The 72,089-nt window shown below is 39.4% G+C and overlaps 2 protein-coding genes and 2 long non-coding RNA genes across 4 annotated transcripts; 1 reads left to right on the top strand and 3 right to left on the bottom strand.

The window, feature by feature from the left end:
* Positions 1-21,706: 21,706 nt before the first annotated feature.
* LOC143363129 (uncharacterized) lies at positions 21,707-24,684 on the bottom strand. Its single transcript, XM_076803736.1, has 4 exons — positions 24,650-24,684; positions 24,133-24,439; positions 23,172-23,804; positions 21,707-22,957 (listed from the first exon to the last, which is right to left on the bottom strand). The coding sequence occupies exons 1-4, from the start codon at positions 24,682-24,684 to the stop codon at positions 21,707-21,709; spliced, it is 2,226 nt and encodes a 741-aa protein (XP_076659851.1).
* A 10,497-nt stretch (positions 24,685-35,181) lies between these two features.
* On the bottom strand, positions 35,182-36,006 carry LOC143363115 (uncharacterized). The gene is made up of 2 exons (XR_013083737.1): positions 35,758-36,006; positions 35,182-35,726 (listed from the first exon to the last, which is right to left on the bottom strand). It is a non-coding gene; the product is annotated as an uncharacterized LOC143363115 (long non-coding RNA).
* LOC143363116 (uncharacterized) lies at positions 35,933-38,595 on the top strand. Its single transcript, XR_013083738.1, has 2 exons — positions 35,933-36,059; positions 38,007-38,595. It is a non-coding gene; the product is annotated as an uncharacterized LOC143363116 (long non-coding RNA).
* A 25,890-nt stretch (positions 38,596-64,485) lies between these two features.
* Positions 64,486-67,153, bottom strand: LOC143363128 (uncharacterized). Its single transcript, XM_076803734.1, has 2 exons — positions 64,589-67,153; positions 64,486-64,494 (listed from the first exon to the last, which is right to left on the bottom strand). The coding sequence occupies exons 1-2, from the start codon at positions 67,151-67,153 to the stop codon at positions 64,486-64,488; spliced, it is 2,574 nt and encodes an 857-aa protein (XP_076659849.1).
* Between the last annotated feature and the right edge of the window lie 4,936 nt (positions 67,154-72,089).

The raw sequence follows: 72,089 nt of genomic DNA, 5'->3' as shown, positions 1-72,089 counted from the left end.
CCCCTTGTGCGTGAGAAGGGTGAGCGCGTTGTTTCGTTAAAAATCTAATTTTGGTGATGCAGCGGGGTGTCTTCCGGGCCCAGTGCTAAGTGCGGTATGTGCCTGCTGGCTTATATCCACGGGCACCGCTTTCCCGGTTGATAGGAACCAGGCACGCTTCGCTTGGACACTCTAACCTGGAGACACTTCGACTACCCAAAATTGATGGCGTCCACTTGCGCTATTGAGTTCGTCGCTAGGAACTACAAGGACACATCTGTCCGCTAAGTGGTCGAAATCGTTAAAGACGTTTTCTCACAAACAGCGTCTTATGCTGTGCAAACCATAAATCTTTCTCGGTGCTGGTGCGCCGAAGATTTCTCTTCCGGCGCCCCACTAGCCGCTACATGTTCAATAGTGACTCCCAATCGAATTGATTCTGAACCACACCATTTCCCAAAAGAAAATTACGGAAAAATTCGTGGATATTCTACTTGCTAGCATATGTGACTGAGATTTTTTCCGGATTATTAGGTGGAACAATCGATTTTTAACATCGAACTTCAAAAGAGATTAGAATTTGCAGAAGAATACATAAACGCTAGCGACGACTTCTGGAAGAATGTAATATTCTCCGATGAGTCGAAATTTAATATTTTTGAGTTGGATGGTCATAAAAAAGTGTGGCGGAGAGCTAGTACTGAATTGGATCCTACTAACAAGGGAACATATTCAAGTGCGAATTTCCGATTTTGATGAAACTTATGTGACATATAGTTCTTTGAAAAATATTTGACACGTATTTTTTTTTATCGGCAACCATCCACTTTGAAGGGGTGAAAACAGCCCTCAAAGTTGGGGGTCAAAACCATATTTTTTGAAATATCTCGGAAACCAGAGGTCGAAAAAATTTGAATTTTTTTTTAAATTGTGTGTTTTTCAATGAGAAATGTAGTCGCGCAAGAAAAATTTAACAAAAGTCTTTTGTTTAAACAATATATTGAAAATTTGATTTTTTTTTGCAGTTTCTCTTATTTATTGTTAGTTCATTTTAATGTAAACTTGGGTGTGTGATCTTTGATCAAAATTAGGGTTTACATGTTTCAGGATTTTTTTTTTTTTTGCCATTTAACAATAATTATGCATTATGGAAGATAGTCTTGCATCTGCCGTGCGTAGGAAGGAATTGTGGCTTGTTTTATCGAAATATAAGTATTTACTATAAACGTGTATAGTATTTTAAACAATACCACTGGGTTATGTGTCGTTTATTGTTTTATTAGTAGCTAAAGAAGGTGGCGCAGGTAGCAGCGTGACGCGGTGCTAATTACCGCGGCGGAGTAAGGGTACCGACTTTTATAGCCAATTCGCCTGTGAATTTCTGCAATCGTTGGGCCTTCGGTCAAAATATCCCTGCAGCCTTTTTAAACTGTGAATCCTCGAACCTGGAGTTTCCCTCGTCATTTATAGTAGCTCTAAAAAGAGCTGATTTTGAAAGAAGTGCTGTCCACAAAGATTATTCTACATAATTCTGGCAATATTGATGTCCTGTGATTGTTGGGCCTTCGGTCAAAATATCCCTGCAGCCTTTTTAAACTATGAATCCTCGAACCTGGAGTTTCCCTCGTCATTTATGGTAGCTCTGAAAAGAGCTGGTGCCAATGCCGCACATCAGTTTTACCTCGGTTATATACAGCATTTAAGAAGGACCCAAATATTTTCAAACAATTCCATTGGTTGTTAGAGTGAGAGAGGGGGAAACGTAAAACAGTCTTCAGAATGTATAAATATGGGCACTTTGCTGTATGTGCTATTAGTCTTTCTGCATTACGGTTTGTAAAGCAACGTACATATCAAGAAGTTAAGGCTACTTCTTTCGGATTTTTAAAACGGTGCCACATATATCAAATAATTTCTGGCAATAATAAAGTTCGAACATTATATTAATTTTGCTTTTGCTTATTGTTTATTTGTATTGTTAGATTCGTTTTTACAAACATGAAGGTCAATCCGGTGAACGTTATAAATATTTTGATGGCAACATATAGCAGTAACAATAACGAGGGAACACCCACGAATGGAAAGGAAATTGAACTGGCAAACATAATTATAGACCTGATTAATAGCTACAGAGAAGCAGGGTACATGAATTTCGAAACGCAACAGGAATTAATATTCGATGACCTAACAGACGAACCGACTTCATTTAATGTTCCCGAAGATGAAGAAGATTTGGAATCAGCGTCAACATCTAAACCGTCGTCTTCAAGTTCTCCAGACGAGAGTCCAGAAGAAATAGAATTTGGAGGCATTGATTTAGATTATAAGAAGAAAGCTGTAGATTTTTGGAAGAGTGGAAGAAAAAGACCACTAAACTTCGAAACTGTGAAGAACAAATACAAGAAATTGAAGAGAAAATCAGATTTATACAGATGGGAAGAGCAAATTAATACAGGCGGATCTCGTTACGATAAACTTACAGCAATTGCACATGCTACACTTGAAAAATTTATTGTAGCGAGAAATAATAAAATTTTGGTACACGACGTAGATTTGAGACGGTGGGCAATGCACGAAAATTTATCAATAAATTTAGAAGGATTCCAGGCATCGTCCTTTTGGTTGTGGAAGTTTAAAGAAAACTATAATATAGTATCGAGAAAAACGACGAAACTCGTTACCCGCCATCATACTAACCATTTAACAGATTTGACCGCAGCAGCAGAAGATTTTGTGCATCATGTGAAAGGGTATTTTGAAAATTATGGCGCAAGCAATATTTTCAACAGTGATCAAAGTGGGTTCCAGTTGGAATTGCACTCTGGTCGAACACTTTCACACAAAGGTGAAAAAGAAACGGGTGCTCTTGTCCAATCGATATCTTCAACAACGCACAGCTACACTATCCAGCCCACAATTTCAGCTGACGGACAGTTGCTATCGCCATTATATATTGTTTTGAAAGAAGTCAAAGGGCAGTTAGGACCTCGTGTACGAAGAAGTGTGTTCACGGCACCTAATGTACATATTGAAGCTTCCACATCGGGAAAACTAACGAAGGAGTTATTTAGAACGTGGTTGATTGAAGTATTTCTCCCATCTGCTCCAGAAAATTCTGTTTTACTTCTTGACTCGTGGAATGGATACAACGACGAGATCATACGTAACGCCCTGCCAGAAGACAAACAATTAGAGGTATTGACGATACCAAAAAATACGACGCCATTAATCCAACCACTTGACGTGTATGGATTCCGCATTTGGAAGAATTTTGCAAGAAAACTTTCCGATCTTGCAATATTGTTAAATATTGATTTTAATCTACACGCAAGAAATAATATTATTAAATTACAGTCATTAATCCACAACCAATTATCAGCTGCGCGTTATAAACGGCTGTTTCAATATGCTTGGTTCCGCAGTGGATATATAGAAGAACGGCCAGGAGAATTTGAAAATCCCGTAGAGTTCTGCTTTACAAAATTAGATGGTTTAACGTGTTTCCATTGTTCAAATGTAGTCGTACTGAAATGTTCTTGGTGCAAAGAACATTTATGTTTTTCTCATTTTATCATCGAGTATCATTATTGCCAGAATTATGTAGAATAATCTTTGTGGACACCACTTCTTTCAAAATCAGCTCTTTTCAGAGCTACCATAAATGACGAGGGAAACTCCAGGTTCGAGGATTCATAGTTTAAAAAGGCTGCAGGGATATTTTGACCGAAGGCCCAACAATCACAGGACATCAATATTGCCAGAATTATGTAGAATAATCTTTGTGGACAGCACTTCTTTCAAAATCAGCTCTTTTTAGAGCTACTATAAATGACGAGGGAAACTCCAGGTTCGAGGATTCACAGTTTAAAAAGGCTGCAGGGATATTTTGACCGAAGGCCCAACGATTGCAGAAATTCACAGGCGAATTGGCTATAAAAGTCGGTACCCTTACTCCGCCGCGGTAATTAGCACCGCGTCACGCTGCTACCTGCGCCACCTTCTTTAGCTACTAATAAAACAATAAACGACACATAACCCAGTGGTATTGTTTAAAATACTATACACGTTTATAGTAAATACTTATATTTCGATAAAACAAGCCACAATTCCTTCCTACGCACGGCAGATGCAAGACTATCTTCCATAATGCATAATTATTGTTAAATGGCAAAAAAAAAAAAATCCTGAAACATGTAAACCCTAATTTTGATCAAAGATCACACACCCAAGTTTACATTAAAATGAACTAACAATAAATAAGAGAAACTGCAAAAAAAAATCAAATTTTCAATATATTGTTTAAACAAAAGACTTTTGTTAAATTTTTCTTGCGCGACTACATTTCTCATTGAAAAACACACAATTTAAAAAAAAATTCAAATTTTTTCGACCTCTGGTTTCCGAGATATTTCAAAAAATATGGTTTTGACCCCCAACTTTGAGGGCTGTTTTCACCCCTTCAAAGTGGATGGTTGCCGATAAAAAAAAATACGTGTCAAATATTTTTCAAAGAACTATATGTCACATAAGTTTCATCAAAATCGGAAATTCGCACTTGAATATGTTCCCTTGTAAGTATCAATTAAGAAAAATTCCCGTTAAATTAATCGCAACACTTGTAATAATGAAATGTTCGAATATTTTTGTCCCTGCAGTTTCTCGCCATTTCGTGAAATTTTTGTCATTGTAAGTTACGAAATAATGTAATTAAGTTTTGTATTTACTCATTTGTTGTTATAAGTGTTGTATACAATATAAAGCTACATATGTTTAGATACAATTAATAACATAAACGATATTGTTGCTTTTAATTCTATATTCCAAGCGTACGAATACTTTTGTCCCCCACTGAATATCGCAATATAGGGCGAGTAAACTATTTTGTATTGCATTTTTAAGCTTGTACATTATTTTCCCGAATATAAAAATGTTTATTATCTCATAATACGCTTGTACACGGAGATAATAGGGCGACGAAAAAATGTATTTTCATGCAATTTACCAAAAATTCTAAAAAGAATTCAGAACAATTGTTTCAATAATATCCAACTACTGAATTTTTATAAAACCAGTATCTCTGAAACTTCAATACGAAAAACGCACTTTCCTCGAGTGTTCGGAGATTTCCAATTTTATTAAACAAACATGTTTGCATAATCCGCAATGGGGAATTTTAGTCATGTGTACTAGTGTCACGTCCGGTGGTTCGATCGCTCATGAATAAGACAAATAAAACTTCAAATAAAAATTATGCCACGCGAGGAGAGAAGAATAAATAAGATTAAGATAAGCCTTAAGATTCTAGGAAGTAAGACGGTGTCATGTCCGGTGATTCGACCGCTTAAGAATCAAACGAATAAAACTTCAGACAAAGAATTATTATGAACTATTGTTGAAACCCAATAATGTCACGCAAGGAGAAGAAGATAAATGAGATTATGATAGGCGTTAAAATTTCTAGAAAATTAGATAGCGAACAAAACAATTCCAATTATCCTCCTGCGAGAGACGCAGCAAAGATCGATGTCACCCCGAAAAATAAACAGAAAGTGTGTTCAGTTGCGCCAAGTTCCAAAAAGGCACACTAATCCCATGGTAAGAATGACGCGCATTAGATAAAAGATCAAATCAATATCCTATTGAAACAATGGACTGTCCATCCTATAAAAGGGAACCAATACTTCAAAGATCAATCATTCCGTCATAAAGTTTGGACCGGATCAGTCCGTCATAGAAGTGTCAATTCAGTTTTAATAAAGTTTCAGTAAAGTTCAAGTTCAGTGAAAGTTTTATAAAGTTTAAAAGAAGCGATAATTGGAATTGGTGAAATCTGCGACCTGCGGCTGCGATATTGGAATTGGTGGAACCTGCAACCTGCTACCCGCAGCAACTGCGATTAGCGGTATTTCCACCTGCGGTAACTGCGATCTGCGGAACCTGCGACTTGTGGACTTGCGGTGTCCAATTAACGAAGCGAACCCAACAACTCGGTAAATTAACATTATTATTATTGAACGAAATATTTGTAAGCTATCTAGTTTATGCGTTAACTACACATAATCTCTATTTGTCAAATAATGTTTAAAACTTCTGATTCAGCACCTAATTTTGAATAAATCAATAATTTTGTTTGTTTTGGAAAAATAAGAATACAAGTTATTTAAACAATCCTCAATTTCCCGAACCGTAGCCGGTGAATGCAGGTAGGTTCAAAACTGCGTCCTATCTCATAAAAAACATAATCCGTCCTACCTGGGACGTAACACTAGTAAGTAGAACACCCATGAATTTTTTCGTAATTATTTGTTGGGCACGGTATGACTAAACATGAATTCGATTCGGGAGTCACCGTTAAACATTTTATGTGGTAACAGCGGAAAAAAATGATTTAAAAAATAAGAAAAATATATCTTAGTTGGATTTTTTAGAAAAATTTGCACACTTGAACAAATGTATATCCTAGAGGTACATACGTGTGTGTTTAGTGCGACGGGAGGGAAAGGGGTGGCGATGGTTCGCCAGAGTGGGCGATCAACGCGTAACCAAAGGAACAATCAAGCGCGCGCAACCGCGTCGGTAGGTATCAATATTTATAATTAGTATTCTATAATAACATTGTAAAGTGTAAATTGTTGGGTAGAAATGAAGGGTCGCAGGGTTTTCAAATTGAAGTACCAATAATTTAAAAATGCGTCTGGACAATTTCTAACTCTTTCACCCTCAACTTTATCCCACTATTGTTTACCACCTCCACTACAGATTTCACATCCCATTGTAGCCGGTACGCGCTTCGCATCGCAAGACTCTATAGTTGACCGCCTGCAGGTGTTGGGGTGTATGCTAATAAAACCTACCCTGACGTTTGCAGGATGGCAAGATTATTTTATTCGCCAAACGACTTGACGGGTGTAGAAAACCTAACTATCCCATCATAAACGTTGCCAGTCGGATACCGCTGGGGCCTGTCCGACCATGCGGCACATTTGGCGATCACCTTTGCCGGTGACGAGTTCCGCCTGTAACGTCTATATCAATACGTTGTCATACGAAACACGATTAGATTCGGCTCACTTTGAGACATCGGTCGGCCGCACTTAGGCAATCGGAGACCCACCGTTGCGGGTTTTCGATATTACATTGTATGCGTTCCTTCGAGGTCTGCACGTGGCCGATGGCTCGACGTCGTCGACGCTACGTCGCACGGCCGTGACGGGCGCGGTGGCCATGGAGGGGGAGGGTGGCAGACCAAAAACCGCCCGGTCATCATGTTGTTACGTATGGAGACGTTTCTCCACGTTCATTTCGATTAGAAATTCTAATCTCTTTTCTGAGAACGAAAAGCGTCCCAACAGGCCCCTTTTATGAACGAAAGATACTGTATGCCTTCTTTATATCAAAATCTCTAGACACTCCCTTCTGGCATCCGTTAATTAATATTCTGATAAGAAATAGCCCGGATAACCTTCATTAACCCCTTTTACCCAAAATTTAACTGAGGTCTGCTTTTCATTAGAAGTGACAAAAATGTGACTGTGACCCTACGTGACATTAGATCTTAAACAGAGTACCCTTTCATTTTCAAGGTATATAAACCCGTTCGTTTTCATCCTCTTTGGTTTAGTCGAGATTCAGAAGCGGTTCAGTAGCGTTATTAGTAATCGTGCAGTCACGTCGCGTTACAGAGTCAATTCTAGTGAGATCGGGTCAAAGTCCCTTTCGAATCAATCTTAACCTTATAGATTCCGTTAGTTCGCGTATATTCTATTTGGCATCCAATTCTCGCTCTCCAACCCCGCATTGCCAGTGCGTCAACACCGTGCACCATAGGTAACAATTCCTCTAATTGTACATTTATCATATCCATTCGCGACACAAACAATTACATCTGTAATCACCTAAATTCAGAATAAAGGGCCTAGCCGAATAAGATGGTCAAAACTACCCTTAGACGTTTTTCAATAATTAATGAACCATTCGAAAACTGACCAAGAAAAACCCCTCTGAGCCAAATTTCAACCCCCTATCTTGCTCGTGAGGGTAGTTACAGGGTAAATTAGATTTTGAGCTTTTCCGTGCATTTTCCGCACTCTGATGCTTCCCAAAATTCTGAAAAAAATGTAACATATTTTGGACCCTAAGACGGATTTTTGAGAATTTTTTCAGATTTTTTGGATGCAAACTGTGGTCGTAAAAAATGAAAAACCTCAAAAAAATCGGAAAAATGCAGGTTTCTCAAAAATATGAAAACACGCTATTGAGCTGTTTAGTGCCCCAATAAAGTACCATAACAGGCAGAGTCCTCAATTTTTTTTTAGATTTTTTGTTGTGGGAAGTCTTTGTCAAAAACAAGAAAAACCGAATTTTTTCGACGTTTCTGCTATTAGGAGGAAAGTTACACTTGTTGGTTTTATCACAGGTATATATTAAGTCATTTTTAACGTTATTACATTGAAACAAGTAAGTGTTTGACCTCAGAAATATGTTTTAAGAGAAAAATAAATTCTATTTCGTGCGATATATACCAGAATGTTCGCAACGTTTACAACATCGCCGGTTGGCCGAGCAGTCAAGGTGTCGGACTACAGAGCGGAAACGCTGGGATCGTATCCCGTCGAGGGTACAGTTTTTTTTTCCATACATCATCTTTATTTTTTCAATTTCTTATATAGTTTATTCATGTGATTTTAACAATATTTTTTAAATGTTTTTAAAAAATATTTAGGTAACACTTTTAACTAACTTTTATTTATATTACTCCGATTTGACTTCGAATTTAATGATATTATTTTCTTGGATTAGGCAATAAATTAATATTTATATTATTGTGTTCGTCCACGATTTCCGCCAGATATAGAAATTGCTTGCGAAAATTGGTAAGATTCCGTGAAAAGAATTTTTAAATCTACTTCTGTCATTTCCGGAAAATCCAGAGTATCTACCGAGGATACTGTTTGAAATGGAGTCGTTTTGCAGTTCCAATTATGTCCAATTTTTGGAAAGGTTTCGTTGTCTACTTGTTTGTGTAGAAGCTGGTACTTTTGACCTTGTATACTATACATTGCCTCTACAACCCAATGAATTTTCGTGACTTTTCGGGAATAATTCGACTCTTTCGTCGAAAGTTGAGAACGATTACCTTTTAAAGCAGGCATGAGAACTCTGAAACCAAGACCTGTTAAATGAGATGTAACATCTCGAAAACCTCTGTCGACAATACAAAAGTCCCCCCTCTTCATGATGGTTTTCAATCAAGTAACTATAAACGGAAATACATCCTCATGTACGTTACAATAAAGAGGAATGGCTAAGGCTTATTTGTACCTGATACCTCACTTTAAAAATAGTGGTAGTATGTAGCCCTTTTCTTTCAATTTGACAAAAACCAATGCTTTGCTGCGTGTTATTCATTCAGAGCTCTTCTCATTTCCTCCCTAATTTATGAAGACGCAAGGCTTAGAAACCAGATTAATGAATTTTAATATTAAGAATGTTAGAGAGGACCGTAATGAAGATCATATACAATTAGAGAATCGAGGAAGTGATAGATACTCTAAAACTATATTTACATATATTTTACTCAAAAATATTTCTTAAATATTTTTAAAACATTAAAAAAATATTGTTAAAATCACATGAATAAACTATATAAGAAATTGAAAAAATAAAGATGATGTATGTGTGGCGGCCCGCGCAAAGAGCACGCCGACCACCGACAAACATACATTTTGTACGCGGCGGCGACCGTCCTCGGAAAGCCGCAGAGAAACACGTGAAGATCGGCTTCGGGGACGGTCGCCATCTGTTAAACAATCGACTGACGCGAGGGAGAATCGGTCGGTCGAAGGCATGCGATCGACACTCGCTCGCGAACGTCGGTATAGGACGGTTGAAGGTCCACCGACGAATAAAGACGTATACCCGCGAACACGGCCTCAGTCAATTTACCCGACTCCCACATATGGAAAAAAAAAACTGTACCCTCGACGGGATTCGATCCCAGCGTTTCCGCTCTGTAGTCCGACACCTTGACTGCTCGGCCAACCGGCGATGTTGTAAACGTTGCGAACATTCTGGTATATATCGCACGAAATAGAATTTATTTTTCTCTTAAAACATATTTCTGAGGTCAAACACTTACTTGTTTCAATGTAATAACGTTAAAAATGACTTAATATATACCTGTGATAAAACCAACAAGTGTAACTTTCCTCCTAATAGCAGAAACGTCGAAAAAATTCGGTTTTTCTTGTTTTTGACAAAGACTTCCCACAACAAAAAATCTAAAAAAATTGAGGACACTGCCTGTTATGGTACTTTATTGGGGCACTAAACAGCTCAATAGCATGTTTTCATATTTTTGAGAAACCAGCATTTTTCCGATTTTTTTGAGGTTTTTCATTTTTTACGACCACAGTTTGCATCCAAAAAATCTGAAAAAATTCTCAAAAATCCGTCTTAGGGTCCAAAATATGTTACATTTTTTTCAGAATTTTTGGAAGCATCAGAGTGCGGAAAATGCACGGAAAAGCTCAAAATCTAATTTACCCTGTAACTACCCTCACGAGCAAGATAGGGGGTTGAAATTTGGCTCAGAGGGGTTTTTCTTGGTCAGTTTTCGAATGGTTCATTAATTATTGAAAAACGTCTAAGGGCAGTTTTGACCATCTTATTCGGCCAGGCCCTTTGTCTTGTTTGTTAACTCGCGTACCCTTAATTATTGCCTAAAATGCTAATCAAATAATTGAACGTTCCCACACGATACAATCTAACCGCTCGGATTGTATCAACTAAATTATATAGAAGTTACGAGGCTTACTAATCTTAAATTCAATTCAACAAAGATTTCTCCAACCTAGTGGCTCCTCGATTTCGCATCGGGTGCGTCCACGCTCTTATACCATCCTAGCGGATCCCCGATTTTGCATTGGGTTCTTCCGTATCCTAGCAGCTCCCTGATTTCGCATCAGGTGCGTCCGCGCTCTTATACAACCTCCTTTCGTATCGGGTTCGCCGCGTGTCTCCCTAGTGACTCCTCGATTTCGCATCGGGTGCGTGCACGAAGTTTCATCCTCCTAGAAGCTCCTCGATTTCGCATCGGGTGCGTCTGCGCTTGACTCCAACCTCCCAGAGGTTCCCTGATTTCGCATCAGGTGCGTCCTCGACGTCAACTATCCTAGCGGCTCCCCGATCACGCATTGGGTGCGTCCGCGTACCTAACTAACAATTGAAACCATATTCCTGGGGTTACAATCCCCTCGCCGGCCTCTCGCGTGGCTCGTAACAATGTGTTTTTAAAAATTATATTTATTGTATTATCATTTAATTCATTATTTAATTAATCATTTAACCATTTAATTTAATTATACCATTTTATTTAAATATATTATTAATAAACTTTTAAAAACACGTCGCCTTGAATTCGTTTCCTGCACGCTATCCTTTTCCATGTTCGAAGACATATACAATAAAAAAAAACAAAAATAAAGAAATAAAACAAAAAGAGTATATAAAAGTATTATAGTACAAAGTTTATAGTATTACAGTATTATAGTTATAGTATTAGTGTTATAGTTATAGTTTATAGTGTAACAGACCAGGCTGCGCCAGGCCTGTTACCAGACGCGATCGCCGCCGAATCCGAACTTCCCCGACCACGACCGACGGATACCGAGATCCGCCGGTACCCGCGAACGCTCTCCGCGCCCCCCCCCTCCCGCTGCCGAACTAGTCTTGGCGGCATCCGGAAGCCGCTATACTACCGAGACCGCCCCGCCGGATGCGTGACGTCGCCAGAAAATCCGCCGCGAAACACCCCGCGCCCCATCCCTCGCCAAGACAATCGGTAAGGGATCGGGAACCGGCACGCTCGTCTCTTTCTTCTTGTCCGGACCTGCCGTACCACGAGACGTCTCTCGCCGGAAAAACCGCTTGTGCCGCGATACGTTCCCCCGCGTGGGACCCGGGCCTCCGCGAGCCGGAAAACCCACGATCCGCCGCTCCGCGAGCCGTAACCCGCGAACCGCGACCGCCGTGAACCGTGAATTCTTGTCAAGAGACAGTGAGCAGAACGCCCGAAAACGAGTGTTGTCAATCACCCGTTCCCGACCGTCCGCGATCGCCCGAGCCTCGCGTTATCCCGCCGCGAACCTTGGCACGGCGAGCCAAATCCGGCCACGAGGACCCGTTGTACGAGATCCGCCGGAAAACGGACTCGTTACAATAGTATTATAGTTTAAAGTTTTATAGTATATAAAACAAAAAATACAAAAAATAAAAATGATATCACATAAAATACATTCGTTTTTGATCATTGAAAAGCCCCATCGTTGCACTATCGAGACACGGTTTGCGGCATCCCAATCCCTTGCGGCTTTCGTAGCTACACGTACACGCCGACGTAACGGTGTGTAAGTGTGTCGAGACACGGCCGAATATTGTAAATTATTCCTAGAAAACGCAAAAGTGCGACTTTTGTGGGGACGAGCGCTCTAGATTTATCCTTCACCTAGCGTTTTTGATCATTGAAAACGTCGAAAAAATCAGTTTTTATTTTTTTTAACAACGGCGCACCAAACCAAAAAATCTGAAAAAATGCATGAACAATACTTATGACAATATACCGCTACTGTAAAAATATAAATGTTGTCACTCTAGAACTTCCATGTGAAATCTGCATTTTTTCGATTTTTTTTTAGCTTTTTGATTTTTTACAAGCAGGATTTTCACTTTAGAAATCTGAAACCAATTGCAAAGTATGTATTAGGGTTCTTGACATGTGTCAGATTTTTCTCAGAATTTCTAAACGTCATTAACTAGGGAAAATAGGCCAAAAACTGATTTTTCGATTTTACCCCATAACTATCCTCCCGATCGAGATACAGTGCTCTATCGAATGGCACATCGTCGATAAAATTCGGTTCAAGGGCATTTTTTACTATCTTATCCGGCTATACCCTTTGACTTTTGTTAATCTTCGTTTACTTGGTGCCGTTTTATGGATTCATCTTTTTTTTTTTAATTTTGTTCCATAATTTTTTTGCTAATTATTTGCAGTTGTTTCGAATTGATGATCTGGTGAAGGGCACCATCCGAGAGAATTACGACCTGATTAAATGGTTCCGCTTGTTTATGGAATCCAATTCCTGGAAAGGGGATACATTCCAAAGGCGGTATGCTAGTATAAAAACACACATTGAGTCTCAAGGCAATAGCAATGGTAAATTATTTCACGTTTATTTCTTTTGTAACAGGTGGCGGGTTCCTGGATTTCGCTGGTAAAGGAAATTGTTGGCTTGTCAATGTTAATAGAATTTATGTATAAATATGTATATGTCTTATAAGGAAAACTGTTTTAAAGTCCGAAATACATGTTAAGATGTGTGTATATTTACAGTAAGTGTGCGTGTGTGTATATTTTTACAATGTTTGTGTGTGTGTGTGTGTTTATAATGTGTGCGCGTTTATATAATAGGCGAAACTGGTATGGGAACTTACAAAACTTAGTATTTACACGTCTTACAAAACTTGTACTATTTATTTAAATAGATTGTGCGCGGTTACGCACCAGTAACTCTCCCTAATTCTTAGGTGGAGGAATGGAGAGAAGGGGTGAACGGAGGAATGGTGTAAATGGGGTGCGAGCGGAAGAGGGGGTCCGGGGGGATAGGGGAAAGAAATTTTGGCAGAGATTGTTCTCCAAAGTTTCGATTGTTTATCCTCCCTTTAATGACTTAAATTTATTAAATTGCTGCATGAGGTAAGCTAAATTCTGTAAAAATTCATTTGTACGTTCTTACCGTAATTTGTTTAGCATTCCTATCACAAGTATAGTGCATAAATTTATTGATGCATGCTTTTCTACCGTTTGATTCAATCATTCATTCACGTTTTTTGCATACACTGCTGTCATGCTTTCAGTCAGTATGTTCATATTGCTTGTCAAATGTTCTCACAGTATTATATTTTTCGTCAATCTAGATTTCTTGTTAAGAGTACTCCTTTGTATCGTCATATTTGATATACGTGTGAATATAATAAATATTATTTTTCGTATATTCAATGAATAACAAATTTTACAATTTGCTAAACTTTTGAATCTTGTTGTAGACTATTCAGCACCTTGCGCGAGTGGCACATCCTCACCCTTAAAAGACGCCATCCAAAATACAGTATGTCAAAAGTTAAATATTATTTCATTCAACATTGATCCCGTATGATCACTTGTAAAAGTATAATTTATTTTTTTTCGTAGGAAATCATCGCACAGTGTGGCCAACGCAGAAAACTCGAGCGGCATTGCATCGTTTCGCAGCGTACTGTCCTTACGCCGTGTGGCGTTGTTACGCGGCGTGCCGTCCTAACGCCGCGTGCCACACAATGAGCAATTTGGACGAAATCGGATTCAAAATCAAAGAACTTTCGATAGGAATGAGGTAGAACGATGAAATTTTTTTAAAATGAAAGCTGAACCTTTGTAAAATATGGGAAAATTAGAGAGATTATTACCATCCAATCATTTCAACGAAAAAATGACTTCATTAGTTTTTGTCACAAAAATCTATTTTTTGCAAAATCCTGAGGTCGTAGACAAATTTTGAAACCAGATTTGAAATCAGCGTGAAAAAATCTATGGGAAATGATGTATAGCATGTTAAAAAAAATTTTTTTCCGTGCGTGGTATTGGAAAAACCATAATTTTCTTGAAATTGTGCAAGTTTAACGAATTTTCTCGAGGTTAAAAAACGTTCGGACCACAATCTCTCTATTTTTACCATATTCTACTAAGTTTCAGCTTTCATTTAAAAAAAATTTCATCGCTCTACCTCATTCCTATCGAAAGTTCCTTGATTTTGAATCCGATTTCGTCCAAATTGCCCACTGTGCGCCGTATGTACGCGGCGCGCCTTATTTACGCAGCCCGCCGAATGTACGCGGCGCTCCTCCACTGCGCCGCTCGCCGTATGTACGCCGCGCGCCGTAGTTGTTCCCTCTAAGTCTAATAGGAAGAAAGGTATGGTCTTGTTTCACGCTATTTTTATCTTGAAATTGATTCTAAGGATTTATGTTTGACTATATGGTTTCAGCATCCACCAAACCGGGCAGAAAGCCTGGTTGGTCTGAAGAGGTCATGATCCAAGCATTGAATGCCGTAAAGTAATATACCTTATTTTAAATTAAAATCCAGGAAGGAATCGGCTTTTGATACTTATGCGTACCGTTTCCGTATTTCAGAAATGGAGTTCCCATACGCCAGGCGGCTAGGGATTGTGAAGTCCCATATACAACATTATACAGACGAGCGAAAGGAATTCGTAGATAAATTCGATTTTTACTATTGGACGTTTATTTAGTTTTATAATTGTACATATCTATTTATTTATACTTTTAATTCATTAATTTATTTATTTTTTAAAATTTATTTATATACATTTTATAAATTGACGTCAAAATTTATTTATTTTTTTCTTATTAATTGACCCTTCCCTAGTAGCACAAAATATTGTATACACATTCATATAATATTAAAAAGAGATTCAATCTTTTTTTAATATTCGAATATACATACAATATTTATTTCATATTAAGTAAAAAATATTTCTTTTTTAATATTCAGGAAATATGTATTTCATGTTACGAGAAAAATATTTTTTTCTAAATATTTGTAAGGAGTCCGTCTCCCGGCGGATCTCGCACAACGGATTTCCTCGCGGCCGGATTTGGCTCGCCGTGCCAGGGTTCACGCAGGATAACGCGAGGGTTACGGCGGGACGCGGACGGTCGAGCACGGGTGATTAACGACACGAGTATTCCAAATGTTCGTCACTGTCCCGGCTTCGCGTTTCGGCGGTCGGCGGTCGCGGTGCGTGACTCGTATCACGGCGGGGTCGGGGCCGTACGCGGCGGCGTATCCGGACCAGGGCAATTTCGGTGGGCGGAGAGCCCGTGCCCCAGGACGGCCGGCGTGATGCCGGCCGCGGGTGGTTCGCTCTCCGTGGGTGTGTGGGCGGAAGCGGAGGTATCGGGTAATAGGATAGAAGGTTACTCACCCTGGGTCCGGTCTCGATCGCTCGGCGGTCGGGTCGGCGCTTCGGGCTGTCCGGTACGCTGCGGCGTGGCCGGTGCGGTGGTCGGCGGACACACGTCGGTGCACTCTCGGATACAATGATCGGTTTTCCCGGTACGCGGACTACGTGTATTATTCTCCGGCGGCTTCGGTGTCGCGGCAGAGCGGTCTTCGGCAGGATCCCGGCGGTTCGCGTTTTGTTCGGTTCGCAATTGGCGTAGCATGCGTCCGTACTCGCGCGTGGCGGAAGGCCAAAGAGGCCGTTTTCCGGCTCGGCTCTCTCGTCTTTACGGCGAGGGGTGTGGTGCGGTACGGTTCGCGGCAGGTTTTTCCGGCGTCGTCCGGTATCCGGCGCGGCGGTACTTCGTCATGGCGGGTTCCGGTTCCCGCCAAGATCGGTTTGGGGGTGCGGGGATCGCAGGGGCGCTCGCGGGTGCCGGCGGATCTCGGTATCCGTCGGCCGTGTTCGGCTCGGAACAGGCCTGGCGCAGCCAGGTCTGTTACATATTAAATAAATCTTTATTTCATATTAGAAGTAGAATATTTTTTCCTAATATAAAAATAATATTTATTTAATATCAGGAAAAAAATATTTTTTTCTCATTATAAAATGAATCTTTATGTAATATTAGAAATAGATTATTTTTTTTAACTATGCAGGAAATATTTTATGTTTATCATGGAAAAATATGTGTTCCCGAATATGATGCGAAGTAAAATGTTTACTTTTAATTTACTTTGAATTCGTGTTTGTCACTTAATTAACATGTATTTATATTATAATAACATTAATGCGACAAAGTTTCCTAGTAGCACAAAAATATTAGATAGATATTTTTTTCAAATATTGGAAAAATATTTTTTGAGCCACATTTTTTCATATGAGAAAAATAATGGATCTAAATATTGTATACATGTACAAGAAATATAAATTGAATGTTTAAAAAATATAAGCTAAATATTCAGAAGATATAAACTAGATATTTAAAAAATATAAAGTAAATATTTAAAAAATGTGAATTTAATATTTGAAAAATATAAATTTAATATTTAAATAACATTCAATAAAATTTTCAAACTTAATAAAAAGTTATAACAAAAATTAGAAAATATGAATATGTATTATGTTTAGGATTAAACGTAGCAATAAGTTAATTTTAAGTCTGTTCGAGACCCCGCGCTACGGCCCTGGGGAGCGCCCCGGGGCCCCGTCTACCATGTCAACTCGATCCTGCGAATCACGTGTGCGCGACGCCTTTTGTTTTCGGCGTTTCTCGGAATCGCGCGCAGCCGATACGCGATCACGTGATCGATGGGAATCACCAGCGATCGCCTCATTACCGTCGCCGTTGAGAAGTGTGCGAATTCGTTCTCGACACGTCTTTATACACACACGCTCGCGCCCATCGTTGTTCTTTTCGTTTCGTCGCTGCTTCTCGGCATCCGATTTTCATCTCGTCTCGATCGCACCACGCCCTCACTATTGTAGTTTACGCGAGTGTGTTTAAATTAAAGAGTGTATATAACGTTACACCCGTGCTTGGTGACTCTTTCTATCCTTCCTTTGCTCTCTTGGCCATTCTCTCCCGTTCCTTCCTTCACATTTTCACTCATTGGCAATTCCGAGCTCCCTCCTGTGTTCGCACCCGATCCTATTTCCCATACAGTCCACTCCCCAAAATTCTCGTCCCGGGTTCCCGAACATATTACTTCTTGTGCGCTGCTTGAGGGAATATTGATGGCACTTTGTCTTCGAAAGGACCTTATTACATTTAAGAAATTTTTTATGCAGTTGGCGGGATTCGAACTCGGGACTTACCGTTTACTTGATGATGTGCTTTTTTTTGAAAATACGTTTATTGGTTTATTTTATGTACAGTGTCTTATGTGTATGGTACCTCTAATAAACATATAAAAAAACTTAACCAATATCTCTACGGGGTTTGGAATATATTTCCCTAGTAGCACAAAAATATTGGATATATATTTTTTTCGAATATTGGAAAAATATTTTTTGAGCCACACTTTTTAATATTAGATAAATATTAGATCTAATATTGTATACATGTTCAAGAAATGCAAATTGAACGTTTTGTTAAAGCAAGAACCCTACAAATGACTTTATGGTACGGTCGACCATCTGGGAGTTTTCAGCAATTTCTTTCAAGCATCGAGCTATTGTAATTTCTTTAGCGGACCGGTCTGCAGCCAACATGTGGCACATAAAAATAAAGAGATTTAGTAGGTTGTGAAGGCCATGCCATCGTTTTAGTCTCCCAGGTCCAAGAAACCGTACCATAAAGTCCCAAGGCGAAAGTAACCGGGAATCGGCAACAGCTGTCCTGACCGGCCGGAATTTCCCGTCGTTAGCGGATACCCGCCCACCCGCGAGTGCGAGCGGCCCGGTAACCCCACCAAAGACAGCGCGCCTCGGGCGCATTGGAAGGGGCAGCCGATTTTCCGACTCCTCGGAAAATCGGGAACCGCCCCTAAGGCCCCACCCTTGGGCACATAGGAAAGGGGAAACGGGGAGCGGTTTTCGAAGGTGCCAGGGACCGCAGAAAAATTGAGAACAGAAACATAGAGTCCTCCAAGGAGGAAACCAGAGAAGCATAGAGTTCTCCGAGCAGGGAGATTGTAGTCCGAGTTATAGCAAGTAGATACGCGCAACGTGTCAAACTCACGCGGCCGGTGTCAATAAGTCGAAGTGTAGAAAGTCAGCAGCAGGGAGACTGTATTAAAATTGTAACACTTGGGTACGGGCAACGTGCAGGTTACGCGTCCGTCATAATAAATTCAGTTGTGAAAACCCAGAACCACTGAGTATCAAGTCAGTCCCACATCAGTGGGTGGTCCTTCGAGTGTAGTCGGCACCAAGTGCAATAACCAAGAAGATCTCGCTTGGTTTAGCGAGCGAGACCTTAACACGTTTAGAAAATATTAGCTAAATATTCAGAGAATATAAAATAGATATTTAAAAAATATTAGCTAAATATTCAGAGAATATAAAGTAGATATTTAAAAAATATTAGCTAAATATTCAGAGAATATAAACTAGATATTTAAAAAATATAAAGTAAATATTTAAAAAATGTGAATATAACATTTGAAAAATATAAATTCAATATTCAAATAACATTTAATAAAATCTTCAAATTGAAGAAAAAGTTATAACAAAAATTAAATACTATCCATACATATATATCTTTCTATGCACTGCTTGAGGGAATATTCCATTTTATCTTCGAAAGGACCTCATTACAATTCAGAAATTTTTATGCAGTTGACGGGATTCGAACTCGGGACTTACCGTTTACTTGATGATGTGCTTCCTTTTTTTTTGGAAAATATGTTTATTGGATTTAATATGTTCATTGTTTTGTTTTGTGGTTCCGCTGTAAACATATAAAAACTTAACCAGTAATTCTTTGGTCTTGTTACATAATTGATTGCAGTTTGCGATGCTCTTATATAATCTATTTGTTTATGTTTTGAACTTATTATACTATTTTATGCTAGGAGTATTGCACTTCGTTAGTTCTTTGGTGCTAAGGCGTTGTTGTATTTTTAGATTGGTGGAGAAAAATCCTCTGCTCGGCAGCAGAGTGTAAAACCCCGAAATAGGTCTTAGATCTTAATCTAATTACTTACTAGCTAACTTAACTAAACTTACGACTAGGGTCTATGTACAAGGCACGGCTATTTACATCTTAGGCTAGGTTTATGGTTGTTTGTGCGGCATGGGCCAACGTTCTCGTTGTTGTGTAGGTGTCCCCTTTTTGTTCAAGGTAAGGGGTCCGTCTATTGTGTTGGATGCCTGCGGGGTTCGTTTGTTTTGCGGGTACGGAGGGCCTGCAAGTGGGGGCTATTGCTTGAGAGCCACCAATATTTTTGAGTTGTAAGCGGTCAAAGTTGTGTCTATCTCGGAGCGGAAGTGCGGTTGAAAATTTGAAACGTTCTGGGTGTTCGGAGTATTCTTGGTTGGTGTACGCGATTCTTTTGTCTGCCTTGTTACGGCGCCAATGGTATATTATGGGTGTGTTGTTGTGGTCTTGTATTAGTCCGTTTGCGTCACAGATGGTAAATGCTTGTGGGGGTAGGTAACCTGTGCTAAGTTGTCGGTATGTGGTTGTTGAGTCTGGTTTTGCTAGATCTTTTGTTATATTGTTTTCGATGTGTGGTAATTTGCTGAAGTAGTCTCTTGTTAGTTTTAATAGGAATGTGTCTATTCGGGGTATGTCGGCTGTGTTGTACAGTGTTGTGTTGTTTGTGTAATGTTGCCAGTTGGTGTTTGCGGATCTGTAAATTTGGTTGCAGGCTCTAAGGCACTTCCGCTCGAAGATCCTTATTCTTTCCATCATGGTGTGGTTAGTATTCCACCAGATGGGGGCTGCGTACGTTAGTGTTACGTATGGAGACGTTTCAACGTTCATTTTCGATTAGAAGTTCTAATCTCCTTTCTGAGAACGAAAAGCGTCCCAACAGGCCCCTTTGTTTAATGATTGTACTCCGGCTGGACGCAGCTGGCACGAAGCATGATTCAGTAGCAGCACCGTACGATTTCTTAATATGGAAATCTTCAAAACATCCCCTTCTGGAATTTTTTATCAAGATAGTCTTTGATAGGAAATATCCTGGCTAACCCTTCGTTTGACCCCTTTAAACAAAAGATCCAGCTGCAAACCTTAAACTCACTCGAAATGACAAATACGAGTATGTGACCGTAGAATGAAACAGACTCATTTCCCCTCTCATTTTTAGGGTATATAAACCCATTCATTTTCATTCTCTTTGGTTCAGTCGAGTTTCAGAAGTTATTCGGTAACGTCGCGTTACGCGTAAGAGTCATTTCTAGTGAGATCGGGTTAAGGCCCCTTTCGAATCAACGTAACCTTATAGATTCCGTTAGTTCGCGTATTCTATTTGGCATTCAACAATCGCTCTCCGACCCCGCATTGCCAGTGCGTCAACACCGTGCACCATAGTTAATAATTTCTATAATTGTACACTTATTAAATTCACTCGCGACACAACAACTACAATTGTAATGATTCCAATTCAGAATAAATTGTCTTGTTTGTTAACTCGCGTAATTTACAACCTTTAATTATTGCCTAAAATCCTAATCTAATAATTGAACGTTCCCATACGATACAATCTTACCGCTCGGATTGTATGAATTAAATTATATAAGTTACGAGGCTTACTAATCTTAAAATCAGATCAACAAAGATTTCCAAATTGAAAACAAATTGAAACCATATTCCTGTGGTAAAAATCCCCTCGCCGGCCTCTCGCGTTGCTCATAGCCCTGGCTCGTAATATTAGTATAGGTCTAATTAGTAACATATATAGTATTGATTTGGTTTTTCCGGGGAGGTGTTTGTTGTAAAACAATCGGCTGTTAGCTTTAAAGGCTGTGGTTGCTTTTGTAAGTTGTTTCACAATGTGTTCGTTGCCTCTGAGCAGGTAATCTATGTGAACTCCGAGGTACTTAACCGATTTTTTGTGCGGTATTTTGCAATTGGATGTTGTTCCCGGTACTGTGGTGTTAATATGGAATTTGTTGCCGCCAGCTTTGATTTTGGTGGATAGAGAATGGAGGGGTTTGCGGAATAGGATCGTTTCACATTTTTGGGGGTTAAGTCGGAGGTTCCAGGCACTCTAGTAATTGTTGATCTTGTTGACGGTTGTTTCGAGTTCCGTTTGTACTGTGTTTACGCGGTTGCTTGAGGTGTAAGTAACAAGATCGTCCGCGAATGCCAGTACAGCTGCCTTATTTGGTTTATTGAATTCGAACGCCTTCAGGAGATCGCTAGTGTAAATGTTAAATAGTATTGGGGAGTTTACTGTGCCTTGTTGCAGTCCTTCTGTGATGTGGAATGTCTGTGACGATGTTGTCTTTCCGTCCCATGTTACAAATTTTTTGTCGGTTGTCATGTCCAGTATTGTGTGGATTAGCCATTTGGGGAATTCTTTCCGATGTAGTTTGTATAGGGGTCCGTTAAGCCAGACCGAATCGAAGGCTTTTTCTAAGTCTAGTAGGGCAGCGCCTACTAGTTGGTTGTTGCTGATTTTGTTGTTTACGTCGGATATGAATTTGTGGATTGCGTGGGTCGTTGAGTGTTTGTGTCTGAATCCGAATTGACAGTCTGGTATGATATTGTGTGATGTGCAGTGTTGTGTAATTTTGTTATAGATGACGGCTTCGTATACTTTACTTAGGCTTGGGGTTAGGCTGATTGGCCTGTAGCTGGAGGGGTCGTTCGGGTTCTTGTTTCTTTTCAGTATGGGGAGAACTTTGGCCGTTTTCCAGATTTTTGGGAAATAGCTGTTATTTATGGCGTTGTTAAATAGGATTGCGAGGTGCGTTATTATTTTGTCAGGTAAGTGTTTTAGTACTATCGGGGGTATTCGGTCTGTCCCAACGGAGGTTTTGTTTGGGAGTCTTTTGAGTATGCTGTTCACTGTGAAGGTTACGTCGTCAGTGTCTTCGGGGTCTTTGGCGTTGTTAAGATTTGAGAATTGCGTGATGGTGCTCATGTTGTGTCTGTTCGTTGCAAATTCGTGTGTTAGAGTGCGAGCCGTGTTGTCTATTATTTCTTTCAGTCTTGTTCCGTCGTTTAGGTATCGGGGGGAGTTGACTGTTTCGTAATAGGCTCCTATGGCGTTAAGTTTGTCTGTCGGGGTAGTTAGGATGTAGCTGTCGTTCGTTTTTTGGAGGGTTGTTGTGTTGCATTTGCCTTTGTCTAGTATGTGGCTGTCGCTTTGTTTTATATGGATGTCGTCTATTGTGGAAGGAGGTTTTCGTCTGAAGATTGAGTTGATTTTAGGGAAGAAGGTGTCGTTATTTCTGTGGTCGATTTGTTTGATTACGGTTGTCCAGTATTTGTTTATGGCTTTGGTGAATTCGGTCTGTAGTTTTTTTTTTTAGGAGTTTGTGGGTGTTTATAGCTGTTTTTGTTATGGTTAGATGCGAGTTAGGATCTGTTAGGTGTAGTTTGTGAAGTAATTTTGTTAGTGTTTTTTTGTGTTTTTGGAGTTTGGTGATTTTTCGGTTGATGTATATTGTGGTGTTGTTGCGCGCCTTGAATTGGGGTGTGTCTGTGTTTATTGCGTTCATGATTACGTCTGTGATGGTTAGCAGGTTGTTGTCGATGTCCGTGATTGTTAGGTTACAGTCGGTAGGTATCGTGTTTGTATAGTTTCGGTCTATTTCTTTTGTAAAGGCCTTCCATTTAGTGGCCTTGTAATTTAGCTTTATGGTCTCTGGGTAGTTTGCTGTCGGGATGTTGGAGGGGAGTTCGAAGCTCATTGATACGGCCAAGTGGTCGCTATCGTAGGGCAGCGTACTGGCTTTCCCGGTGGTGCTGTTTGTTAGGTGTAGCCTGGAATCTGCGAGGCATATGTCCAGGAAAGACAGGCCCGGTTTGAATGTGGGGGTGGAGGTTGTGATGGTGTGTAGTCTGTATGTCAGGTCGTGTTTGTTTTCCCACTTTTTAAAGTAGCGTCCTCTCTGATTGTTTGTTATGTCTCCCCAGTCTTTTCTTTTTGTGTTTAAGTCTCCGGCGATTATGTAGTAATTGTTGGCGTCGTGTAAATTTAGGGTTTGGAATAGGTGTTCAAGTTCTGTGATGTATAGTGTTCTATTGTCGTTCGTCGCGTATGCACTTATTATGAATAGTGTGTTGTTGTTTTCGGTTTTTCTCTTTATGATCGTGTATTCTAAAATTTTGTTGATGGTTGATGAGGGAGTGTGTATCTGTTCGCAGGGGATGTTATTTTTTATTAGAATTGCGGTTCCGCCGCCTTGGGTTGCGTTGGGCCTGTCTGTCCTATATAGTTTGTAATTTTTGAAGCTGAGGGTGTGTTTGGGGTTGAGCTTTGTCTCGGATAGAAGTATTATATCGTGGTTATGGTCTTGGAGGAATTGTTTCAAGTCGAGTCTGCGTGGGCGGGTGATTATAGAGTTTACGTTGATTGAAGCTATATTTATGGTGGTGGGGGGGGGGGGGGCGGCGTTACTATTCATTGTGCTTTTCGAATAATGTATTGAGGACGAATTCTATTTTTTCGGAGTTGATAGATACCTGGGTGGCTATTTGGTTTAGTTGTGTGGCGTTGAGCGCGGCTATTTCGGTTTTTAAATTTTCTATCCAGTTGGCCGGGGGTTGTAGGGTGGGTGGCTTCTCGGTGTTGTGCTGGCTGGGTGTTCCGGTGTTCTTCTGGATGTTGGTGGTGTGGGTTGGTTGTGGCGGTGTCGGGCGTTCTTGTGGTGGTTGGACGTGTTGCATTGTTCCTCTGGCCATTTGTGCGTATGTTAGGCTGGGCGTTACCGCTGTGGCGATTTTCTGTATTCTTCTGTTCGTAGTTTGATGGTTGTGGGTTTGCGTGTCTCTTTTTAATTTCAGTGCAAACTTGATTATGGGCAGCCTTTATACGAGGCGAGGTGCCCGGTTTGCCCGCAGTTGGCACATTTGAGGTTGGCTCGGTTGTCTGAGTTTGTGAGCGGGCAGTTCCCGGGCCCGTGGTTTTCTGCGCATTTTACGCAGCGATAGCCTAGTTGGCAGTTTCGACTAGCGTGTCCAATTCGTTGGCATTTTTTACACTGGAACAGTTGGGGTTTCCGGAGATGCTCCCATCTAACTTTTTGGTATGCCAGCGTTTTGATTTTGAATAGCGCTGCTGTCCGGCTTTCTCTGCTGATTTGCAATAGGTAGTGGTCTAGGTCGGGCTTCTGTTTATTGAAAATAAATTTGGTTAGGCTGATTATATTTGTTTCGGGTAGGTTTAGTTCTTCAATTTCATTTTTGATTTCGTCTGCTGTAAAGTTTCCTTTGATTCCTTTTAGAATTATGAATTTTGGTTTTTGGTCTTTGGGGGTTTATGTGTAGTGTTGTGTATTAATTTCGGTCAGCTTTTCTGTCAATGCCTTGTGTGTCTGCAGGTTTTTTGTGTAAATTGTGTGATTTTCCTTATCGTTTTCCTTCGAAATCCTGTTTTTTAATGTTTAGAGAGTGTGCGATGCGGATTATATCCCCTATGTTGGAGTTGAGGGTGTATATTGGTGGTGGAGCGTAGGTTTTGGTTCTAGGTTGCGCGCTAGTTGGCTGCGTGTTTGGAGTGTTCTCATCTAGTTCCTTGTCGCTATTGTCCGAGAGCGTTTGGAATTGGTTGCTGAGTTCCACTAGGGATGTGGTGTCGGTGGTGCCGGGTGCGGCTTTCTGTGTTTTTTTGGGGGTTTCCCATTGGTCCGTTGGGGCGTTTTCCGTGTCTGTGGCGGTCGAGTTCTTTCCTGATCCGGGGGATGGCGCTGCGGTGTTTTTTGATCTGGCTGCCTTTAGGTTCGGCTGGATTGCGTGTTTGGGGGCTGTTGTTCTGTTGTTTTCTTTTAGAATGCTCTTGAACAGCTTGTCCATTTGTAGAGATGTTAGTTTAGGTATTTTTGATGTGCCAGGTTTGTTGGTTAGGTCCTCCGTGCTGTTTTCTTTGTTTTCTCCCTCGTTGGTGTGGCGTCTTTTGGGACGCGGAAGCGGAGTGGGTGCCATTGGGCCCGATACGGGACGAGGGTTCCTCGTCGGGTATCGGGGCCTGGCTTCTTTTTGTTGTTGGGGTGCCTTATGTGGATTGATGCTTCACTATTAATTATCACGCACTTGAGGGCTGCAAGAGCCTCACGATAACTATATGCACTTTCTTGGAATATGCACTGTTCACTGTTATTCTGTTCGCTAAGGGTTGTTCGATGTGCCTCTGTCGGCGTCTCGGGCACGACTCGATGATGTGCTTCCTCGCTGAGCCATGTGAACCTACATTGTTTCATTCATTACTTTTTATTCTTATAAAGGCTCAAATCATATCAAATCATGTAATTATTCGAAGAGATAGACTCTTGTTAAAAAAATATTTAGGTAACAATAAAACTACTTTTTTTAAATGATTATTAGTATATTAACGACAAAGAGATATATATATTTTCTTAAGTATTTGAATCGTACGTAAGCATAGAAACACATACAATATATTTGCTAAATAAACAAAAACATTACAAACAATAACATGATATTATATTTTTATTGTGAAAAAATATATTGTTGTAATATAGTATAAAAATAATATAGCATAAAATAATAAATAGTAAAAACAATAAAATAATATAGCATAGTATATTGCGTGCGCCCGTCTACGACGTTGAACATCGGTAATAATCTGAATTTAACGGTGTGTTTCAATTCCTTCCAAACATCGAATGAAATGGTTGTGCCACCACCATTTCAATTTTGTCTGATAATAAAAGTGGCGCAAAATAGATATACTACACTTCAAAAGTTTGGAAGAAGATGAACAGAATCTTATAGAAATTTAGTGTTCACGATTTTTTATTGTAATCGAAGTATGTTACTTAGTATGAAAATTGAATTTAGGAAAGTGCAAGAAGCTGGGGAAAAAGGCAACGGGTCAAATGATACATAATAATGAATACGCATTATATATATATATATATATATATATATATATATATATATATGTGTGTATTTATTTATATTTATTTATATATATATATATATGTGTATTTATTTATATTTATTTATATATATATATATATATATATATATATGAATATATATATGTATATATATACAGGGTGGCCCACATAACTCTGAACAGCTCAATATCTCGAAAACTATGCCATCGATTTTAAAGTTCTTAGTCTTAAATTGCATGGAACTGAAGGGCCTTTCTGACTACATAAACGTGAAGTGGCCTCCCTTCCCCTTTAACGGGGGAGGGGAGGTACCTTTGTAATTTTAAATGGAACCCCCTATAAAATGTTACATATTTAGATTCTACCGGAAAAAACAAGTCAATTTTGTCTGAAACATTTTTTTGTCAGATACTTCCATGATGAGATATAACAGTTTGAAGTTTCGAGTTGTAGGTACTTGAAGCGCTCGGAAATAGCGTTATGGAATTATACGCGCTTGAGTCCTTTGCTTATTCGTGAAGAAATAAAATGTACTTTAAATGAAATGTTCAAAATGTCCACCACGGGCTTGGAAACATTTATTTACTCGAAACATCAAAGTTGTTCTAACATTTTTTAACATTTCGGGAGTCACTGAAGCGCAAGCGTTACGTATTCTTTGTTTCATATCCTCTTTTGTCGTCGGTGGTTCAAACATAACTTTGTCCTTTACATATCCCCGCTTTTCTAAATTATGAAATGTTGCATGACATTGTTTGATCCCATAACGTTAAAAAACATCACTGCTGCACGCCGATAATTTTTTTGGCATTTACCTAACGTTAATAACATATTCACTTCTGTGTCAAAAGTAGCCATAATCACAATGTTACTGCTAGAATAACAGCTCTAAACTGAAAACGTTTTCATAGATAAGTGAGACAAACTCAAGAATTGTAAATATTATTGTTTGTGTTTCTTCATGAATAAGCAAAGGACTCAAGCGCGTATAATTCCATAACGCTATTTCCGAGCGCTTCAAGTACCTACAACTCGAAACTTCAAACTGTTATATCTCATCATGGAAGTATCTGACAAAAAAATGTTTCCGACAAAATTGACTTGTTTTTTCCGGTAGAATCTAAATATGTAACATTTTATAGGGGGTTCCATTTAAAATTACAAAGGTACCTCCCCTCCCCCGTTAAAGAGGAAGGGAGGCCACTTCACGTTTATGTAGTCAGAAAGGCCCTTCAGTTCCATGCAATTTAAGACTAAGAACTTTAAAATCGATGGCATAATTTTCGAGATATTGAGCTGTTCAGAGTTATGTGGGCCACCCTGTATATATATTTGTATATTTATATATATATATGTAGGATTGAGACGGGTAATGGACTAACATAGTGTTCAATAAAACAAGAATTTAATATGAAAGGTCCAGAAAATAGGTTCAACGTACTATCAACTGCTCACGCTCGTGGTTCGAAGACGAAAGACCCCCAGGCCCGGCGCCTCCGCGCGTTTTATTTGTTTTTCCGCGTTCTCGAATCTTCGATGATCGCAACGGTCGCCACGCTTCTCGAAGCTTCCGAATTGTCGATACTCGCAACGGTCGCCACGCTTCTCGAAGATTCCTGAATCGTCGATGCGTCTCCATGGCGGGAACGATCGCAACGTTCCGAAACGTCGCATCGAGACGCCTTCGCGGAGGGAACGCTCGCGCTCCCACATATATATATATATATATATATATATATATATATATATATATATAAAGAGGATATATATATAATATAATAGATATATATATATAATATATATATATATATATATATATATATATATATATATATATAGAGGATATATATATAATATAATAGATATATATATATATATATATATATATATATGTCGGAGGCTGGGCGGACTCTTCCGTCCTCGGACCCGTCGGAGATTATCCGTCGTCGTTCTCCATCGTTTCGCTCCTTTCGCGGTTACGCGAACGTCGTATGGACTCTACACGTACACGCGATGCCGGATCGCGTAGCGCAACGAGAGACACGTCAACGAGCACACGGGCCGCACAGAATGTTCGCGTACGTCTTTTTGTTCTTTTACTCTCGAGAAGTCGCTTTCCTCAAAGCTAGTCTTCTCTCTACCGTCCCGGAAACTATTCTGTCGCCCGTGGTCACGTTCAACAGGGTCCCAGCCCATCATTCCAGGTACCCTGTCTCGCATCTCCCTTTGCCCCGCGCGCGAAGAGGGGTAGCGCAGGTACGCAGGGACTGTTTTATTGCCCCTTCGCAGGGCAATTATCAGGGTACGGTAAATCGTTATTTTACAATTAAACTAAGTCCTATAGGCGTTACGCGTTGTTGCCGACGGGGTGCATCGCTGCCATCACGCCCCGACATATATATATATATTTATATTTATATTTATATTGTTGAGGTTACAATGTCTCCCGTATGAATCCCTGTGCATACGGCACTGAGTCCGCCGGACTGCGGCAAGGTGGGGGAACGGCCACCGAGCGCGCGCGACAAACGAAGTCTCGACTCAACCGTCGAATATGTTGCCACGTGTAATCCCAGATGGGACTTTTGTATTAACCATTATATATATAATAAAGTATTATATACTATTTAACTTTACTTCGCTCAGTGCAATACTCTTTTGGCCCACATCGATAATCCTAACAGGTTATGGGCCCAGAATTACGGAAACATTAATAGAACGGTTACTGATTTCAAGTTTGAGGTTAGAATAGACACGTGCACGTTGTGAATTGGCGGGATGGCTTCCAGTGAATACAGAATTGAACGTTTAGCGAGAGATAATTATGAATCGTGGGTGATACACATGAGAGCTATTCTCAGAAAGAAAAAGCTATGGAAATACGTAGACGGATCCATAGTTAAACCAGAGCCAGGTGCCGAAAATAACGCTATTCAGGAATGGATAGAGAAAGATGAAGATGCGAGAGCAGAGATAGAATTGGCCATTGCTGCTTCGCATGTAAATCTGGTGAAGAATTGTGAAACGTCGCGTCAAACATGGGATAGAATTAAAGAAATCTATCAATCAAGAGGTCCTGCTAAAAAGGCCATGTTGTTAAAACAATTAATAACGACAAAAATGGACGAAAATGGTGATGTGAGGCTACATTTACGGCAATTTTTTGATATAGTCGACAAACTGGATGATTTGGATACCCAAATTAACGATGATTTACTGACTATAATATTGCTGTACAGCCTACCAAAAGTTTATGACAACTTTAGATGTGCGATTGTATCGAGAGACCAGCTTCCAGCACCAGACATGCTAAGGATTAAAATAATCGAAGAGGGTGATGCACGTAAGGAAAACCCTTCGGATTCTGAAGTACCTAATGCAAATGCAATAACCAGTAAGACGGTAAGAAATCACCATGCAGGGTATCAAGGTAAGCCAAAACCATTGTACCAAAACAGTCCAAATACTTCTAGTCATTATAGCCAAAATAAACCTAAATGCTATAAGTGCAATAAGACGGGCCACAAATCATTTGAATGCAAAACCAAAGATAAGCTTATGCGAAACAAATACAATAATGACATAGCTATGTTAACGATAGCCAATAATGTAAGTAGCGGAGGAGACTCGTGGTGGTGTCTGGATAGTGGAAGTACAAGTCATTTGTGCAATAATCCAGATAAGTTAACAAATATACTTGGCTGCAAATCAGAGAATCTAAAGTTAGCCAACGGGGATTCCATTGGTGTAACTGCCAGAGGAAAGGCTCAAATAAAGATAACACATAGACACGGTGATGTTAACAATGCTAATCTTGATAATGTTTTATGTGCACCGCAGTTGAGCATGAACCTACTATCAGTAGGAATGATAACAAATAAAAATTTAGAGGTACTATTTCAAAAGGACAAGGCATTAATCCTAAATCAAAATGGACATGTGGTGCTGGAGGCGCAGAGGATTGGTGACCTATACTACGTAATAAGTAATAATAAGGAAGAGGTACACCAGGTCCGCAACCAATGTAGCGATATGGAAATATGGCATCGCAAATTGGGACACTTAAATCCAAAAGATGTATTAGAGTTAGAAAGACGAGGAATAATACCGAATCTGAGGAACAAGAATTCTAACATGAACTGTGATGTATGCCTGAGAGGTAAGCTGACCAACCTACCTTTTCCTAAGAAATCTAGCAGATCAACCAAATTATTAGAAATTATCCACTCTGACGTGTGTGGTCCAATGAGAGTCGAATCTCTGGGAAAATCAAGATATTTTTTGACGTTTACGGATGATTATTCGAGATATACAGAGATTTTCTTCATAAGACACAAAAGCGAAGTATTTAAAAAATTTAAGGATTTCAAGGCAAAGGCCGAAAATTTAACAGGCAAAAGAATCAAGTATTTACAGAGTGATAACGGAAAGGAATATATCAATAATGAATTTAACGAATATTTAAGAAGGAACGGTATCCAGCGAAGAATCACGACGCCATATTGTCCGCAGCAGAACGGCGTAAGTGAAAGGAAGAATAGGACATTGGTAGAGATGGGTAGATGCCTGCTAATGCAATCCAACCAACCTCCAACATTTTGGGCGGAAGCGATTGCTACGGCCAACTACATTAGAAACCGATGCCCGACTTCAAGTCTAAATGGAAAAATACCATTCGAATTATGGTATAATAAGTTGCCATACACGATGCATTTCAAGGAGTTTGGTCTAGTCGGATATGCCATGAGAGCTGGGACAAACAGTGGCAAATTTGATCCGAGATCTGATAAATGTATATTTATTGGATATAGCGACGTAACCAAGGGTTACAAAGTATGGCTAATTAATAAAAGAAAATTCGAGATAGTTAGAAATGTCAAATTCATAAATGCAATGATGAATAACGGAAATAGTGACGAAGATTTCTACTCTGAGAGAGGCTCAAATCTGGAAGAAAGTCCAGAAGAGCACCGGATCGTCGAAGACTCGAATTCGCAAGGAACATCCAAAGAGTACCAAATTATCAATGATATCGAGATGAATAACGAAACAAATGCTCAAATAAATGAAGATGATGACAATACTACAGTTGAAAACAATGAAACAGAGGATACTACATCACGAGAAACTATAAGAATTCGAAGAGGTCCTGGCCGCCCAAGATCCGAACATACAGGACTAAGGGGGAGACCCCGAAAGTTGTACAATGAAATTATTGTAAGGGAAAATGAGGAGACGAATCTCATAGAAGATGGATTTGTTTACGCAACCGAATTAAAAATTGATGAAGTAATGAAAAATTCAGATCTAAACGGATGGTTGGAGGCCATGAGCTCAGAAATAAAATCCATAATAATGAATAACGCCTGGGAGATAGTTAACCGACCAAATAACCAAAATATCATAGGCAGTCGGTTCGTACTTACCCTCAAAAGAAATTCAGAGGGTATAGCTGAGAAGAAGAAGGCAAGAATAGTTGCCAAGGGGTTCTCTCAGAGATATGGCGTAGACTTCAACGAAACTTCCTCACCGGTAAGTCGTATGAGTTCAATTAGATTAATAATGTCTCTGGCTTCTAGGTTCAATATGAAAGTAAACCAGATTGACATAACAACAGCCTATTTGAATGGAACTTTAAATGAGGATATTTTTATGGAAGCCCCTAAACACCTTAAGACTGGGCTTAAATATCTAATTGATCATGAAGCAGAAGATAGTAAAATTAAAATGACAGCTAAGAAAATGTTGACCGATTTGGAAAAGGGAAATCGCGTATGTCATTTAAAGAAAGCCTTGTACGGTCTTAGACAGGCTGGTCGACAATGGTTCCAGGAACTGAGCAAGAAATTATTAAATTATGGTCTGAAGCAATCCAAACATGATCCTTGTGTATTTTTCTGCAATAGGTCACAGAATCTATTGATTGTTTGTGTCTACGTTGACGACATTTTAATTTGCTGTCAAGATGATGACAGAATTAATAAATTGAGAAAGCATCTGCAAAAATATTTTCAAGTTAAAAATCTTGGAGAAATTTCGAATTGTCTAGGTGCAGAATTTGAGAGACAGGGTAATACGATCACCATGAAGCAGACGAATTACATTCAAAATCTGCTGGAAAAGTTTAATATGAGCGACGCAAACGCGTGCAAAACACCGATGGTGACCGGTTTACGATTAGAAAGGGCAACAGAATGCGACAACAAGCCCTACAGAGAACTAATCGGTGGTTTGATGTATCTAGCTACCACGACAAGGCCGGACATTGCTCATGTAGCCAGTGTGTTGAGTCAGTTCAATGACTATCATAATGAGGAGCACTGGATTGCCGCAAAACATGTCCTACGCTATTTAAAAGGAACGAAGGATACTGGCTTGGTATTTGGAGCCAACAATGATTTACTGACGGGATATGCAGATGCGGATTATGCCAATGATACAACGGATCGTAAATCTTATACTGGCTATGTTTTCTCCCTCGGAGGAGGTGCCATATCATGGGAGTCTCGAAAACAAAGATCCGTTGCCACGTCCTCCGCGGAGGCAGAGTATATTGCAGTGTCTGAGGCTGCCAAAGAGTCATTGTATTTGAACGCTTTTCTGTTAGAATTAGGTTGCAAGAATTTATCGAGCGGGGTGATTTACAATGACAATAAGAGTGCTCTACTGATAGCAGAAGGTGGTGGACGCTACAGCAGAACCAAGCACATTGATGTCAAGTACCATTTCCTGAGGAGCTTGGTGCAGGAGGGGTCCATCATTATACGATATTTGCCGACATACAGTATGATTGCAGATATTCTGACAAAAGGCCTGCCACGAATGAAGCACGAGGAGCTCATGGCAGCTATGGGTTTGTCGACATTGAGGGGGAGTGTTGAGGTTACAATGTCTCCCGTATGAATCCCTGTGCATACGGCACTGAGTCCGCCGGACTGCGGCAAGGTGGGGGAACGGCCACCGAGCGCGCGCGACAAACGAAGTCTCGACTCAACCGTCGAATATGTTGCCACGTGTAATCCCAGATGGGACTTTTGTATTAACCATTATATATATAATAAAGTATTATATACTATTTAACTTTACTTCGCTCAGTGCAATACTCTTTTGGCCCACATCGATAATCCTAACATATATTTATATTTATATTTATATATTTATATTTATATATATATATATTTATATCTATATATATATATATTTATATTTATATATATATATATTTATATTTATATTTATATATATATATATATTTATATTTATATATATATATATTTATATTTATATTTATATATATATATATATTTATATTTATATATATATATATATTTATATTTATATATATATATATTTATATTTATATATATATATATTTATATTTATATTTATATATATATATTTATATTTATATTTATTTGTTACATCCTAGACTTGGCTCGCGATAAAAATAAAGATACGTACTGTCGAATCTCTACCTCCGTAATTGAGTTTTGTCTTCTTCTTGTGGCAGCTGTAAAATTTAAATGAAAAATGAAACAAAATACATATGTATTACGTATAGTTCGTGGCAATACCACATAAAAGTAATAAGTGTAGGTACTTACTCATTACAGCATCATATAATTTTAAATTAACGAAAGGTAATTTTTTCTTCCGTCCTTGCCCGGAATAATATGACGCTGCTTCCTTTGTTATTTGTTTGCGGAGCATATTATAAATAATTCTTCTATTGGTGTCTCCACCGACTAAATATAACAGTTGTACCTAAAAGATATATGTCATTATTTATTTAATGTCATCATTACAGATTATAAATATGAACCATTTACTAAACAAAAATACTATGAATCACATATAAAGTAAAAAAATCATATAATTCATATATTTCGGAAATTACCTAAAAATGCAAGTAATGTTTATATTTCCAAATACATACCAGCGAATTAAATTTTTCCGTATGTTCTGATATAATCGCATCGAACTCATTGATGCTATTGATAGATCCTAACGGCAATTGATTCAGAAAATCTATCTCGCTACTTCCACCTAACTGGTTGCTTCCAGCCGTTACTGTGACGTTTAGTAACCTTTCTATCCTCTCTAATTTATTAAAAATTTGCTTAACGTCGTATTTTAAGTCTAGGTATTGTCTACTTAATGCGGCCAAATGATCCTCGTTCTTTTTCGTTACACGATGTAGATCTGTGTAGAATATCACAAAGTATTATTATTGCCTTAAGTTTATTATTTTAGTATATGATCAATTAATTACTATTTTTATATTTATAATAAAAATTCAGCATTTTTGTTTATTTTCCGACTTACTTGGGGTTTCCATGTGCGATTGCTGAATTGGTTGGCTTTCATTTGACGAATCAGATGAGTCGGACGATTCGAAAATAATTCGCTTTCTTGAAACAGTGTCGTGTCGCGATTTCCTCGTTGGTGACATTTTAAAAATGATATGAAACCATCCCTAAAAATATAAACTAATAAATCAATCAGCTAATATCTAATTTAAAATAAAGTAAGTAAATATAGGTTAATTATATTGATGAAGTAGCTCATATGCTGCGAAAAATGAATGGCATTTCACTACAAATGATATGTACAAAATTTCACTTAGTTCATAAGATACAATTTTATCAGCGAATTTATCAAATTTAAATAATCCTATTATTTTGGATTTAATAGGATGTTTATAAAAATTTTTTAATTTCGTTGATAATTTCCCAACTATTTTGTTTTCTAATATGTCTGTGACTTGTAGGACATGGCCATTTTTTAAAAAGACATAGCGGTCACTAAATCCATAAGCTTTTAATTTAAAATTAGGAAGTTGTATTGTTTTTTTATTATTGTGTGTTGCAATCCTTATTTGGGTATTAATATTTTCCGTGACTGTAGGCATTCCATTTTCCGATAATCTATTTGTTATTTATGCTAAAGGTTTATTCCATCTACGCAGCATGCTTACTAACTTACCTAAATAATTTTCAAAAGGGAAGCAACTTAATTCCTCCAAAGAATATTTCAAATTTTCTACGTCGTCTGAAATGTGGACTAAATTATGAATATTGTATGTACAAAATTCTCTTCCGTAGAGACCTGCACAATTACCTAAAAATTTAAATAGCATTCCCGGTGCTGTGTTTAACCACTCTGGGTTTGGATATAACTTATTATGTAATAAAATTCTAATAGAGGCATGAAATAACAAAAAGTGATCATAATAATTATCTGGAAGAATTTGTTTCAATAGAATGGGTCCCAAGTATAAAAGAAATAGTCGAATCTCTGTAGCTTTGAATCTTGATAACTCCGATATGGGTCGCGGTTTACGATTAAATTCACTTGGTACATATTTGGCTGAAGATATCATTCTCTTTGATAGTTTATTTTTATCTGACTTTCTAAGCTGTGTCTTGCACCAATGACGGAGTAATTTTTTCATTACTCCTAAGCAACATAAATGCATATAGTCTAGAGAAAAATGTTGTATTATGTCGAATTGAATTATATTTAACAGAGGTTGTAACGTGGACCTCTACTCGCCGCGTAGGAAGGCGGGGGCGGGGTCCACTCCGGGAATTTATGGGCTCAGAGGCCGGGCCGCGTACGGCCGTGAATACGCGGTCCTCCCGGTACTAACCGATTCTCGAAGGTTCTCGGAAATCGAAAAGAGCCTGCTGCTCGGGCGCCAGGCACCGGAAGGGTGCCACGCGAAACGTGGACGAAGTCCGCCCTTAGCCGAAGCTGGGGGCGGGAGGTGAACCTTCGGGAACCGCGAGAATGTCGGGAGGCGCGAGAAGGGTCGGGGGTTCGGACACGGAAGGGAGCGAGGACAGCCCTCACGGCAGGGCGGATCGCGCAGGTGAAAAGATCGGTAGTCAGGCTGGGCTCTACAATTTTATTGGCGTCGGATTTTACAAAGCCGCGGCCACGTGGCCGCACCCGAGAGCCCGCGCTCTTCGTACAAAGTTTGCGGTAAGGTGGAGGGTTCGCAACGCGCTGTTGTCGATCGGTAAAATACGCCGCGGGGGTGCGGTAGATCGGCACGAGAATGGCCCCTCGCCGACGCGAAGGGTTCGCGGCACGCAGGTGGTCGGCGCGATTACGATATGACTGTCGCGGCGCGGTTTCGGTTCCAACGGACGGCGAACGCTCGGCGAAAACTTCGCGATAGGCTACGCGACGGCTCGATAGGAATAACGCGAGAAGTAACGTAACGAACGGATAGTTGCAAACGGTAACGGTGGCAGCTCCTCCGAGGAAGACTTCCGCACGATATTTTTGCGGGAACTCGCTGCCGCGGCTCAAGGTACCGGTGAATTCGGTACGAGCGGAATGTCCGAGGCGAGAAGCGCCCCGGCGCGTGAAAACTCGGGGAACGAGACGCGATATTACGCGTCCGACGGGCGATCCGCGAGCTCGCGTTGCCGCGAGGGCACGGAATCGTCGTCGGGCGACCTCGTCGGTTCCCCGACAGAGCCTGGCGAACCAACTCGCGAAAAATAAACGAAAAGGGTCACTTAGGGGACTCACCGTTCCTGCCGGTAATATTTCCGCCGTCTGTCGCGGTTCTGCCCGTCTCGCTCGGGATGGTCTTCCGGTTGTTCGGCTCTTGCCTCGTAACGGTATCGAGATCGTGGTCCCGCTGTAGCTCGGTTGTGGAACTGCACGCACTTCGCGTGTACGATAATCGGAACGAATTTCGGTAGTACAAGCTACACGGCGGTCGGGGCTAGTTCGGTAGTTTTCTAGGTGCGACTCAGTACGGAAGTCACCGCGACAGTAATTCGGCCTAGTCCGTTCGCGTTACGGCAGGGTCCTCGCATCCCCACTCCTTACCGTAGTCCGGCTTTTCCTCTAATAGGGCGCGCGTCTGGCGCGAAATTCGGAACTCGCAGGATCGTGCCTACGTCGGGTCCTTGGGCCCTAGACCTTACGCGAAAATCATTCCGAAATAGAAACGCGGGGTAGATCTGCGATCTGCCCCGGTATGGAGAGGGGGGGCGCCTACACCACCCTCGCCGAGGCCCCTTGCAATTGGCTAGGTGAGGCGACGGCAGGACCGCGAAATAGATTGTCGGTTGGTCGACAGGGGCCTTCGTCCCGCTTCGTCACCTCCGGGTTGTCTGGCCCGTGTGTGGCGTCGCCCATTCCTCGTTATTACCGGTGCACCGGATTTTCGTATTGGCCATGGTTTGGCGTAGGGGGTCCCGTGAAGCGCTGTGCCCTTTCCTCAGGTCGGCTGGATACCGGGGTGCCGTTCGCCTACCTGAAACTTGCCGGGCTCGGCGCGCGCGAAAGGGTGAAAGTGCGAGTTTCCTGTCGATTCGGGAGTTCCTCGGGGAGCGCTTCCTAACCTATCGAGCCGTGGTTCTATTCGCGACAACGTTGTTTTCGGGCAGTCCGGTCCCTTCGTTCGATTATTAGGGGCGCAAAAGGGCGACGTGGTTTGTGCAACGTCACAAGGTGTCCTTTGATTATCTTGATGATGAGAAAAATCATGAAAATTTTCAAAATGGAAATGCGTTCGAGCAGTAGCGTCATATTTTATATAACTAATTCGTTTTTTGTAATATATACCCGTTTCTGTACATCTTTCGCAACCTTTGTAACCCGTATGTCCTTTAATGTTTTTTAAAAATGCTCTCGCAGGTGCATCACAGGTAAAACATACAACACTTACTTTAAAATTATTACCATCGTAAGATAATCCATATTCTAAAATATCGTTCAATTCATGTATAAAATCATTTAAATAATCAGTCAAGGAATTAGGTTTTGCATCGCCATAATATATTGCTATTGGAAAAGGGGACACCGTACAATGTTTCAGTACTATTTTGCATAAAATGGGCCAAAACTGTTTATTTGAACTTGTTGAAAATGGAATACCATCGACATTAAAAATTAATTGAAACATAAATGTTTCTTTTAGCTCCGTCAAAATACTTGCATTTTGTAACAGTCTTAATAAATGCACCTTTATACCTAAATATGAATATTGAGCTATCGTGTTCTTTTTGCTAATAATTGTTGTAATATTGTTTGATGAGCGCTTAGTCTTTAATACAGTTCGTGCATCGCGTGGAATCTTATATTCAGGAAAAATGTCCATCAAGCCTTTTAATAAACTATTTAGTTGAGAATGATTGATTTTATTTTCTAGGGACCATATTTTTAAAAACGTAAGTAATTTCAAATTTCGAAAAGCAGTACATGAATCATCCGTAGTGTAATTTGTGTTATTTGTAATTTGACAATCAAATGGTTGATTCATATCAGATAAGACGGGATCATTAATCGTTTGTGAATTAGTTCGTATGATTCCAATTGATTCTTCTACTGTGTCGCGACTAATCTGATTCTGATTCAAATTTAAAGCCATTTGTTTCTTTATAAATTTATATTTTTTGTATCGTTTTTCGGCCATTGTGAAATTTGTGTAACTGCAAACTAAATGTTGTATGAAAAACTATCCTTGAAAACGTTAATTGTTAGTCTTCAGAAAATGGAAAATATATATACATATATACATATATTTAAAAAATATAAAAATATGTATATTTATTTATTACACATAACAGATAAATGTACTTACCTTGAAGGAACTGGATTCGGTAGGCGAATGCCTTCGAATGAGTATTCAAAATCAGGACACAGTGGTGTCGCGGCAGTGTCCGGGGTAGTTAGCCTAGCGCGATTACGAATCTAACCGTTGTGACTCAGCGCGACTGAACTTTTCGACTCGACTCGGATTCGGCTGTGACTAGGATCTATAGCTCGGCTGTGACTAGACTCCTAGCGTCGGTAGTCTGCCGTCTTATATTTCCAAAACGAAAAGTCCTTTCGAGGAACTTCCACCAATCAGTGAATTTTGCATAACACGCCCACGTCCCACGCCCCTCGTGCGTGAGAAGGGTGAGCGCGTCGTTTCGTTAAAAATCTAATGTTGGTGATGCAGCGGAGTGTCTTCCGGGCCCAGTGCTAAGTGCGGTACGTGCCTGCTGGCTTACATCAACGGGCCCAGCTTTCCCGGTTGATAGAAACCAGGCACGCGTCGCTGGGACACTCTAAGCTGGAAACCCTTCGACTACCCAAAATTTATGGCGTCCACTTGTGCTATTAAGTTCGTCGCTAGGAACTACAAGGACACATCTGTCCGCTAAGTGGCCAAAATCGTTAAAGACGTTTTCTCACAAATAGCGTCTTATGCTGTGCAAACCATAAATCTTTCTTGGTGCTGGTGCGCTGAAAGTTTCTCTTCCGGCGCCCAGCTAGCCGCTACAACCTTTTCTGCGAACGATGAAATGCAGGTGTCGAGAACACGTATGACCGTATCGTTTATTATTACCGAAACTATAATATATTAGTTTGCGTAAACTATACACACACAAACAATTGTCAATTCTTCAATCGCACACAGTTTTTACAAACTGTATTAATACTTATATTTGAGGACTTTACGTTTTTCTGTCAAACACTACTGTATACTATATAGCTCGCGCTCCGCAGTCAACCGTTCAATCAGAATGCTAGCTTGCTAACGAATTAATGCATTTCTTTACTTTGACCGAAGTCAATTGTTTATATTTTCTGGCGCTGCGAGTCTAATCTCCAGATTCTCTTTAGACAAAGCCGAGAAAGATCCCGAATAGGTTCCAGAAATGCTATAGGGAGTCTGTTGCTACGAACTTTTTTAATTTTACAGTTCAATCAGATTGTGTAAGACGCAAGAGCTACACGATTATTTTTCGTGCAACAACTTATTAAATTATAATATAAATGTATGTCGATTAAGTGACACACACGAATTCAAAGTAAATTAAAAGTAAACATTTTACTTAGCAACATATTGTAGAACAAATATTTTTCCATGATGAACATAAAATATTTCCTACATATTAAAAAAAAAAATTCTATTTCTAATATTACATAAAGATGCATTCTATAATAATAAAAAATATTTTTTTCATAATATAAAATAAATATTATCTGTATATTAGGAAAAAATATTCCATCTCTAATATGAAATAAAGATTCATTTAATATTTAGAAAAAAATATTTTTTTCGTAACATGAAATAAATATTTCCTGCATATTTAAAAAAAAAATATTTATTTCTTAATATAAAGTAAATATTGCATTTATATTTGAATATTTAAAAAAGATTGAATCTCTTTCTAATATTATATGAATGTGTATACAATATTTTGTGCTACTAGGGGTGTTTCAGGGCTATTGGGGGGATTCTGTCGGTCCCGGTTGAGGTTTTGTTTGGGAGTTTTTTAATGATACTTGCAACTGTGTGTGGGGTACAGAATGGGTCAATTTCGTTGTCCGAGTCGTCTGGGTGTGTGGCGATATTTTGGTCGGAGAACTGTGTAATGGTGTTTTTGTTGTGTCGGTTATTTGTGAATTCGTTTGTTAGTGTGAGGGTGGTGTTGTCTATTAGTTCTTTTAGTCTTGTTCCGTTGTTAAGATATCGTGGGGAGTTGATTGTTTCGTAGATGCTCCTATGGCGTTGAGTTTGTCCGTCGGTGTTGTTAGTATGTACATGCCTTTAGTTGTTTGGAGGGTTGAGGTGTTGCATTGGCTTCTGGTAATGATTTGTCTGTTGTTTTGCTTTATGTGTATGGCGTCTATTGTGAATGGGGGTTTACGTCGGAATATGGAATTGATTTTAGGGAAGAAAGTGTCCGAGTTTCTATGGTCTATTTGTTTGATAACGTTAGTCCAGTATTCGTTAATGGCTTTTCTGAATTCCGAGTGTAGTTTTTTTGTTAGGAGTTTGTGAGTGAATTTTTGCTGTTTTTGTTATGGATAGGTGTGAGTTGGGGTCGGTTAGATGTAGTCTGTGTAATATTGTTGTTAATGTCTTTTTTTGTTTTTGTAGTTTGGCGATTTTTCTGTTAATATACATTGTCGTGTTATTGCGTTTCTAGTGTTGGGGGGGGGGGGGTGGTGTGTGTCTAATGCGTTCTGTATGGCTTCGGTTATGATGAGGAGGTTGTTGTCGATGTCTGTTGTGGTCAAGTTGCGATTGGTGGGGATCGTATTTGTATAGTGTCTGTCTAGGTGTTTAGTGTAGTTTTTCCATTTGGTGGCCTTGTAGTTTAGTTTTATGGGGTCTGGGTTTGTGGTTGATGAGATGTTTGAGGGCAGGATGAATTGCATTGAAATAGCTAGGTCGTCACTGTCGTAGGGCAGTGTACTGGCTTTCCCGTTTGTATTGTATGCTAGCTCGAGCCTGGCATCTGCGAGGCAGATGTCCAGGAAAGACTGGCCCGGTTTGTATGTGGGCGGGGTGGTGGTGGTTGTAATTGTGTTGAGTCTGTATGTTAGGTCGTGTTTGTTTTCCCATTTTTTAAAGTATCGTCCGCTCTGGTTGTTTGTTTTGTCCCCCCAGTCCGTCCGTTTAGTGTTGAGGTCTCCGGCTATTATGTAGTAGTTGTTGTCGTCGTGGAGTTTGAGTGATTGGTATAGGTGGTCGAGTTCAGTTATGTAAAGTGTTCTGTTGTCGTTTGTCGCGTATGCACTTACTATGTAGAGTGTGTGGTTGTTTATGATCTTTATCTTTATAATTGTGTATTCTAGTATTTTGTTGTCTATTGAGGAGGGGGAGTGAATAGGTTCGCGTGGTATATCGTTTTTGACTAAAATTGCTGTTCCTTCGCCTTGGGTTGCGTTGGGCCTGTCTTTCCTGTAAAGCTTGTAGTCTTTGAATGTGATATTATGTGAGGGGTTGAGCTTGGTTTCCGATAGTAGTATTATGTCGTGGTTGTGTGTTTGTAGGAAGTGTTTCAGGTCGAGTCTGCGTGGGTGTGAGATTAGTGAATTTACGTTAATGGCTGCAATTTTTATGGTGGTGGGAGGGCTGGCGGCGTTATTACTCATTATGTTTGTCGAATAGTGTGTTTAGAACAAATTCTAGTTTTTCTGTGTTGATTGCTACCTGTGTGGCTATTTGCTGTATCTGTGCGGTGATGATAGTGGCTATTTCGGTCTTGAGATTGTTGATCCATTCGTGTGGGGGTTGCTGGGTGGTTGGCTTCTCGGTTTGGTGTGGGCTGGATGATCTGTCGATCCTTCGTGGTTCGCTGGTGGGTGGTGGTTGTTGCGTCGTGATTGATGCTTGGGATGGCTGCTGGGTTGGTGGTGGTCCTCTGACCATTTGCGCGAATGAGCGGTCGCTTGTGACTGCTGTCGCAATTTTTTGAATTCTGTTAGCGTTTTTTTGTTTGCTGTGGATGTGAGTATCTTTCTTTAGTTTAATCGCGAACTTTATAAATGGGCAGCCTTTGTAGGAGGCAGGGTGGCCTTTTGGCCACAGTTGGCACATTTTAAATTGTCGCGGCTGCCAGTGTTGGTGAGGGGGCAGTTGCCTGGCCCGTGATTTTTTGCGCACTTAACACAGCGATATTCTAAGTGGCAATTTTTGCTCGCGTGTCCGAGACGTTGGCATTTTTTGCACTGAAATATTTGTGGTTTCTTTAGGTGTTCCCATTTGACTTTTTGGTAAGCGAGGGTTTTGATTTTGAAGATTGCTGCTGTTCGGCTTTCTCGGCTGAGTTGTATTAAGTGGTGGTATTTGTCCGGGTTTTGCTTGTTGTACGTGAATTTGGTGACACTGATTATCTGGATGTCTGGTAGTTTAAGATCTTCAATTTCGCTTTTGATGTCGGCTGTTGAGAAGTTACCTTTTATGCCTTTTACTAATATTGATTTGGGTTTGTGTTCCTCGGGGGTGTACGTGTAATATTGTGTATTTGCTTCTGTGAGTTTATCAGTTATTGCTGTGTAACTTTGGAGGTTTTTTGTGTATATTGTGTGGTTGTCTTTATCATTTTCTTTTACTGTGAAGTCCTGTTTTTTTAAGTTTAGTGCCAGTGCGGTTTGAATTATCGTCTCTATGTTAGAGTTCACCGTGTAGATTGGTGGGGGTGCGTAGGTTTTCGGTTTGTGTTGGATGCTGGTTGGCTGCGTGTTGGGGGTGTTTTCGTTCAGTTCGTTGTCACTGTCGTCTGAGAGATGCTGGTATTGGTTGGTTAGAAGCAATGTGTCAGAGATGCTGATGAGATTGGTTGGTGTTTTCTGGGTTTTTTGGGGAATTCCCATGGGCCTTTACTGGGGTCTTTTTTTTCTTCTGCGTCGGTCGGATTCTGGGGTGCTCCGAGGGATGGCGCTGCGGCTCCTTTTTTCGAGCTGCTGCTAGGTTTGGCTGCAGAGTTTTTAGGGGGGTTGTTGCCCTGTTGTTTTCTTTGAGGATGTCTTTGTACATTCTCTCTAGATGCCCCGATGTTAGTTTTGCGATTTTGGATGAGGTGGATGTTCCTGGCTTATTGTTAATGTCCTTCAGGCTGTTTTCCTTGTTGTCCATCTCGCTGGGGAGACGTCTCTTGGGACGCGGCAGCGGGTTGGCCGCCATTGGGCCCGATACGGGAAGAGGGTGCCTCGTCGAGTATCGGGGCCAGGCACTTTTTTGGCACTCACTTCCACATTTATTTTATATTAAGTAACAAATATTTCTTTTTAAATATTCAGCAAAATATATATTTCATGTTACGAGGAAAATATGTTTTTCTAAGTATTAAATGAATCTTTATTTCATATTAGACGTAGAATATTTTTTCCTAATATACAAATAATATTTATTTAATATCACGAAAAAATATTTTTTTCTCATTATAAAACAAATCGGAAATAAAGATATCTTTATTTCATATTAGAAATAGAATAATTTTTGCAAATACAGATAATACAGAAAATATTCTCTCAACAAACAGTGCGCAGAAAGTAATACATATTCATAGTTTCTAATTTTTGTTATAATATTTTCTTAAATTTGAAAGTTTTATTGAATGTTTTTTAAATATTGAATTTATATTTTTCAAATATTAAATTCACATTTTTTTAATATTTACTTTATATTTTTTAAATATCTAGTTTATATCTTCTGAATATTTAGCTTATATTTTTGTTAGGATTATATGGACGTGGATCTAATGGTAGACTTTAACACACTTTATTTAATATACGAAAATTACATGCTTTCGCGCGTAGAGAAGAATGTGGAGTGTTCCAGAAAAGAAAGAACGCAGACCAAACGGAATCACTCCTAGAAAACAAAAGACGATCAGTCCGATAGACGCATTCTCATGCAGATTTCGCGAATAACTGTCGAGTATTAATTCTCAACAATTTTTTTAACATTCAATTTATATTTCTTGTACATGTATACAATATTTAGATCCATTATTTTTCTCATATGAAAAAATGTGGCTTAAAAAATATTTTTACAATATTTGAAAAAAATATCTATCTAATATTTTTGTGCTACTAGGGAACTTTGTCGCATTAATGTTATTATAATATAAATACATGTCAATTAAGTGACAAACACAAATTCAAAGTAAATTAAAAGTAAACATTTTACTTCGCATCATATTCGGGTGTAACAGACCTGGCTGCGCCAGGCCTGTTCCTAGCCGTACGCGCCCCGAACGCGAACCGCCCCGAACACGACCGACGGATACCGAGCTCCGTCGGTACCCGCGAGCGCACCCCCGCGACCCCCGCACCGCCGAACTGATCTTGGCGGGAACCGGAACCCGCCATGATGCGATACCGTCCCGCCGGATGCGTGACGCCACCGGAAAAACCGCCCGCGAACCGCACCGCACCGGACCCCTCGCCTAGCAAGACGAGAGAGACGAGGCGGAAAACGGTCTCTTTGGCCTTCCGCTACGCTCGCGCTTGGACGTACTTTTCCGATCCGATCTCTAGCCGCCGATACCGACCGCCCGATCACGACCGGAATCGTCCTTCGCGACGCCGAGAAGCCGCCCGTAAGCTACGACTCGCGAGAGTATATTTTACCCGCGGAAATTGTAACCGCGAGTGTGCCGAAATTTCCGCGCGACCCGCGAATCCAGAATACGCCGCTGCGTGCGGCCATGACCACGCCGTGACCCGACACGCGCGCGAGACCCGAATCGCGACCGCCGACCACCGAGATGCGAAGCCGGGACAGCGACGAACACTTGAGAAACTCGTGCCGTTAATCTCCCGTTCCCGACCGCCCGTATCCTGCCGTAACCCTCGCGTTATCCCGCCGCGAACCTTGGCACGGCGAGCCAAATCCGGCCGCGAGGAACCGTTGTACGAGATCCGCCGGGAAACGGACTCGTTACACGGGAACAAATATTTTTCCATGATAAACATAATATATTTCCTGCATAGTTTTAGTGCTGCATAGTTTCCTGCATAGTTTAGTAATTTCTAATATTACATAAAAATTCATTTTATAATGAGAAAAAATATTTTGTTCATAATATTAAATAAATATTATTTGTATTGTAACAGACCTGGTCGCGCCAGGCCTGCTACTAGACGCGACCGCCGCCGAACAAGAGCTTCCCCGACCACGACCGACGGATACCGACGTCCGCGAACGTTCTCCGCGACCCCCGCGTCGCCGAACCGATCTTGGCGGTAAACGGAAACCGCCATGATACCGAAACCGCCCCGCCGGATGCGTGACGTCACCGGGAAATCCGTCGCGAACCACCCCGCGCCGCATCCCTCGCCTAGCGAATCGGTAAAGGATCTAGAGAACCGGCGCGCAGGACCGACTCTCTTTTCCGGACCTGCCGTACGCGTGTCGAAAACAGTCTAGCCGAATATCGCTGCATTAACGGCTTCTGCCCATAGGGTGAAAGGTGCTTTGGCCTGTAGGAGCATGCATCTTGCCATTTCGACCAATGTCCTGTTTGCTCTCTCGGCCACTCCATTTTGTTGCGGCGTGTATGCGACTGATAACTCCCTTGTTATTCCTCCGCTTTTCATATAGTTTGTAAATTCTTTGGACAGGTACTCTTTGGCATTGTCAGTACGTAGTTTCGTTATTAATTGCCCCGTACATCTCTCTGCTTTTGATTTGTATTCTTTGAATGCTTTGAATACATCTGACTTGTGTTTTAACATTGCAACTTCGGTGTATCTCGTTTTATCGTCAATGAACGTTACGAAATATCTCGCTCCCCCTAGCGAGGCTACATGCATCGGACCGCATATGTCACTATGTACCAGGCCTAGGACTCTCTTTTCCCTTGTCGTCGATGACCTGAAAGGCAATTGGTGAATTTTGCATTTGTCGCATACCTCACATTTTTCATTTTGCCCATCCATATTTTGTCATTCAATCCTTCTACCATTTCTCTCATCCTTCTGAGGTCCTTGAAGTTCAGATGTCCCAGCCTGTTATGCCATTTGGTTAGATTATTGTTATGAATTTTTGACATACCTGCATACTCGGGAGGATTCTCGTTAACCACATACAATCCATTTATCATGGTGGCCTTCATCGCTACAGACCCATCCTTTCGGGTTACTACGGCATAGTCTTCATGAAATGTTACCTTATAACCATGCTTCGTAATGCTTGACACCGATAATAGGTTACTTTTGAATTGTGGTACCAGCATTGCATCTTGCAATCTAATATCGTTTGGCTTGTTACTCTCTATTTGCACTTTAATTCTTACGTCTCCTTTTCCTTCTGACTTGACGCAGTCCTCTGAAGCTGTGTATATCTTGGTTGTGTCTCTTCTATTCAATCCGTTGAACCTGCTGCTGTCATTACACATATGTGTTGTTGCACCACTGTCTAGGCACCATGTACCTGACTTTGGGAGACCAGTGTTTAAGGGCCCGGGATAGTCACGTGACTTTTCAAGATTCGGTGGTCGGTATCTGCCGTACAGTTGCCTTTACAGAAATGGTATTACCTACAAATGTGTAGCTGACTGATGAACACGAGATGGAGCTATCGTCGTATTCTATTATGAATCAGAAAGGGAACTCGATTGACGTTGCAACACAAGAGGTGTGTGACGAGGAAGCTAGATTTTACTGCGTTGTCAGCTTTTAAAAGGGCAATGTTGCCGCATCATATTCATACAAACACCGTCGATGATCGCATGGAAAGCGTTCGAGCTGGTTCGAGCGGTTTCTTTTCTTACTTTCGGATCTGTCGAAATTTGGAGGCTTATTCCTTCTTAATTTAAAATATGGAATTTTCAATTGTAAATAATTGTACGATCATTTGAATATTCGTTAACTTGTTTAAAAATCTTAATTTTTTAAACGTTCTATATGAATATAACACGAATATATATATGTAAATGTACAGAAGAAAAGGATAGTTTTAAAAATTATGTTTTGTATATATTGTTAACAAATGGTAACACATTTTGAAGAGTATTATTTTCCGACGTGGAAATGAAAGGTATAAACAATCACGGCATGATAATTGTTTCAATGTAGACAGCAAACAGTAAGAAATATTATAAAAAAACAAAAAACCCGACTGCGAAAAGAACTAAAAAGATAAGAAACAAAAAACTAATTTATTAAATAAAATATTGATAATAAATAAAACCAAAAATAAAATAGAAATAGAAAGTATAAATTATTAATAATTCTTTTCGCAGTCAGATTTTTTGTTTTATTAATTATTTTTATCTCTTATGTAAAATCTATAAAAATTACAATCTCATTGAAGATAGTCCAAATGATGTCGTGTTTGGACTCATTTTCATCAGGAAAATCCCATCAATTCACTCGTCACAATAAGACGAGACTGTAACGTGATACGGGGTCAGGTTTATTGGGGAGACAACACTAATGCAGTGTCAATATTTTTTTTATGCATAAAAATAATTTTTTTTTTCAACTTATTAATTTTATTATAAGTATACATTTGTAAACAAATTTGGTTGTAAAAAATTTTGCCATTTGTTCGCCACAGTTACAGTGGGGAATTTACTGGGAAAGTTCAATATTCGTGTATATCACGATATGAAATACATTTATTTTGCAAAATATGCGTATTAGGATGGAAATTGTTAATAATAATCATATAATAACCATTTTTATGCATAATACAATTTTGCAATAATTATATATCAATCATTTCTATGTCTTTTTAATTTGTTTTTAATATATGTTTTATAACTATTGAAAAAGTAATAAGAATGTAAGGATAGATCGAAATGTGCAAGATCACGAGAGTCAATGATTTTGAGTCGCAATCAAAGTACTGAGAATGACTCGGATAGCGAAGCAGCAGCAGCAGCATGCTCGGATAGCATTTTGTTGAGTTTATTCATTTTATTCACTAATATTATAATTTGTTTAAGTTTATTATTGTTAATTTTACATATGGTTCATTTATTATTAATTTTGTTCTACATTTGTTAGTTTTTAAAAATAAATTTGTTAATTTTTAATAATAATTTTTTTTTCTAAAAATTTTTTTTTTTGTTAAAATTATAAACTATATTGGTAAGTATAATTGTCTGTAAAAAATGTCCTCTAACCGAACTACGAGAAGTGCCGAAAACAGGCGATTTGTCCGCACTGTGCGCCGGCGGGTATTATGAATCAAAGGCTATAGCCGGGTTTGAGGGTCTAATCTGCCCTGGAAGGTATTTTATTCTAATTTGCGATTTCAAAGTTTATTCCAAGTTTTAGCCCGATAGCTCATCTGCAAGAGTAGTTATAGAGGAAAATCGAAAATCCAGTTTTTGGCCCATTTTCCCCATTGACAATTTAAAATTCTGAAGAAAATCTGACACATTTCGAATACCAAACCACATACTTTGAATCGTTTTCAGATTTTTCCGTTGCAAACTCTGGTTGTAAAAATCGAAAAACGTAGATGACTAAAGGCCGAAAGTACTCCAAAAATATTTTTCCGAAAAATTATTAAAAAATAGTTCAAACATAGTTAAAAAATGTTTTTACAACAGCGTAACAACAATCATACGGTTAGAAATCGAAAAGACATCTGATTAACGAAAAAAAAAATATTGGCCCCGGGCGGGATTCGCACCTGGTCCAAAAAGTCATCAGCGGTTCCGCAGTCGGAGACTATAATACTTTCGAAATATTCAGATATATCCTGCATAGTATAATTTTTGTTTTTGTACTACGCAATTTTTAATGTCTAGATGATGTTTCCCTGAACTTAGGAATGTTTAATATTACATAATATATTTTTACGATAATTATAACTTAGTTTTTCACGGAAAAAACGCCGAAAAAAGTGGTTTTTATTTTTTCCTACTATGACGCACCGAACGCAGGAATTTGAAAAAAATTGAATATAATACTAAGACAATATCTTATTGCTAAATAATTCTGTTCTAGTGTCTCTTCGATTTCTATATGAAATCTGAAGGATTTCAGACATTTTTTTAAAACATCTCGAGATCTAATAATTTTTTTGCCATGGTACCCTAATCATTTTTTACGTAGAATGAACGGAAGAATCGATCTGTGCAAAAAAAATATGCATTTCTATTTAAAGAAATGATGCAATTGTTAATTGCACATGCACTGCTGCATCTAAAAAAAATTTAAAGGCCTACAGATGTAGTGCTCTTCGAACCATTTATCTTTCTCCTTCATCATTTTTTCGTAAATGCAATAATAACGGAGTTATGACTTGAAACAATTGCGTGGACCACCCTATATAATGCTATATGCGTATATGGACAACTGCACATTGCTTGCATGAGTCCGAAACATCAAACTAGCGGAGTATTTGCATGTATAGGAAAATTATATACATATACACACATATACAGACGCACGTTGCCGATGAGCGAATAGGCGTCGAACATAACCACAATCTACGCTTGCAGTTTCCTCCAATCCCACTTCGACAGTCCTTCTACTTGGGCGCCACCTGATGAGCTCCAGCTCAACTAAACTTGTCACATTTTTTGCTCTATATTATCGATATCATGAATTCTGAGGCTAGAAAGCCATGCCGAAAACGTACCTCAAGTTTTCGCCTTTATTTCGCAACAGAATCAAGACAAATTATAGCTCAATTTGTAGCTGGAGATATTTTCTAGTGCGGGCTGGTCTCGACATCATCCAGAAAACTCATCCAATGGCATAAAAATGCTTGAATTCCACGGCACGTGCATCGTCAATGTTTGGCCTACTTCTAACGCTCATATTTCTAAATATCTCCATAATCTCGTCAGCTCATGACCAGCCCGCATTAGATTGAACCTTCCTCTTTCGAATGAGCCCTTTACCAGCGACAAAATATTCCTTTTTAAGGACGAAAACTTGAGGCACGTAAAACCATATTTTGTCGGTAATGTAGTCACTCTACTTTTGGCGCTCCGGGCCCTTAACGCAACTGCTGTCATCGCATCGTCTCTGCTTTCCATGTTTCTTCCTTTTGGATTGGATCTGCAATTTTTGGCCTGGCTTTCCGCGGTTAAAACATTTAAATGTCTTTTTACCTTGTGGAGGTTTCGTGTGACTCTTTGTTTATATATTCTTGTACCCTCCTCTCCTTTTTGTTAGTAGGGCTTCTTCTTTTTCTTCTTCTTGATCCTTTGTACTCTCTAGCTTTCTTGCTTCCTCCTCAAGCAGCTTTGTCTTTGAAGCATTTCCCATGCTTCCATCGAAGTTTTTGCCCTTTTTATATGATTGTACTGATCCGATTGTATACTTAGGGTGATTACGTCTAAAGCCCTTTCGTCCCTCGTGGTCCTCATAGTCGTCATAGTCTTCTTCGGGTTTGGGTATATTTCCATTCACGTAGCCCCACAAATCATTAAATCTAAGTACACTCTTCATTTGTATTTTCCACGTCTCATAGTTCGTACTGTTTATTATTTATATTTTATTGGCTCACTGGGCCCATAACCTGTTAGGAAGTATTCGGCTAATAACAGAGCGCGGTTCGCTCGGTGCGTGGTTAAATAAGTTTTAGTTTATTACAAATACATACAAAACGCGTATCGCCATGCGTGCGATACAGAACGTGGTTCGCGGTACAATGCAACGATCGCGACGACGCTGCGACAAGCGAAGATCCGCGTGTAACAAAAGACTGCCGAAATAAATGAATTACAATTCCTACCACGTGGCAGTGGTTTTTCCTATCTATATAGGAAATGTGCGTTTCTATAAACGCACATGCGTGTTGACTCGCGGATTAGCGCCAAAGTTTAACAAATATAATAAATATTATTTTTCGTATATTCAATGAATAACAAATTTTACAATTTGCCAAACTTTTGAATCTTGTTGTAGAAGATCCAGCACTTTGCCCGCCTGGCACATCCTCCCCTCAGGAGACGGCATCCATAATACAGAGCGTGAAGAATATGTTGAAGAGGTATGTCAAAAGTTAAATATTATTTCATTCAACATTGATCCCGTATGATCACTTGTAAAAGTATGGTTTATTTATTTATTTTTTTTTTCGTTGGAAACTATCGTACTGGCTTGTAGAAAGAAAAAAAAGCCACGTCGCCTGCCGCCGTAGTGACGCCCACAAATGAAAAAAAAACAAGGTATGGTCTTGTTTCACGCTATTTTCATCTTGAAATTGATTCATATAAACTGTTGTTGGCTTCTTTGAACCTTCTGCTACGAAATACAATTTTCAAAAGGACGTCAAAATACTTAAAAGATTGTCAAGAAAAATTTAAATGACAGTTGTTATGCGAGATTCCATGTTCGTTGCAAGTTGCGGCGTGTCTGTTATTATATATTAACGTTGCATATACAATTATTTGTTCTTTTTCCTAAATATTTTCATAAGTGATACCAGAATTTATTAATTATAAACAATGACTCTGTATAAAATTCCGTTTGTGGTAATCTGACTTATCGTTATATTACAAAAGCATACAGGAGTTCAGATTTAGTTGATCTTTTACTAATATAACTATCAGTTTTGAAACAATTTTTGATCGATAATAATAATCGATAATAACAGATATCCAGCAACTTGTAGCAAATATGGAACCTCGCATAACAACTGTAATTAAAAACTGTATTAAATGTTGACAATCTTTTCAATACTTTTTCCTCCTTTTGAAAATTGAATTTGATAGCAGAAAGTTCAAATATAAATATATTATAGAACGTTAAATTCATTTTAATTTCTATCGTCCGTTTATTCCAATCCTATTTTTCTGTATTCGATTTCCATTAAATGTATATATCTGTTCCGTTCCGCAACGGAATTTCCAGAGTTCTTTTTCCTGGCATTCTACGAAACGGGTCATTAGGTTCTTTTCAATTGAAAGTAGTATACAATTTCAATATACTATTTTTGGTGCAAGACAATGTCCATTGCGCCCGTTTGAACTAGGTCACCTTAAGTAGGAGATTAAAGTCCCGAAATCATTGTCGTCGAACTATCCAGCAGCAAAAATTGGGCCCCAGAGTTGGGCAAAATATTTATCTGAATAAAAATTTCGAATAACGAATAAAAGATAAAAAAATTTCATTTGTTTATACGACGACAATCGAATCAAAAAGTATCTTTATACGGCGAGAATTGAATAAATAATTTTATTCCATGAGAATTCATCCGACGAATAAAGAGAATTTTTTTCATTCGAAGCGGATTTATTCGAACTTCGAATAATTTTTTCATCTTTTATCTGTATCTTTTATTCGAAGGTCCGACGGTCGCCGATCTCCAACGACCCAGCGACAGACAAACGGCATACAATGTAATCAGACGGAGAATCGCGCGCGAATGAAAGTTTAAACTTTTAGATTTTTCAATATACCTTCATAAAATTGTGACGCCTGAATTGATGGGATTTTCCTGATGAAAATAAGTACCAGTTCGATTGTAATCGAACAATTCATTCATTGATACGTAATGTTACGATAAAAATTACGGTATACAATTACGAACAATTCCGTCTGCTCTTCTTAACACCAGAACGTCTAGAAATGGACATCAGGTATACCGAAAACCCACATCATCTGGACTATCTTTAATAAGATCATGTCGAAGAATCATTTCGTTGTCACAGCCATTAGCTCGACGTGATTGTCGATTTTAAATATTTTATAGAGCAATTGCGAAAAAAAAATATTCTAAATCGAAGTTCACACCGATTATCCAGGTCTCACCACGTGGAGGTTGCTGTGAGGGAGACCCGCCCACCCACATAGTATTTGGCATCGTTCAGACATGGCGGAAAGCGCGCAATTTCCGCCATGTTTGAACAATCGTCCCACCCGACGGAAAGTTACAAAATTACCAAATAATAAAAAAAATCCGTAATTTTGTAGATACTCTTCCTAATACAGATTTGACAGTGCTCTACTTTCGATCACTGTACAAACGAATACCAAGAAGAGCTCATTGCAAAGCCTACCCGCCGAATTACTGCCTGCCTAGTATAAAATCTAATCTTTTTGCATGCATATTTTGTGATTTTCCCCTTTAATGTAATACTTATGTATTTCCTACCTAACAAGTATTTTGTGTTTTGGCCATTTAAGTACTTAAGTTTGCAGGGGGTGGTTAGCTCAAATTTGCTGAAATGAAAATTCAGTGAATTAAATAGGACATGCAAGACATGCGACGGACGTCACAACATGCGATGGACGTCATAACATGCAACCCATGCGACAGACTACACAACATGCAATGTACACAACAGGCTACACAACATGCAATGTATACAACAGGTGTCAGATACTCTCACACTCCTACGATCATACCTACCCTAGCCTACGCCGTTTTAACCATAAGGGCCCCGAACCCAATAAATCACCTTCCGGAACTGAGTTTTCGTCGCCCATAGAAAAGTCAACCGTCCTCTCCGTCCTCTCACTCTTCCCCACCCTTTCCTTCTCTACTTTCTCTTCTTAGAACCAAATCGCAACAAGACTTTAGCCATCCTTGAAATAGACGAAAACCAGACATCCTCTCCAGCGACCATCCCTTGACTTGTTTCCGACTTTCACTTTTCCTCCCCCACAATTCTCCTACCCTAAAGTCATCCTTCTCCCCATTTTTCCTTGCATCACCAGCTCAGAATTCAGTCGCACTTCGAACCGAACGCATCGTGACACTAATTGTACAAAATAAAGAAATCAACTAAGAACGAAAGACTTTCTCCTTCCGGGATCACGACACAAAATTTGGCGCAGTCGGTAGGACCTGTCAGTGGTGGAAGAATAATAAGACTTTATTAAAAGTGTTCTTCATCTGTGGATTTTTATCCTTTGTGACGGGAACTAATAGTGTCAACCGGAGAGTCTACGGATCTGATCAGCCCCTCAGAGAAGGAAGTCAATCGCTGTCACGCACAGGAACTACTTCGCTGGTAGACGACAGGTACATACACCTTTGAATTTTGTTGCTTGTTGATCATCTTTTGTACTCAGATCACGATGTCTTTACCATATCCAGATAATTCCCCTAATTCCTCTAATTCCCCTAATTCCTCTAATTCCTCTAATTCCTCTAATTCCTCTGATTATCCAATACAATTTCTATGTAACCTAATTCCAAAAGAATTTTCTGGTAACCGGTACGAACTCGGGCAATTTATAGCCAATTGCAATAATGCAGACGAGCTCGCTTCAGCGAGACAGAAAACGCCTCTTTTGTACTTCATTCTTTCAAAAATCTCGGGAAATGCTAAAGAACAGCTTGCCCTTCAGAATTTTAGTACTTGGACAGATTTAAAAGAACAGCTTAAAATATTATTTCAAGATAAGAAACATTATTGTCAAATAATGGAAGAACTAAACAATAGTAGACAACATCATTCCGAAAATATTACCGCTTTCTACCAAAGATTATTAACCTTGTCCTCAAGAGCACTTAGCGCAATACAACAATATTCAAATGATCCTCTAGAAATTCCAGGAAAAAAAAAATCCGTTGAAGAAACGACCTTAAATCGATTCGTTTATCATAGTTGTCCTCAGATTTCTCAAATGCTGAGATGGAAAGAATTTAGTTCCTTAAATTCCGCATATTCCGCCGCCGTCGCAGAAGAACGAGCCTTAAATATGCATAAATACGCTAGGCGAGAATCTTGTACCATTTGCGGTAGAACAAATCATGGATCATCACAATGTAGATCAAGATTACCTGGCCCTGATCGTAATAGAGTCATTAATAACGTACAAGTTTCTAAACCAAATCAAAGCTCTTATCGAAACCAACAGCAGTATCAATCTCCGAATGAATTTCGCCAACCTCAAATGCAAAATCGAATTCAACATCAAAATCCTATTCATTCAGACACGATTCAACATGCTAGCCAATTAAAGTTTTGCAATTATTGTAAAAAACAAGGTCACGTAATTATAGAATGTCGGAAAAGACAATATAATAATAATCGAAGGCAACAAATAACTAATAATACGACTCGACAGACCGAAAACGCCGCGGTACATTTAAACTCCCAGGAACCCCCAGCAACGAACACCGAGCTGGAGGGTCCGATCTCTCGCTTAACGGTGTTCGAGAATTAACCATGTCCATACCATGCGATAATTTAGATTATATTATAGTACCATCGTTACACTCGAAAAACGCAAATCAAGCCTTCACATTCTTGGTAGATACAGGCGCAAACATATCGTTAATTAAAGCGTGCAAATTAAATCCTAACACGTATTTCAATTCTAGAGATAAATTAGTACTACAAGGTCTTAGCGTGAATACCCCAGTCGAAACTGTAGGCAGTTGTTTGATTCCTGTACAAGTAGGTGATTCCACTATCGACATAAAATTCCATATCCTAAACCAAGCAACAAACGTCCCTTTCGACGGCTTATTAGGTAAAGATTTTTTACAGAAAGAATCTGCGATTATCGACTATCAATCACGCACTCTATCTCTTAAGTCATCAACGATACCAATTAACTTAAATCATCAAAAATTTGAAAACCAAAATATAAATTTAATCAAGCTTAAGGCGCGAACTGAAACCCTCATTGAAATCGAAATACAAAATCCCGAAATCCAAGAAGGTATTGTTCCGGAATTAGAATTACAAAAAGGAGTTTATTTGTCAAAAGCAATCATTAAAGTAAACGAAAATAATAGAGCTTATGCTACGATTTTAAACACGCGCATAATAGATTTACAAATAAAACCAATTTCGGTATACTTAGAGCGACTTCCGCACAGCTCCGCGATCCTTGTAACAAATAATTCAAACTCACCTATACTAAAGCGACAACAAGTATTAGAAAACAACATGCGGTTGGAACATCTAAATTCAGAGGAACGACGATCAATTTTAAATATTTGTAAAGAATATTACGATATATTTCATCTTTCCGACGATATATTAACTGTAACAAATACTATGGAACATGAAATTAACTTAACTAATCCTACTCCCATTTATACTAAATCATATAGATACCCGGAAATTCACAAACACGAAGTAAACAACCAAATAGATAAAATGTTAAAACAAGGAATAATACAACCATCTACTTCTCCATGGTCATCCCCCTTATGGATAGTACCAAAAAAATCGGATTCCTCCGGTGAACGAAAATGGAGAGTTGTAATTGACTATAGACGCCTAAACGACGTTACAATCGGTGACGCCTATCCCTTACCCAATATCGAGGATATTTTAGACCAACTAGGACATTCAAAATATTTTACAACCCTAGACCTGGCATCTGGGTTTCACCAAATTCCGATGCGAGAATCCGACAAACAGAAAACAGCCTTCACCACCCCTCTAGGACACTATGAATTCACGAGAATGCCCTTTGGGTTAAGAAACGCTCCTGCAACCTTTCAAAGGCTAATGAACTCAATCCTAACTGGTTTGCAAGGTCTCCAATGTTTCGTTTATCTTGACGATATCGTCATTTATGCATCATCGATCGAGGAACATTCAATAAAATTGAAATCCATTTTTGACCGTTTAAGAAAAAACAATTTAAAACTACAACCTGATAAATGTGAATTCATGCGACATGAAGTGGCATACTTAGGCCACATTATATCGGACAAGGGTGTCCAACCAAATCCTGACAAAATTAATGCCATTGCTAAATTTCCTACACCTAAAAATCAAAAAGATATCAAAAGTTTCCTAGGCCTTGTCGGCTACTATCGAAAATTCATACATAATTTTGCTGCTATCGCTAAACCATTAACGATTTTATTAAAAAAGGATACATTTTTCGAATGGACCTCCGAACAAACGAAATCTTTCGACAATTTTAAGCAAATATTAACAACACAACCAATTCTCCAATATCCCGATTTTAATCAAGAATTTATTCTTACCACCGATGCCTCTAACTATGCAATCGGTTCTGTACTAAGCCAAGGTCCTATCGGAAAAGATTTACCAATTGCATACGCTTCTCGTACCCTAAATAAGAGTGAACAGAATTACAGTACAACAGAGAAGGAGTTACTTTCTATTGTTTGGAGTGTTAGGCATTTTAGGCCCTACCTGTATGGCCGACGGTTCCGTATCGTAACAGACCATAAACCGCTTACCTGGCTATTCAATTGCAAAGACCCGGGAAGTCGACTACTACGTTGGCGACTGAAATTAGAAGACTACGATTATGAAATTACGTATAAACCAGGAAAACTCAATTCGAATGCGGACGCGCTATCCCGCGCTCCATTAATAAATGTCATTCAAAATAGCCAACCTTTCGACAGTTTTATACAATATCATTATAAAAATCTGGACATCCCAAAAATCAAATCTATTCCCTGTGACAAATTTAATTATTTCCCAAATGTCTTATTTTATTCGAAAGATTTAGACGAGAGCAATTTATTTTCAGAAGCGTTACGAAACAAATACATGTCCAAAAGCAAAGAACCCGATGACCTGTACTCATGTATAAAACTCGTTAACGACACGCAAACCACATATATCTGTATTTGTAAAGCATTTCACTTCGATAAATTAGAATATAAAGAAATATTTTACTCACTACAAACTTTGAATAAACATTTGCAAGAAAACAATTATTCCGGAAATCTTTATATCCACGATGTTACAATTAATAATAAAAATATTAAAAAAAGCATGTTCGGTGAAATTATATATTATATTTTCAAGGATACGAATATTACACCTATTATCTTAGATACTGAACGCGTCACTCCTAAAACAAAAGACGAAATCATACAAATCTTACAAGAAAATCATGATTCCAAGTTGGCTGGTCATTCAGGTTTCCTTAGAACATATAGAAGAATCAAGGAATTTTATAAGTGGGACTCAATGAAGAAAGACATAAAAAATTATATAAAGAAATGCCCCTCTTGCTAAATAAATAAAACCAATTTCCGACCCTCTAAGGCTCCAATGGAAATCACGTCTACGTCCAATAAACCCTTTGAGAAACTTGCAATCGATATTGTCGGACCTTTACCGCAAACCTTAAACAACAATCGTTTTATACTCACTATGCAAGACGACTTAACAAAATTCTCATATGCTATTCCTATTCCGAATCATGAATCTGAAACCGTTGCAAGAGAATTGTCGAAATTTATAACCTTATTCGGAATTCCTAGATCTATACTCACCGACCAAGGAACTGATTTTATGTCACGTTTAATAAGAGATCTAACTAAACTATTCAGCACCAAACACATAGTATCTTCCCCTTATCACCCTCAGACTAATGGCGCTCTAGAGAGATCGCATTTAACTTTAAAAGATTACTTAAAACATTACATTAATGACAAACAAACCGATTGGGACGAATACATAAGTTTTGCAATGCTAGCATACAATACGCATGTACATAAATCAACCGGATTTTCTCCATACGAAATACTCTTCGGAAACAAACCATATTTACCGAGTAATATAACTCAGGAACCTACACTCAACTATTCTTACGACGATTACGTAGTTAATTTGAAACAAAAATTAAATCATACACAAAAAATAGCAAGAGATAACTTAATACAGTCCAAAACAAAATCAAAAACTTATTATGATAACAGAATCATTTTACACAAATACAACATCGATGATTTAGTATATATTTTAAATAAACAAAATACCCCTGGATTAAACAAAAAACTTACGCCTAATTATAAAGGCCCCTACAAAATAACAAAGGTTAATCCTAATAATACAGTTCAAATTCTAAAGAATAGGAAACTAATCACATACCATACTAATTTACTGAAACCTTTTGTTTCAGGCAATGAGGATGATTAGGAACTATTATTCTCGATTCACGCTACCATTGCTAATACTCCTCTCACTAACTCCCACCTATCCTCGCACAATTAAACCCTATTATGAAATTTTTAAAATAAATAATAACGTAGGATTATATTACAACCATGTAGGCAGCATAAAACTATCAAACTCGCAATATACCTTATTGACTCATATCAATCTTACAATCGCAGAACGACGATACGACCAACTTTTTAGATTTTATACGAAATCTTTAAATATGTGTGCAAATAAACCCACACAAATACTTCATAATGATAATGAGTACTTTTGTCACCAATCTCTTCAAACTATACAATCGCGTATCTCAGTAATTAAGGATAAAATTGAAACTTTAAAGTACATGATAAACAACGAATCAATTAAAGGTAAAACGATAACAAAAAGAGGATTATTTGACAGCACTGCTTATATTCTACGTTGGCTATTCGGCACTCCTAGTATCGAGGACGTCGAATTTTATAAGAAAACAATAGACTCAACTACCTTTGAAAACAGAAATGTCCAGTTATTAATGAAACAACAAATCTCAATTATTAGCAACACCATCCAAAATTTCAACTCATCTATTCAAAACCTCCGTGCTGATGAGGATAAACTTAATGAAAACATCAAACTATTCAATAACTTTTCTAATTTGACCACTAATTACCTTAACGATATTTTTAAACGACATCTCATTCTCGAACAAATATTTTCTCTATCACAAATATCTTCGGAACTAGATGACTACTACAACACGATTATCTATTCTATCACATTAGGAATTCATAACATATTACACCCACAGATAATCACCCCTCAAAACCTACTCCATGAATTGAACAATATTACTCTCAGAGAAGGATTGAAATGGCCTATTGCATTAACATATTCCAACATATACAAGTACGAAAAATTGCATCAATTAAACATTGTCTGTATCAATAATATATTAATATTCAATATTAAAATTCCATTAATCGAGGAAACACATTACGAGCTCTACGAAATGTTACCGTTCCCTGCTCCTCTCAACCCTTCAAATACCTACTCATATATCCAACCGAGTTCTTCCTACATCTTACTGAGTACAAATAAGGTGTATTACACATTGCTTCAAAATCTCGAAGCATGTTTATCAGTCGATACCGGTGAACGCATTTGTTCCATCAAACACGTGACTCGAACATCTGGACAACCAACATGCGAGTCAACGCTACTCACCTCCACTGTCAAGAGAATACCATCATCGTGTCAGATTCATACAACCGAACCTGATTTCGAGATGTGGCACTACATCCAAAACAACGAATGGATCTTTACCGCCGTGCATCCTTTACAATTAACTCTGACATGCTCTCCGACACATATTGAAGACGTCGAACTAACATCCGCCGGAATTATTCGACTTCAACCCCAATGCAAGGGTTATACAAAAACAATAGTTTTGGAACCGTCAGAAAAAGTCACTACAAATCGTAGTCATAATTCAACACCGCACAACATCGTTGAAGATGATTGCTGTCCCAAAACACACGGGAATTCCATAATTACGCCAGTACGTTGACACCAATCAAAATCACAAATACGAGAACAGAAGAATTTAAATATCTAAATCACAAAGTTACTCAACTGGATACTCTCCTACAAGAACAACTAAAAAAACCGACAACCATCTACCATAACCAATGGCACACGGTTCTACTAAGTGTCACAATATCCATTGTCGGATTGATACTTATAATCAACCTTTTACGCTACTGTGGATTACTGCGGCCTACAATGAGACACCTGTGTTTCGCTAAGGAATCAAAATCAATAAAGGATACCTGCTGCTTCAAAGTAATCAACACGAACATCAACACTGCACCTGTGACGAGGACACAGTTGTCACAAATTCTGGAAGAAGAATACAGGGCCAAGTCAGAAGAGAGGGAATTTGACCCTCGCTCAACCCATAATTTTGATGGTTACCGCCAAGCTGATCCCTCGACCCAGCCGACCTTACCACATGGACTAAGAAGATCATCATCCCGTACCCCTTCCGTAAATATGGATTAATCCCATTGCGATTCATTAATAATAATAAAAATATATATATATATTATAGATAAGATTACATCATATCGCGATCCGTATTTATAGTTTAATATTGACATCATTGCGTTAATTTTATTATCCTTGCGTTATATCATCCGCATCCCTAATTTACAAACTCGTTACACATTCATAATCTTTCACATGCGAACTACTTACTAATACTATCATTATGTAAACCAATATCATTAATGTAAAATTATTGCTAGATATTATTGTCATTCCGTATTACTAATTTTTACCGTACCACGTTTATAATGTCGACCGCAGCGATAGAATCTAATTAATTCACGTTTTGATATCCGTAAATTAATCTACAGGAGGGAGGTGTCAGATACTCTCACACTCCTACGATCATACCTACCCTAGCCTACGCCGTTTTAACCATAAGGGCCCCGAACCCAATAAATCACCTTCCGGAACTGAGTTTTCGTCGCCCATAGAAAAGTCAACCGTCCTCTCCGTCCTCTCACTCTTCCCCACCCTTTCCTTCTCTACTTTCTCTTCTTAGAACCAAATCGGAACAAGACTTTAGCCATCCTTGAAATAGACGAAAACCAGACATCCTCTCCAGCGACCATCCCTTGACTTGTTTCCGACTTTCACTTTTCCTCCCCCACAATTCTCCTACCCTAAAGTCATCCTTCTCCCCATTTTTCCTTGCATCACCAGCTCAGAATTCAGTCGCACTTCGAACCGAACGCATCGTGACACTAATTGTACAAAATAAAGAAATCAACTAAGAACGAAAGACTTTCTCCTTCCGGGATCACGACACAGGCTACACAACATGCAATGTGTACAACAGACAACATAACATGCAACACATGCGATAGACGTCACAATATGCGATGGACGTCATAAAATGCAACACATGCGACAGAGTACACAACACGCGATGTGTACAACAAACTACGCAACATGCAACACATGCGATATATAGACCAACATGCAACACATGCGTTATATAGACCAACATGCAACACCACATACGACGAACGTCACAACATACAACCCCACTTTATGATGTACAGGCCTTTGTTTAACACTGCGCTGTTGTGGGAAGAAATATCTGAAACAGACTATATCTTAGATTAATAGACGACGAAAAATTTAAAAAAAAATTTTTAAATAAAAAAAAATACATATGGAAAATGGTTGTCCACTCGATATATTTCAAATCAACGCGCGAGTGGACCGTTTTGTCGCAACACTACTCTACAAAAATATGTATTAAACATTTCAAATCAACGCGAGTAAGTGCATTGTCCATCGTGACGCTACTTTATTTATTTCAAAACAGAAACCTCCCGTGCAATTTCATTTCTTTTATCGCAACACTAAATGGAATCGCGATAGCAGCCATTTGAATTAGTAGGGAGGGAAACAAACCGAATCATTATTTCGCAACGCTAGTGTACAAATAATAAATAATAAATATGTCGAAATAAACGCGAGAAATGCATTATTTCACGCGACACTAATTTATTAAATTCGATGGAAAAGACTCCCGTGCACTTTAATTTCATTATTCGCAACTCTAAAAGGGAAGCAATGGCTGCCGGGGGGGGGGGGGATGGGGGGTGTACAACTTTCACAGTGGATAGTTGCAGCCCGAGCATGGGCGCCCGAAATAAAATTCAAAATGTCATTGAAACTTTCTAAAAGTTGGTAATCACGTGTTTCTGAGGTCACTGATAACGAATCTGACACCAAAAATTCAAAATTCAAAATGGCGGATTCAATACTTTACACATATATATAGTCTTCAAATTCGCTTTTTGCAGTCGAAATTAAAGAGACACACATATAGACATTTTTTAACATTTTTTGAATTTGTTTTAGTCATTCAGTGTAACTAATATAAGTAATATGAATAATCGATCAGACTCGTCCAGTCGTGATGCCAGGAATCATGGGTCACCGTTCTAACTGGCTCGAGGGGGAGAGGGATGAACCCCTCCGCCGGCATGGCCCCACTCAGACGTACCGTCGTCACGTCGCCAAAATTTCGAGCGCCTTATCCGCAATCGATTCCCGGTTCGACCAACTTTTAAACTAAAAAAGATATTAATGCGAAATTTTAACTAGAAATTTTTTTTTAAATCGGGTTTAATGTCGTATGCTGAAATATGTTCTATATTTTTTAAGTAATTTTTTTGTCGATTTTAAAGATAAAGCCGGATAAGCTGGTCAAAAGTGCCTGCAAACCAAATTAATTTTTTATCGCACCATGCTCGAAAAAAATTTACAAAAAAATTCATGAATATTCTATCTAATATCATACATGACTGAGATCTTTTCAGAATTTTTGGTTGCAAAATCGATATTTAAACAAATCTGAAAGCATAAAATTGCCGATTTTATATCGAAGTTTTCAGTTGATCATGTATCATGTTGATATATCTAATCATTTGAAGAAAGTGCACATTTCGGATTGAAGTTTCAGAGATACCAGTTTTATAAAAATTCAGTGGTTAGATATTATTGAAACAATTGTTCTTAATTTTTTCAGAATTTTTTTTATAAATTGCATCGTCGTTGACAAAAGCTTTTTAGCATTTTGTAGGTGTATTATGTTATATTGAACATTTCTATATTCGGGAAAACACTGTACAAACTTAAAACTGCAATATAAAATATTTTACTTGTGTTACAAATAGAAAAACTAAAATTTTCTTGAAATTGTGTACGAATTTAAACGAATTTCCTCAAGGTTAGAAAACGGTCGTACCATAATCTCCTTATTTTTCCCATATTCTACAAAGTTTCAGCTTTCTATTGACTATTAATTTTTATACACCCTGTACAATCATCACACAGCCGTGTCGCTTGTACCACGATTTCGTAAACACTCTGTATATAAAATATAAAGGAAGGAATTTATGAAGAAATTACCTTGTTGTCACCTTTACACAAACATTGCCTGCTTTTTTTTTGTTGGAACGGAGTTGGCGCGTTTGCGGGAGACTCTTGCCAAAGGATCCTTTGATAATCAATGTCGCGCGGGTCGATAAGTATCTGACGGTACATCTTGGCGATATCCGCTGTATAAACGTACCGAAAATGCCGCCACCGTAAAATGACGGAGGGAAGATCAGCCTGCAATTTCGGGCCTGGAAACAGGTGGTCATTCAGCGACGTGCCGTCTGAGGTTCTGCTCGAGGCATTGAAAACTACGCGGAGGTGCGTCGTCGAGCTACCTTCGCGAAGGACAGGATGATGTGGTATGTAGACACACTGCGGAGAGGTTAGAGCAGACGAGAGAGCGCGTCGCATGTGGCCCATTTCTTCGTATTCACGAAGGAAGGTCCGATACTCCAGAGCGAGAGAGGGCTTTAAGGAAAGCTTACGATGGAGCGATCGACTGACCTTCGCGGCGACAGAGTAAGAGTGGCCAATTTTGATCGGAGGACCGTCGCGAAAAGGAAGACGGACCACGTAGCGGCCGTCGGCCGTTCTGGTAGTATTGGCGCGGAAATGAGCCTCGCATTGCTCCTCGTCCGTCGTGAGGAGAGTCCGACGCGGGATTTCCTCGATTTCCCAGAATCGAGTTAATTCGTGGGAGAGAGGGTCCTCCTGAATGCAGTGATGCATTGAAAGGCTAGATGCAGCATGCGGAGAGGCGCGTGAGCGGACAGCGTCACGAGACGGACGCGAGCAGGGTCCGGAAACGATCCAGCCAAAAATACTATTCTGAGCGATCGGATGTCCTCGGGGGCCCTTACGCACACCGTCGAGGATGATGTCAGCGTAGACGTCCGCGCCGAGGATGAGATGGATCGCAGAGGAGCTGAACGGATCTGGATCAGCCCAATTTAGCGAAGAGAGATGCGCGAGAGAGCGCGAGTCGAGAAGGCGTTTCGGAGTGTACGTCGAGAGCGACGGAAGGACGAGAGCGACCGTAGAGATCGCGGGAGTCGCGGACGACCGTGGTGACACGCGGAGACGAACAGCGTGACGCACGCGACCGGCATGCACGCCGCCAACAGCCGAGATCGAGGTCTCGACCCGGATGCGTTTCGCACGCAGTAGGGACACCATAGCTTCGGTAAGAAAGCTCGCTTCCGATCCTTGATCGATTAACGCGCGAACAGGGATGGAATGGCCCGACGGAGCGTGAATTCGGACCCACGCGGTAGCGAGCAAGACGGCGGAGCCCGGTTCGGTCGGAGTGGACGCGAGGTGAGACTTCACCTCTGGAAGGGGCGTCGGTGCCGGAGAAGGTGACGCGGGGAGAGCTTCAGCGTCGTGGAGGAGTGAATGGTGACGTTGATGACACACGCGGCACGTATATTTGCTCGGGCAATCCCGCACAAGATGCTTTAAACTCAAGCAATTTACGCACCTCGAGAAACGGTGAACGAGATCCCGTCGATCACGAGGGCTACGTGCGTTAAATTTCGGACAGGAGCTGAGCATATGCGAGGCTCGACAGACGGGGCACGGAGACTTCGAATTTTTGTCGGACTGCGACGCTGTGGCGACATGTACACGAGATCGACCGGCGGAGGTTTGACTCGATGCGACGGGAAACGCAGAAGAGCTCGCTGGTGCACTGGGAGCGAATTCCTCGAGGGCGCGAACGCGAGAGTCGATGAATTTCGTGAGTGCATCGAACGTGGGAGGCTCTACATCGTCACCCGTCTTGATCTTCCACGCTTTGCGAGTCGGCGCGTCCAACTTTTGCGACACGATATGTACAAGGAAATCGTTCCAGAGATCGGCAGGTGCCCGCCCGAGATTTTTGAGTGAAGCAACAATTACAGAAACTCGATCGCGTAGGTTTTGGAGATCGGACGCGGATTCACGAGACAGCGCTGGTAAATCAAGCATCGACGTCAGATGTGAGCTAATGAGGCGCCGAGGGTTTTCGTAACGCGCGGTTAACGCCTTCCACGCGATATCGAAGTTGTCGGCAGTTACAGGGAGATTCCCGAGGCATTCGAGGGCACGGCCCGAGAGCGATGACATGAGATAGTGGAGACGCGTGACATCCGCGAGCGATTTATTCGCGATAATGAGCGCGGTGAAGCGATCGCGGAACGCCTCCCATGCCTCGTAACGGCCGTCGAATTCCGGCAAATGGATGCTCGGAAGGAGCGGAGCGGCGGACGTGGGACTCGCTTGTCCGTCGGAAGTATGTTCAAGCTGACTCACAGAAGTGCTGGGGAGCTCGTCGAGTTTTGCTTGCATGGAGGCCAGAGCGTCGAGGTACGTTTCCTCCGTCGTCGAGAAAGGGTCGTCGGAGAAGTACGGGTGTGCAGCCTTCGCTTCCGGTGAGGTGGAGGCGAGGAGTCGAGCGTGCCCGGCCTCGAACCGCGTCCAGTTGGCCTTCAGATGAGCCATCCTCGTCATTAACGTCGAGCGAGTCCACTTCGCTTTCCCCAATTTGTTGAGGTTGACGAGCGCGCGCTCGATCGCGCGCTGCGTCAACAGCTGAACTTCGATCGCGTCTTCCATGATGCACGATTTCTCTTTCGTTTCTCACCGACCTCGTGGATTATTCGCGATCCGGCTCGAAGGACCAGAATGTTTCGGCGTCGACCGACGGTCGGAGCAGCCTGCTGCCGGGACCACTCAGATTTGAGCGCGCAAATGAATCCACAGGATGGGTCAATGAGAGGTTGAGACAGAGAGAGAGAGAGAGAGCGAGGATTAAAGGTGTAACTGCACTTTTATTACAGTACTCGCACTTACAATGCGCCGTGAGAGGCGCGAGCCGGCGGACGAGCGGAGATCTTGAGCGAGCCAACTTCTGCCGTCGGATCGCGACGCGGAGATCTTGAACGACACGAAACACGTGCCGTCGCGAGGCGGAAATCTTCGACGCGGACGACGGAAATCTTGGCGCGAAGCAGAAGGCTCGTAACGCGGCGCGAAAGAGCGCGAGAAAAATACGAACGAGTATTTTGAGAGCGCGAGAGATCAGCGAACGGGCGCGAGAACGAATACCGGACGATTAGAATATACCGTGACGACTGACTAAAGTTACAGGAGCGATGCGAGAGGCGAACCTGAAGAGAGCGAGACGGCACGCGCAGGTGCCTTAAATAACAAGGACCATCGAATGTGGAGCACCGTGATTGGTGCTCCCGAATCGGATAATCCTTGTTTGTCTCGATTTGAAGGATTCAAGCGTTGAAATCCGGTCAATGAGAGCGACACGCGTTCTTGCCGCGTGTTGATATACGAGACAAAAACCGTATGATACAGCGGCCGCCCGCCAAGACAATAGCCGCCGAATTCCAACGCTTGAATCCTGAACAAGGATTCTTATAAGCTGGTTCGCAACAGCTCGAGCGGTTTTCGACCATTCCTCTTTGAGCGCTCGTGGATGGCACGTCGTGATGAAGAAAATACTTTTATCTGAAGGTAAGAGATGCATATTTTTTCTATCGAATAGTTCTATATATTTTCTTTCATTTATCATGTATCATTTTAATCAGAATAATGTCAGAAATGTATTGGTCAAAGTCTCACAAAAGAATTATTTATAATAAAGAAAGTAAAATTTTTTATTTAAAGTCTTGCGCTCACGCGGGCTTTGATCTGTGCCAGCGGCAGAGTTGTGCAGAATTACAATTGAATTACTCCAGGAATTATAATTACAAAGTAATTGAATTACATTGTATTTCAATCATATTATAATTTATAATTGAGATCTTCATTCAATTAAATTACAATGTAATTCGTAATTGCAATGGAGTACAATTACAAAACACTTTGTAAATAAATCACATTAATTGCGAATTACGATTTCTTTAAATTAAAATTGAAAATTAAAGAATAATAAAATAATAGGTAATAAGAGGTTGAAAAATCCACGTGAAGGTTTCAAACGGAAGGAATGTATTATTTATAAAATAATATCTGAACAGAAATAACTTCTGCGTTACAAATTTTTTAAATTTCACACATAAATATAAAAATCAGAAAGAGCTATACATAACTTGGAGAGCTGTATTTCAAGTGTATGATATTTCAATTACACATCTGATTAAAATATGTCAATTATATTGTATTTCAATTACACACCTGATTAAAATATTTGAATTATATTGTATTCCAATTATACACCTGATTAAAATATTTGAATTATATTGTATTTCAATTACACACCCGATTAAAAGAGTTAGTAATTAAAATTAAAACAAGGAATATAATTCCAGCATTAATCTTTCATCAAGATATTTCAACCATGGATATTTCGGAGTTACAAAGGAAAAGAGAAAAGCTGAAGTAAGGCTGAAGCCGATGTAAAGCTGAGTACTGTTGGACATTTGCTAATGTAGGCAAGGCGGAAGTCAAGCAAGGTGGATACACTTTAAAATTTGTTTACATCAGAAATAGGTAAGCTTTTGTATCCAATTTTTCTTATTCAGCATTTCCTTAAGTGAACTCTTATGTAGAATGCATTCCTGTATAGTAAATTCCTCCTAGATAAAGGATTTTTCACATAAACACAAAACTAGAGCCTACAATGTACCCGCGTCGGCACATTTTCAAGCTTTCGAAAAATAATGTTTAATAAAAATATAATTGGCTATATATATGATTGGCTGTATGTAAAGGAAAGTCCGCTTTATCTCTTGACTCAAACTTGAACTTTCTCGCGTGTTTAGTTTTTGCGTAACACGTTATTTTTTATCAAAATCATGGATTTTTACGAAAACCAATATTTTTCGAAAACGTTGCGTGATAGAGCAATTCTGTTGGCGGATTTGGTTTTAGAATGACAAAGTGTATAAGAATCCCCCAACAGGTGTTGCAAAATTTTTTTGGTGTTGGACAGTGTAACTGTTAGGAGTATGAGAAATCGAAATGAACTTCTCTCACCGATAACCACTTTGAGCAATCGAAAGAGTTTTTCTTCATCGAAAACAGTTATAGAGGAAGATTCAATTTTTTGGGCACTAATAATTGTTATTTGTAACCTTATCTTAAATTTAAAAAATAATCCATCTTTTATTAATGATTTTTATCGTTGAACATTTTAGAATAACTATCATTTTTGGCCCCTGTTTTTAATACTTCCTCTTAACTATTAAAATTGTTGTAACATGTTACTTATGTTATGCTATTTGCTGATCTGTTCGACAATATTTTATTTCTAGCATTATCTTCCTATTTTACTTGTTTTTACTTTTACTTTTTAATTATTTTAATAATCTGAGCCTATAGCCTGATGAGTAATGTTAATATTTTTCTGGTTTATGGTGCTAATATTATCGTTATTAATATCACATAGAGTTATAATACACGCGTGTTTACACTCGGACTGTGTTATATTTTGTGCCGGATGATGAATTGATTAAATGTCATGTTTTTTAACAATGTTTATTTATTAATAATAATACACGGCACTATCACATGCCGAGTTAACATTAGGTGATTGGTTAAATTCGGAACAGTGGTAGCAGTGTGGAAAGTAACGGACTGTGTTTTTCTGAGGCGCGAATGATTCTGAATATGTGTTTAATTTTGAATAGTTCAGATGCGCGAATGATTCTAACGCTGCTGTCCCGAGGCACCGACGAGGTATAGAATAGACCTATCATCTTATGGGACTTCGTGTCTCACGTTCTGAAATACCGACTCTTCAAAAACTCAAAGGTTTTGCTATGCCCTCTAGGATTTAGAGTGGTGAGTTTAGGAATTATATTGAATTACTGGTATCGAGGGCGTAGTTGCCAAATAACATCGGAGAATATTCGTCGCATAGTTGCCAGTTTACCGTTACTGCCGTGTAACGCACAGCGCGTATTTTCGGTTACTTTCCAAGTTACAGTGCCAATTCTGGAAAACTAAACCAAACGAGCCATTGCATGATTAATTGAATCTGAATATTTCATCTCTGTTTAAATACAATGCTTTCTGTCTCTATACTCACTTTAAAGCTAAATAAATGCTTTTTCAATTTATATAAAGAAACTTTTATTCATTGATAGTAAACATAATAATAATTGTTGTTGAAAATTGAAATACCTATCTAGCGCTATTTTTATCTTGAAATTGTTTCATGTAAACTGTTGTTGGCTTCTTCGAATCTTCTGCTATGAAATACAATTTTCAAAAGGACGTAAAAATATTCAAAAGATTGTCACTAAAAATTTAAATGACAGTTGTTATGCGAGATTCCATATTCGTTGCAAGTTGCGGCGTGTCTGTTATTATATATTGACATTACATGTAGAATCATTAGTTATTTTTTCCAAATATTCTCATAAATTGTGCAAGAATTTATTAATTATATACAATAAATTTGTATAAAATTCTGTTTACTACTGATTTGACTTATCGTTATATCGTAAAAGCATACAGGTGTTCAGATTTAGCTGATCTTTTACCATTATTGCTATCAGTTTCGAAACAATTGCTTATCAATAATAACAATATCGATAATTATTATCGATAATAACAGACATGCCGCAACTTGTAACGAATATGGAATAACAACGCATAACTACTGTCATTAAAATTTTTAGTGACAATCTTTTGAATATTTTTCCGTCCGTGTTGAAAATTGTATTTGATAGCAAAAGGTTCAAAGAAGCCAACAACAGTTTATATGAATCAAATACAAGATAAAAATAGCGCTAAATAGGTATCTCAATTTTCAACGACAATTGTTATTATGTTTACTATCAATAAATAAAAGTTTATTTATGTAAATTGAAATGAGTATAGAAGCAGAAAGCATTGTATTTAAACAGAGATGAAATATTCTGGTTGAATTAATAGCTAATTCCACAAAATAATACAGTGATTATTAATAATCACATTTTTATTAATTGTCGGTAATTAAAAGATCAGTACCTAATATGAAACACAGGATGTAATAAACAGTACCATTTTATCTATGTAATAAATGATTAAAAAGTAATATCCAATACATGTAGGATTCAGAATGTAGACAGTCTCAAGGAAAGAAATGATATATTGATACATATGTCGTTTCATGAGCATTGTGTCGCGTCCTCGCGTTCGCGCGCTTCATTTTGTCGAGTTCGAGTTGTCGAGCTACTCTGACAGATTCACTCTGCGGAGACACTCTTGATTCCTCGAGAGCTAAACAAAATATGCCGCCCCATCTCGGGCCATCGAGGGCTTTGCCTCCCATTTTTCCCCACTCCGCAGAGTGACTCCGTCCACGTGTAGGCATTACAAGGAAGCCGATTTTGTTTGTCGCGGCCGCTCAAACGTTTCGGCCGCGCGTAATGGAAACCGATCCCAACTGTCGCGGCCGATCAAACGTCTAGGCCGCGCTACAATGTAAATACACGCGCGAGCACTCGGCAACCGACTCCGGCAACTTCTAACGGCAAATGCTTAACCTAATAAACGCTTAAATCTACGACACGGCCTGACCGACATGTCACGCGTCCTCGCGTGTATC

The sequence above is a fragment of the Halictus rubicundus genome, unplaced genomic scaffold (assembly GCF_050948215.1).
Source record: "Halictus rubicundus isolate RS-2024b unplaced genomic scaffold, iyHalRubi1_principal scaffold0022, whole genome shotgun sequence".
In the NCBI taxonomy this organism is placed as follows: Eukaryota; Metazoa; Arthropoda; class Insecta; order Hymenoptera; family Halictidae; genus Halictus; species Halictus rubicundus.
This window is presented reverse-complemented; position numbering and strand designations above follow the sequence as displayed.

Coding starts and splice junctions, on each gene's coding strand:
- LOC143363129 (XM_076803736.1), bottom strand. CDS start 24,684: ATGGGAGCATCTCCGGAAACCCCAACTGTTCCAGT. Junction 23,805..24,132: donor TAAACCAAATAGCCACCCAG/GTATCTATCAAC, acceptor CCCTGCGAACAG/ATACACACTCCCTCATCAAC. Junction 22,958..23,171: donor ACCTGCTAACCATCACAGAC/GTAATCATGAAC, acceptor AAAAAACTACAG/ACCGAATTCACCAAAGCCAT.
- LOC143363128 (XM_076803734.1), bottom strand. CDS start 67,153: ATGGAAGACGCGATCGAAGTTCAGCTGTTGACGCAGCGCGCGATCGAG.